Consider the following 71,354-nt stretch of genomic DNA (forward strand, 5'->3'; position numbering starts at 1 on the left):
TTTATATACTGAGGCCTTCACACAGGAACAGGCTTTTGACATGTAGGAGGGAGACTTTCTACTTGCAGGTGTAGTGATTTGTCTCAGAGAAAGAAAAATTTGTTAATTTATTGGTGCTCCTCTTCAACTAAATAGCTGATACTATTATGAACATGAGTTAACTTTACAACTAATTTTAGTATCTCATATGTCTCTAAAGTAATTTGCAAAGAAGCCACATGGAAACAGTGACTTTAGATGACTGGAATTTTTAGACTCTTACTGTCTGTGTGTGTGCTGTTTCCAACACTGTCTCCTTGTAAACAAAAATCAAACAGCTGAATAAGACAGTGATGCTCAGAATCTACTAGCTTCAAAATATATGCAATATAAATTCTAAAGTTTAAAAGTGCCACCTTCATCTTAGTGCTAACAAGTCTGATTCTACCACAAATACCTAGTTGTGCCTGTTTGTGGCAGTTTTCTAATAGGAAGACAAGAGTCATTAAGTACTGGTACTTCACAAAAACAAACAAACCAAACCAAACCAAACCAAAACCAACAAGAACAAAACTAGAGAGGACATGAGGATGTGATGTTATTCTTCAGGACAAGGACCACAGAAAGCCTTTCACTCCACCTTACTCATCTGCTTTCTTCATTAAATAGTTAATAGCTACACTGGGACACCATTAAGATTAAATGACCTATTAAAGTAAGTCAGACTATTAAAGCAAGAAGCATTACCCCCTCACAAAACATGTCCTCATGAGTCAGCTGTAGATGTATCTTTATCTCCGACTTCTTCCTAAAAAGGTTGTTGTCTATTTGGAGGCATGCATGGGAAGAGAACAATAAACTGCTTCATGTCACAGTAGTCACAGAAGCAAAAACATAAATTAGATTTTTAATGTCCTAAAACAGAATCTGTCTCTTCAGTGCAGTCAGGAAATGATGGTGCAAATTTTGCTGTCAACCAGGGCATCCTTTATGCCTTAACAAATCAAGCCATCTTGCCATCTGATAGGAACAGGTTAGAGAGCACTAAGACACAAACCTGCCATCTTCTAAAACAAATTTGTTGTTATGTTTTTTTACTAGTTTTTTTTTTTATTCTAGTATGACTTAACAGCTGCTTTGTTGCTAAATGGAATCTTCTTGCTGACAATATTTTCAAAATGTATTCCTACAATTTAGCACTAATATAACCTATAGAAGCCAGCATGTAAAAAATCACATTAGTAAGGGAAAAATTTATTCTTCCCTTGGTGCGTTGCAGGTAGGTATGACAGTAGTGAATACAGTAGTGAATTAATATTTTGGGAGCCAGTACCAGCCGTTTTTCTTCCCCTGGTGATTAGCTCAGTTTGTCAGTGAATTAAATTGGTTTCTCCTCTGAGTTACCTATAATTGATTTAAGTGCTCTCCATCCTTAATTGAGATGTAGGATAGGAGTTGGGAGAGGTTAGTACATAACTTGAATATTCTTAAGCAATGTCATTAGCATAACAAAATGTGAAAAAATTAAAAACTTTCTACTGTAAGTTGTATCTGTAAACTGACCATCTCAGTTGTTCAGCTCCAAGAAATCAAATAAAAGTAATTTCATGTAAAAGCTGAGTGGCTAAAATTTACAAGTATTTGACCATAGGGTATGTCAATATGGACGTAACTAAGTACATTGTACTAAACTTTTGTAGTATTTGATCAACCTCTTCCCTCTTGATTAAACATTAGTATATTAAGCATTAAATACTTCAACATATTGTGCTCATAAAATGCTGGGTATTTTTTAGTTGCTCTGTCTGGTGCTTTCTTTATTCTGCTCATACTTTCTTTCTCTTACTTTTTACATTCCACTGTCTGCCCTCTGTTTAAAGCTACTTACTTTAATGTCCCATTGAATTTCAGTCTACTGAAGGCATTGCACTCAGTCTCCTTCATTTTTATGTAAATAGGAGATGCTATTTAGAGAGTCCCACAGACTAAGCAGTGACTGGACCTTCACCTTGAGTGTCAGCTTCCTAGAAACTCCCCATGCTCTACTTTGAAAGACATGAATTGTTCAGAATCCTGTTTCCTTGGCTGCTTTCACAACCCAAAAGCTCAGCTTTGTTGTGGGCCAGCAGTTATATTGTCTAGACCGCTTTTTCTTAAAAGTTAAATCTCACCATTCTTTTAGTTCTGTTTTGCTGTAGCACTTGAGACCTAAATCACAGAACAGGTGCTTTACTGTCAAGAAAAAAAAATCTATGAATTGTGCAGCTTTCAGATAAGTATCATTAAATGCAAGGTTTCAAGAAGCTCCAAAATAAGCTAACTAGGTGTTACTTTTATTTTTGCCCCATATTTTTATCTCCAGAAGGATTCATCCAGTACCAGAAGGGAATCAAGTAACAATATTTAAATTAAAAACTAGTTATATCATAGTCAAAAGAAATACTAATCTAGGCATGGCTTAAACAACACTTGCTACAATCTGTTAAATATATAAAATAATACTCCTATCTCACCTAATCAGCAGGCTACTTGGAATTATTTTTTTTTTTATTTGTAAAAGTATATAACGTCATCAAAACTCGAATTCTCAAGGTAATTTTCAAGTTATATTTGGAAATAAAAACCTCCATATTACCCTTGGAAATTAATAAGAAAAAAGCTCTTACTGTATTTTTACCACTGAAACTTTGGTGTGAAATTTACATAGCAGAATTCCTCTTTGCCATATAAAAGCTTCAGAAAAACAATTTGGCAATTAGCATTCCTGGTTTGTTGAATAAACCAGTTCTCTTAAAGTTCACCAGAATTTCTCCCTAGAGATAGTTCGATTTAAATTCAAAGAATTATGCAACAGTAATTCTTAAATCATCTTGAAGCCTCACCTTTTCAAACAAGATTTAGTAGCGTGACAAGACAAACTATGACCTCTTTAGAAAGAGGCATGATTAAATCTAAGTCTGTAACTAGTCCTCTTGAACTCAAATAAATGCTATATTTAAGTGCTATTAGAAGAACAGTCTTATGAAAAGAAGAAAGAGCACTCTGCTATGTCAAGTCTCATAATGAGATCACAAGATCTAAATGATTGACCTATCATTCCATATTAACCCTTAAACGTAAAAGCCAACCTCAAGTGATGCCCACTGGGTAATTTTTCCCCCTTTTAATAATAGATGGAGTCTTACCATTCTGTCTATCTTAAATTTTCCTGATCTTTTCTATTAAAAAGCATCACACAGGCACTTATTGTTTCACTAACTAATATTTAGTCTTCTGTGTTAATATTTTTCATGCCAGATACCTTCTTCATGCTGAGTAATTTTGGAAAGTTTTATCTAAAATGTTTCTGGAAGCAAATTTAATGGAAACCTTTTCATACACAAAAGAATAGTATGATGTTTTTATTAAAAACACCCAGTTCTCAAACAAGAACAACAGCCATCAATTTAGAGGAGGCAGGACAGTAATTAGACAATGCCATGGGTGGAAAGAGTAAAGCATTTTCTCTGGCAGTAGTTTAATTTTACTGTGGTTTACCTGCAATTTGAAATTACACCTTAAAGCTTTTTTTCCTACAGAATTTGAAATTGGGCCCATGCAGAAGAAAGCAGTGCAACAACTTAGTTTGGTACAAGTATCAGAGATGTCTGAATTGCATTTAAAGCATCAACTATACCAGTGAACCATAAAGAAATCAGGATGATCCTCCAAAGTGGTCAGTTGCTATCTTCCCCTTCTAATGTAGGAAATCAAATGCAAAAAACTACTCAGAAAAAATGCTCCATTTGAAAGTTCAAACACTCAAGTTACCTAACATCAAAACTACTGTGATTTTTTCTAAGAACATTACTCGCTTCCCATAGTGCATATAAATTGATGGGATCTGTAAGGTTCAAATCAAGTTAAACTTACAAGATACTTGGAAAACTGAATCAAAATCTGATTACATAAGGCGTAAAGTTTTCCTTTTACTCTTCTCTTAGATTAGTTAGTCTACAATTCATCAACTAATATGAAGGTGATGTAATAAACAGATAATAGATAAAGATAGATATAAATAGGAAGAGATAATTTTTCATAACTTGTTATTTATGCAATATCACTACCACACTTAGATTTTTATCTCTGTGAGACACTTCCACCACAATCATAGATGCACATTACAGGGAGAGTGGTTTAGATGACACATAGTAGTGGTACATGGGAGCATTCTGAGTAACTTTATAAACATATATAAAAATGAAATTATAAAATTTGGACTCCTCTGAAAACAAAGAAAAAAACATTATCTCTTAATGCTTCTTTGTAAATATTTTCACTGTTACAGTACTGCTTTTTCCTACCCTATCAGTTTCTCCTAACAATGTTTCCAATGGAACTTTTTTTATCATCTAGTGCAGGAATATAGGGGATTTGGAGCTTTGTCTCAAGCAAGAGATTTCCCATGTGCTACATGATTCCCATGTAGGAGCTGTAGCAGCTGTAACAGGATCATCAGGGAAAGTGTATTTCATTATACTCAATGAGGTTGAAAATATGACATCAGAGTACTGCCAGTTGTAACATGTGGCTTATTTAATTAGGTACAAGTAGTGGGAGAACTCCCCAAATTAACTACATCTGAGACAATTACTACATACACAACATGAATGCTTGAGAGCTCTGATCTCCAAATATTACCTTCAAAATGTTCACGTGCAGCACACACACTCTCTAAATGGTTACCTTGGGTGTTGCATGACTTGGCCTGTGTAGGGAAGCACATAATTACTATCACAGAAGAAAAATAGTGGCAAACTGGGAGATTCACTTCACAGCTTACTTCTCATCTAGATTAAAATGCTACTGAAGACACATCCATACCTCCCAACAAAATAAGGCCATCATCTGGCACAGGAAAGGAGACTATGCTTTAGTTGCAGGGTTAACTGGAAGGAATGCCTGGCCAGTGGATTTGACCAGTTTTCTTTCTACCATTTATAGCAATTAATCTAATTTCAGTGGCTTTATAAATCATATACTTTAAAACCTTCATAATCCATTTGGGTGATGGGAAAGAATAAATGTTGCGGGTATTCAGTATGGGCGCATCATTTCCCGGAGCTCTTGTGTGCACGAATAAAATTTGGGGAATTATTGTTACAAGACTGAGGGGGGTTTTAGGAAAAATGTGGCTTGCCTTGCATAGTATCATAAGATGGGGGGGGGGGGGGGGGAGGGAAGCAGTTACGTTCTATTAGAATTTTAGTTTATACATTTAGGAGGGAAAGTTGTAAATCCATTTTAAGTACAACACACGTGTGGGAAACTTGGGCGGCTTTTACACTAGGACAATCCTCACTGGAATTCCGTTGACGCTCCTTGACAATAACCAGGGTGCCGCCTAGAGCAAACGCCCCGACATGCTGAGAAGGCAGCCCCCGAAGGCGGGTAAAGCAGCCTAAATCCCACCCCCGGCGCCGGGCGCTTCCCGCCGGGCAGAGTGCGCGGCGTGAGGGGCAAAGCTCCGCCCGCGCCCGCCCCTCACGGCGCCACGCGCGGGGTGAGGGGGCAGCGGGAGGCGGCGCCATTTTGGGAGCGGGAGGTCGGCGGCGCTGCCTCTCACGCGGCCGGGAGCCGCTGCTTTGAGGTTTGTGTCCTCCCTCACCCCGCGTGTGGCTGTGGCGGCTGCTGCTCGGCTGGGCCGCGAAGGGAAGCCGCTTCTCCTCCGTCACTGCCGCTGTTTCTACCGACCTGTGCCACAGCCGGGCGGGGAAGGGGCAGCGCGGGGATGGCGGTGTCAGCGCGCAAGAGCCGGCGGCTGCTGAGATTGTGTGACGTGGGCGCCGCGCTGAGGGAAGTGTGTGTGGGTGACAGGAGTGGGCTTTGCACCGTGGGGAAGAGAGGGACGGGGCGGCTGATACACCTCCCCCAGGCGCCTTCGCCTCGGACACGCCGCTGCCAGCCCGGTGTGGGAGCAGCGCCTGCTTCCCCCGGCTCCCAGGTGTGTCCTGGCGCCGTGTAAGGGGCGCTGGGCTCTGCGCCTTGTGACTGCCGTACCCACGCCGTGCAAGGAAAGCCAGCCAGTTTCCCCGTCTGTAGGTTCTGCCAAATAGGCCTTATTTTTCCGTTGTGGAAAGGTATTGTACAGGTGGAGTTAAAGGCTTTGAGTTAGTTCATGGAACCTTCTGGATGTTTCATTTGTCAGTTAAAATGATACATAAGTCTGGCATCCCCGTGTGCCGCCTCAGGTTCAGTGCTTATAACCAGTTCTTTATAGAAATGATACAGACCCGAATTTGCCCTGTTCAAGAGGTGAGAGTGTCAGAGAGACTGTGCTTCCCTTAAGCATACTTGCTCTGTCCTCACCAAGGACGCAGGTGGATATGCTTTTACATGCAGCTTCACTCTCTCCAAGGTTAGTGAGGGAAAGTCTGTTAGAAATTAGCAAAAAAGACTATTCATTTGTGAGACAGTGACAGAGCAGCATTTTCTGTTGTAGGACATCTTGCCATGCAGCAAGTATTCACACGTTTGCTGTTTTAATTCCACATCAGGAAATGGGATCCGCTTAAACACCATCCCTGAAGAAGATGAGGACATAGAAGCTAATAAAGTAACTTTTTTTTTTGGCTCAATACTGCTTTTGAGTGGAGGCAGAAGGACTGGGGAATGATTAGTAGTAATGTCATACCTGCTTTCTAATGTACAAAAATTGAGCTCTAAGAAGCTGGAGGTATGCATAAAACACATGCATACCTATGCATAAATCTTGAGAGGAGGAGGGAACATGGTACCAGTTCTGAGGAAGAGAGAGAGTTGGATGGCCATGTTTCTTCCCCTTCTGACAGTAATGCTTTCTTCCAGGTACTAAAGTCAAGTGCGGACAATAACATCTCCTTGGTTTAGCCTGCTTGTGATTGAGAATGGCAGGTTTCCCTTCCTTTGGATGATAGGTGAGAAAGTGCCTGGAGTAACACATTTTCTTGCCAGTTTTGCAAGTGAGCATGATGGGATAATGGTTACTTGCAAATCTTCCCATAACACTACCTACAGAATCTTTATAGATAAAGAAAAAAATTATTTTCTTATCCAGGATGAGGAGCATGTGACACTTTGTTAATATTTAGTTGTGGAAAGTTTAAATGTTTCAGAAAACAGTAGAATAAACCTTCTAGTAGGAGAAACATGTTCTTTCCTGTTTGAAACTGTATTTATTTAAAGAGGAAGCCTTTGCTCTTTATTGCGTACTGTGTAGACTTCAAAATCCAAGAAATCAGACTAATAGATGGATAATAGTATGTCATAATGGTTAGTGCCATCTTGCTTTGTAATAACTTGTCTCTGAACCTGTCTGGAACTTAGTGGTTTAATTATCAGAATGCAGTCTATTTGGTACAAGGATTTTTTTTTTATTTTTTTTTTGTGCGTGTATATTTAATTTTAGAAGATGTGCAAGCAAGTGCTCTTGGTTCCTAACAAAAGTCTTAAGTAGTTTCAAAACCAGAACCATAAGAACAGATTGCAGCTTTGATTTTAAGTCTTACTTGACTAGCTCTAAATTACAAATGCCAGCCAGCACGTGTTTGATTGGTGTTAAATGAATTAGTTGAGTTTGGTTCATGTCACAGAAAACAATCCTCATAGTTGAAGTATTTGCATTTTTGTTGGTCATATTAGTTGTGATGTCAGGCATCAGTTTGTGCATTGGAAATCGGTGTATGCTTATCTTTTAAAGAGATTTCAAACACTTGGCAGAATAATAGTAGAGAACAGAAGTAACATAGGTCAGAGATTGTTGATGTAATAATTCTTCAAATAGTCACATTCTAAAAGTATTATTTGTAAATTATTTAAGGCCTATCATAAAACGTGGCTGCAGGACTGATATAGCACTAATGTAGTTCTTTACTAAGGATGTAATGATAAGTAATGTAGCAGTCTTGTTTAAAACATACTTGTGACAGGTGATGTCTGTTTTTCTTCTGGGTGAGTACATTATAGTTGTGTCCATGAAGAGTGTGATGTCATAGGCCTGAATAACTTCAGCTTTTTTATACTTTACTTTAAAAATGTGAATGCTGATAATGTATCCATTCTTTTTTCTAAGATGCTTCATGCTGAAAATACAGTCAGGCTCTTGGAGTATCAGGATGAAATCAGAATTGAACCATATTCTAAAAGAATGAAGTCAACAGAAGAGGCTTGTGGGGAACTCCCTGTTGATGATGACAAATGTACTCAGAAAAAACTGGATGTTGAGAGAAAATCAAATGATTGCATACCTATGTGTGCCTTGGATAACGAAGGGCAACGTGAAATGGAGAAGCAAGAGAAAATACCTACTGGTGTCTTAAGATCCTTGAATGAAGTTCTCTCTGAAAATAATCCAGTACTTAGTCAGCCAGTTGATTTAGAAACTGTGCAGAATATAAATCCTCCATTTGAATCAGTAAATTACTTTAAAGTTGAGGAAGAGAAGGACCCTTTTAGTACAAATAATTCTGGTGAAGATAGTGTTGAAAAAAGCAGTACATCATTCTTAGTAAATAGAAATGAATCAGATGAAGACTTTTTTACAAGCAAAGATTTTATAGGACCTATTTACAAGCCTACTAAAAGTAACAAAAAGGACAAATCTGCCAATTACAATGAATGTAGGAACACTGGAGGAGATGAGAATGAATTACATGAAAACAGATGTAAAAGAAAGGAGGCAGAGAAGATGCAGGCTGTTTCTGCCACTGTACCAGAAATAGATGATGAACTGGATCAGTTCTATAAAGAAATTCACCAGTTGGAAAATGAAAATTTAGATACTAATGTTCAGGAAAAAGAAACTGAAATTTCTCAGGAACAACACTCTCCTTTTAACTCTAGTCAAAGCTCACAAGAGAACTATCAACCTGTACTTTTGGGCAGTCCACAGCCACATTATGAGAATGGACAGTGTTCTTTGGGGGAACGGAACAGTCAGAACACAAACAATGAGCAGAAGTTAGTTGTGGAAACAGGTGTCTGGAAAACTGGAAATACCTGTAACAATGGCCAAGTGGATTCTTGGAACTGTTCAGTGCCTGAATTCAGACCTGCTTGGCAGACTAGAGCATCTTTCACAAAATCTCAGGGACCTTTTCCTCCTAGATTCAATCATCAATCCCATTTTCAGATATTTAATTCCCCACCACGAGTCTCAAATGTTCCCCCTTCTCAGAATGAGGGACTTCCTTATGAAAGTTACCATCATTACCATGGAAATACTGATATCAACAGTCATGGTCCATTGCTTGATCAAAATACCAACTATTCTTGTCATACTGACATCCATACTACTCAGGTCTTCAGGAATGGGAATAATGATCAGAATGGACTCCAAAGTAATGGTTTCTGTGAAACCAGAGAGGAGTGTTGGAAGGATCCAAAAGCTGACAGTACAGAAGGTGTGCACAGCTTTTCTTCATTGCAATTATCAGAAGAAAGATTCAGTTCACAGAAATTGCTTCTAGTCTTAAGAGGCCTACCAGGTTCAGGGAAAACAACACTTTCTCGGTAAGTAAAGACTTAAAGCTTGAGAAGTTTATTCAAGTAAAATTTTTTAATAATTTGAATCTGTCTGTAAGCAGTAAGGAAACTTTGTTAATTAGGCTATTAAAATGCAGTAGTTTAATGCTGTCATTTGTACTAAAAGAGTGCAAGTGACAGTAAATACTAAAAAGATTTACTTGGGGGTTTTGTGTCTGTCAGAGTTTTGATGAACAGGAGCTGTTGTGTGTTAAATTTAAAACGTTGAGCATCCGTTAAACTGCATAGTCCTTTATTCTAAGTTTTCATACTAGTATGTGATGGCCTGCTGCTTTTTTTTAATTCTTAAATTCCCTAATTTAAAAAAAACTTCTTATTAAATCTAACAAAGTCAATTGAACTGAACCAGAGGTCCTTTTTGATGCCCATGCAAGAATTTTCAAAGGCCATTAGAGGAGTGCTGCTGCTCTGAAAATACTTGGTTTTGGTCTGTTGATGAAACTGAGCATTATGTCATTCCCTTTTTTCATAGTATGGTCTGCTGATTGCTCTTCCTTATTTGTGAACAACATAAGAGAAAAGTCTTTTTTTTTTCTTAAAAATGTACTTGTTGAAGTCTGGCAGGATTGAAAGCAGGTACCACCTCCAGCTTGGATTTTCCCTTAGTGTTCTTTTGCCTATTTTAAAAAGCACAAAAAGTGGATAGAGCACAGACACTACCTGTATTAAGTGAAAGTTTCTCTTGTGTATATCAAAAAGGAAGTCACTAAATATCACTTACTGAGTTTCATCCAGAAACATCATCACAGATAGATTGTCCTCTTGTAGTTATCATCTGTTGTGTGAGGGGAGTCTATGAAATAGATACACGATCATGTTCTTATTTGCTTTTTTATATAAAGGAGTAACATTCTGTTAGTGGATTTTTTCCCTGATATTTAGGAGATAGTCATCCCCATATTACAGCTAGAAATCTCTTATAGGTATTTTTCTTACATGTTTCAGTAACTTTCAGTATAATTTTTTTATAGTTACCGATTGCTGTGATTTGCAAACGTGCATTTTTGAAGCTGCATGTCCTCATTAAATATTGTTGCAATAATTCCTTTTATATGTGAAGGCAATATAAAAAAAAACTAAAAATAATCCTGTGGAAAAAAATGCTGCTTCATTCAGTTCAGAGATTGGATAATACTTACTACGAAGATACCAAATACATTTGTTTTCCATGTTTGGTGTGCTAAATTGTCTCTAAAACTTTCTCCAAATATATGATTCATATAATCTGAAAAATGCTAAATTTCTTCAGGCTTTTAAGAATACATACTTGTGCTTTTTTTCATCTCTCATTAGTGAGATCAGCTACTAATTTTATTTAGCAGATGGGAAAGTGGGTACTATGAGATCAAGGTTAAGAATAGTTACCAAAAGTGAGTGTAGAATTTGAACGGCATGTTTTTCAGTGTATTCAATTACATGCAGTTTCATATGTTTAATGCTTGGTTGCAATTATTCATTCCCATGAAATCATGAGTCTTGGATACCTTGGGGAGAAAACGTCCCAGAAGTAATGGGTGCCAATGGGGAAAATACCTTTATTATTGGTTAAATCTTAATAAACATGTTTTGAACATGTTTTTCTGTTTAACATAGAATTCTGCAGTGTAGACTAGGACAGCCATGATGTTCTATCTGGTGTCATATTAGCACCCAAAAGTACCTTTGGAGATGCAGCATTTTTGGCACCTGCGGACAAATGTCTACCATTTGTGCCAGTAAAATAACTGTGAAGGAAAAACAGAAACCTGACAGTGTGGATCAGCACTAGCGGGGGAATGAGGTGGATCTTGCAAGTGGGTTTCTCAGACAGGAAGTGACAGCAGAACCAGTAGTGAGACCTTGGAATCTCAAAGTTCAATTTGTGTTTTGCGCTGAGTAAGGCTTTTTAAGTACAGATGCTTTTCTTCCTGCTCACAAACTTGACTTGTGTCTGTCTTGAGTCTTCCATTGAAGTTTTTTGTTTTGACTCTTCCATTCCAACTAAGCAGTTGTAATTATGGGCACATTTTTTGGAAGAGAGTAGTGGATATGAACTAGTCCATTGTTCTGCTTGGAGGAGGTCTGTCACTATCACTGGATCAGGTTAGGTGTGTCTTTGTCAAGCCTGATCTTAAAAACACCACAGAAATTCCTGTGGTCTCATCAAACTTCTCTAGTGCAGTACAAACCACCTAAGTAAGGAAGTTCTTCCTAATCTACAAACTGAAGTTCCCAAGCCATAATTTTTTTGTTCTGTGTAATAACATGTGTTGTTACATGGTAGAATATGGCTCATCTTCTTGCAGCTTCCTTTCTGATAAGGGAGAGTTTTATTCACTGTAATAGGCTGACATCAGACTTTTTGCAGTCTCCACTGCAAGAATAAACAAGTCCAGCTGCTATTAACCTCTCCTTGGAGGCTGCATCTTGCATGGCCTGTAGCCATCTTGGTAGCCACCTGTTCAGCCCTCCCATGTTTTTCAGCATGCAAGTCCCATGCTGGACACAGTATTTCAGAACTGAGCACACAAGATCCAGGCAGAATGTGGGTAATACCTTCTCAGGTGATCTACTGGCCACACTTCCTCTACTAAAGCCTAGGTTGTGATTTGCCCTGCCTTTGGTGAGAGTACACCATTCACTCATCTCATTTGCTGTCCACTGTTATCCTCAGACTCTTTTCAACAGAGCTGCTCAACCACTCACTTTCCTGCCTGTGCTGAGGCTTAGGTTTCATCAGTTGTAGAGCTTTACTCCTTCCTTGTTGAGCATCCTGGTGTTTTGCTTAGCCCAGTTCTCAGGTTTCTCTGTGGCCTTCTGGACAGAAGCCTCAATGTTCAGTTCAATGTTGAGCATCACTGCTAATTTGGTGTCATCAGCAAGTTCTTTACCTCATCGTCCAGGTGAGACAGTACTGAATGAAGATACAGGAAAAGTGGTCTTGCTATATCCTTTGTTGTTCTCTGCTTGTTACTGGCTGGGATATGATGCTGGAAGCTTTGATAATTTCTGGGTATGCTGCATTCATCACTTGGTCCTCGTTGACAACAGCACTTGCTTCACAAGGGAGTGCATTCCGGTCCGTAAAGAGTGACTGTCTGTTGCAAATCCCACATTGGCTCGTCCTGGTTGCCTTAATTTCCTGAACATATTTGGAAGTAGATTCTGAGGATGCACTCTCGTTGTTTGCAGAACAAAGCCTAGGTGAGTTTGAGCAGCCATTAGTGTTTTGTGTCTTTGTCTTTACTTGCCTTAAATATGAACATAGTATCAGCCATTTCTGGCTCGTTTGGGAGATCCCCTCATCTCATGGATTTTCCTGTGTCCACCTGACTTAGGCAATCCTAGCCCCTGAGGCTCAAACAAAATCCTGCTTCTTAACCATCCATTTCCATTTTTGTTTATCTGTTCATATCCAATCACTGCTTTTGATCTGTGCTCACAAAAGCCATATCTGCTTCTAAATTCTAGGCTGATTTCTTCAGTTCTGTCTCAATCCCATTTCTTCCCAGATTAATTTTCTCCCTGTTTCAGTCTGTATTATCGCTCCCAACTTCATTATAGCAGTGTCTTCCCTCTGCTTCACTCTGCCTTGGCCCTGTTTCCTAGCTCTACTGCCAGTACCAAGTTGCTTGTTCCAGTGTTTATACCACAATGCTTCCCGTGTCCTCCTGTTTTAGGCCAATTTTGTTCCTTCTGTTGCCATTCTTGTGTAGGGAGAAATGTGTTGTTATAATGCAGTTTTGGTCCTGAATCAGCTTCCCGCCACTGCCAGATTGCTCTGTTTAGGATTGGGTTTACTTTTGCAGTGAGAATCATGAGTTATTTTCACTAATATTTGCCATGCACATGATATTTTAAAGTTATATACTTTGGGCAGATTTACAGAAAGTTTTTGCAGGGCAAACAAATGCATGTGCTTTGTCAAATTTCACTTCCTCAGTCCAAAGCTTCTCAGAGAAAAACTTGGAATAACAAAATACTATACAAATGCTTTTTCTTCCCCTTGGTTTTTAAAGAGATTGAGCATTTAGTTAAAAATGTTTGAAAACAGTTTGGCCAGACAGGTACCCAGCAGTGACAGCTTTAGCCCAAGTAACCAAAGTCTGCTACAATTAGAAGTAGATTATCACATGATCTTACAGTCCTGGGAAAAGTTACAGGAAAAGAGACTTGTATTTTTAAAATATTTTTCTACTGAAGCTGCCAGCAATTGCAATTTGCCTTTTCTCCATAAATATCTAAGCATTAATTTTGAAAAAAAATAAATTTAATGACATTGAAAGAACAAATACTGGTGTCATTTAAGAAGTCCGTTTTTAATTAAATCCAGTAATATATAAAGACAGTTGTGTTTCTCTGGGTCCATTCTTCTCAGAGCAAAATCTTCTGAAGGGCAGAGTTGGGAGTTGGTGTTTATAGCTGAATGTAGAAACAGTGGTGTGCTGTTGTTTCTAATTATGTATTTATTTAAACAGTGTTGCAAATAGTGCTTTTAGGTTTACAAAGCTCAATAATGCTGCATATTTTGAAACTATAGTTATTGACTACTTTTTTCCTCATCCACCATATGGTAGCTGTTTTAAATAGGTGAATTACTCAATTCTGAGATACCTTCTTTATTATAAAATCATTTATCAAAGTAGGCTAACCAGGATACAGATTTGGGGACTATTTTAGTTTTAAAGAAAAAGGATTTGTGTGTGTGCATGCGCACATGCACTGGAAAAAATGTGTACTGGTTTCAACATGAGATTTTTGTATGTCAGGATAATAGCTTCTATTAGATCAGATAGCATTTCTGGAAAAAGTAGGTGAGCTGCTTTACTTTCAATGTCCTGCTGTGTTCAAAGGTGGGTGTTTGCTTGGAGGGAGGGTTTAGGGTAAAAAAGATGTATTGCAGCAGTTGGGCAATATGCCACTCATTTCAAGCATGTGCACATCTGGATGCTGACTAATCTGTAATTTGACTCTCATTAGAAAAACATTTATCTTTTTTTCATCTCTTAAAAGTGGAATATCATCTCTGTGGGTTTAGATAGTAATATGCTTTCTATAGATATGCTTTTTTTGTTCTTTCTGTTCTCTAGTTCATGGGCCTGGGATAAATTTTATTTCCAAATGCATGCTAGAGGTAAATGAATTATTCCATATGAGGTCAATCAATAGTTTTCTCCTTTGAATTTTAAAAGTTTAAATACTGTAGATTCTGAAAGAGGTAATTATCAGGTTTTTAAAATGTTATGTTTTATGATTTAATTTCACAATTTAGAAAGAGGTTCTAGTCATTACCATAATATTTGAAGTTTCAGTTCATAAACTCGTGACTTTGTGATAGCTTGTGTGTTGTGTGTGTGGTAAGGGCTCTGTTACTCTGGCCTCTTTGGTAACTACTTTGCCTTCTCAAATTCTATGGGTTTAGGATTATTGCAAATACAGTTTCATATATTAAATCTGTTATTTAAGTTACATTGATTCATTAATAATTGTGGTGTACTCTGAACCTCAAGAAATATTAACAAACTTATTTCAATAATTGTTAATGGGTTTGCAAGATTTCTGAACCCTTTTCACTGTATTTCTTTATTGCTGCTAAATGATGTTTGGAAGATACAACAGAAGAATGTGAGTGAGTTATTCTCCAGAACATGAGCAAATACCAGTCAGTTCTTAGAAATAAAAATGAAAATCCATGTCATATTAGTGTTGATTTGTCAGTTCATATATTCCTTTAGAAACCTGATGGTCAGGCCCCTAGGAAGTGGAGGGTGTGTACATCTACACAGCCAATAGAAGAATCACAGATATTGTTTGCTATCTTTTTTATTAAGGCAGATGGTTCTTTAGGATATGTGTATATACATTCAGCACACAAGGAGTGAATGTGGAAGATGCATCCAGTTTTTCTGGTGCTGTTAATTGGCAAATGTAGCATACTGTAAATAATTGAAATCACATGTGTGAAATCACAGCCAAGTAACTTAATGAATATAAATTTGTTAAATATTTTATACAGGAGAGGAAGAGGGATAAAAAAATTGCTGCTATGTGTAGTGAATGATTTACTTCTGCCATTTGATCTTTTTAGTACAAAAATAGATGATTAACCCTTCTGCACTCTTCTAAAGCAGTGTAATACACCATTAAAATATCTAGGCTCTAGCAAAACCAATTGTTTATCAGTGTTCAAATAAAGTGGCTTCACTTTAGGTATATCATGCTCTGCTTTCTCAAATAGCATTGCTATTTGTCCTGAACCAACCTTAAAGCTCTGGAAAAGGAAGAACAAGAAAGAAATAACAGTTTGCATGCAGCTTTGATCATGTTACTTGACATTCCACCATTAGTAGTTTCTTCTGGTCTTTAGTTGTCTGAATTTTGTTGTACATATGTAGACATATACTCTGAGAAGAATGGACCCAGAGAAACACAACTGTCTTTATATATTACTGGATTTAATTAAAAACAGACTTCTTAAATGACACCAGTATTTGTTCTTTCAATTTCATTAAAAAATTTTTTTTCAAAATTAATGCTTAGATATTTATGGCGAAAAGGCAAATTGCAATTGCTGGCAGCTTCAGTAGAAAAATATTTTAAAAATACAAGTCTCTTTTCCTGTAACTTTTCCCAGGACTGTAAGATCATGTTATAATCTACTTATGTATATGAAAAGCAGAAACAACCAGCAGCATAGTTGTGGGACAGTAAACCTGTAGGAGTATAAACTGGCAGGTAATACAGCGTCCCAGTCATTAAACTGTGATCTATAATGGGCCTGCTGTTGGTGACAGGTGGCAAAACAGAAAATTCTTTGTATAGGAGTTATATTTAAGTGGCTAACTCAGATCTAGCACATCTTTGTTCCCCTAAATTATTTGGGATCTGGCCAATTATTTTTTGCTGCTGCCTCAGCAGTAGTGCAGTCCCACCTATTGCTAGTGCAGTTTGGCTTTTGTAGCCTGTGGGTGTGTTGCCTATTTCTGAGCTGGAATAGTTACCTAAATTTCTAGAAGACAATGGTAACTGAGTGTTGCAGTGGGCTCTACATACTCTTTGGCACTAACTGGCTCTTTTCTGTTTTCAGATTTAAATAATGCCATAGGATTAAAATGAGACAAGGAGGCTTAAAGTCCAATCTACATCTATTCTGTGAGCTGGACTTTAAACAAAACTGTACTGTTGTTTTAGTTATATAGGGTTTTCCTTTAAGTGCCAATTTGCAAGGACTTTCTGAAACTAGGTTTACATTTGGCAAAATGGGGAGTTTCTCATGATCAGATTGCTTTCTAGACATATTTCCAAGCGAGGATTGAGATGGAAAATGTTAGCAAATACATTCTGTAAAATTGGATGGGTACAAACATCTCTTGGGAGTGGAGAAGGAACAACAAATACAGAAATAGTAGAGAGAGAAAATACTGCTTTGATTTTGATTAGAATTATTGGTAATAGATATGGGTGTCCTTTTTATAAATCTGTTTGAAGTTTGCAAGAAGTTCAGTAGTAGGTCACACTTCAGTTTATTTTAAATATATTTTTAAAATTTGTTTATCTGAAAATTAAAAGTGAATATATTTTTGTGTTTTCCTTTAACAGTGTTCTGCTTGGTCAGAGTCATGATGGCATTGTGCTCAGCACTGATGATTATTTTCGTCAGCAGTATGGATACTCCTATAATGCTGCTCAGCTTGGTGATGCCCATGAGTGGAACCGGAAGAGAGGTTGGAATGAATGAGAGGCATCCTTTTAAGCTGTGTTACATAGAGGAAATAAAAGTGTAGCATAACATGTCTAAGTATTAATAGTCTGTATGGAAAGGAGTATATATATTTTAGCAAAGCATATATAATAGTATTTCAAGTATTTTTTGTACTTTAATTCATGTATATACACACATCAAATTTAACACTTCTACAGGGTTCAGAGTTAAAAATAGATAACCTTGTTTCTTTGGGCATCAGGTTCTTGTTTCTACTTCTTTTCATTCCTGTCTGTACTTTTTATTCTTTCTTTTAGAACACAGTGTTTCAGTCAGAGTAAATTAGTGAAAGAAAATCTGGGGCTTTTTTTTTTTTTTTTTTTTTTTTTGTTAGAGTTACATGTGGTTTATTAACTTGCACAATTTTTCATTGCAGCAAAGCAAGCAATGGAGCAGGGAAAATCTCCAGTTATAATAGATAACACTAATACTCAAGCCTGGGAAATGAAGCCATATGTGGAAGTGGTAGGTTTTGTTGCATGATTGTCACCTGTAAAAATTTTTCAAACTTACCCTTGCGTGTGATAAGTTGATATGTTTTGTCCAGAAACATTTTTACTCAGGCTTTTAAAGAGAGAAATTGCTTATTGATAATGATGAGTAATTGGTGTGGCAATAGTTTAGATCAATTCAAGGATTGACTTAACTTGCTTATCCTGCAATGAAAGCTAAGACAGGTTGGGGTAAGTGAAATTCAGCATAGTACTGCAGCAGAGTACACTGCTGCATCTGTTTATTGTCCTTGTTTTTATTTTTTCTTTTGTTTTATGTGATCATGATACACATCACACATTTCTTTGCTTGCTGCAGGCTCTAGAAAAAGGATACAGAGTGGAATTTCATGAGCCAGATACTTGGTGGATGTTTGATCCAGAGGAATTAGAAAAGTAAGGTTTCTCTTACAGAAATCATGACTTATATATAAAGATGGGCAGATAAATATGCATGCATAAGTATATATGCAGAAAGTTACATTTCATTCAAAATACTTTCTCAAGTTCTTTACTAGTAGTATGAAATGTATTTTATTTAAATGGGAATTTTGAGGTGTTCCTTTACATGGGAGTTTTATGGATAAACAAGTACACTTATAAATACCAGCTCCATCTTGTTGGCTCAAAATGTCAATATTAGTATTTTATTGGACATGTGTAGATGTGACTTAGAATACTGTTGAACATGGGTCATTGAACTTCTGGGTTCTAAGAGTGCTTGGGAAGCTGCTTATTCTTCCTTTTTGTCTCAGATATATCCATTTTAGGAATCTGAGGTATCAGACCAGCTCAGGGATATTTCTTAATTTGAAAAGTAGTGTAATGTTTTTATAGTTGATGATAGAGTTCTATCACCAATTTTTGTTCTATATGCATTCAGCTGACATATTGTTGTTTTGGTGCGAAGTACATGTGTCTAATGCTTGCATTACTGACTTGAACTTCATTGTGTTCATAAATGTTCTAAAGTTTTCACCTTTTGCTCCTAAGCTACCACTCACTTTTTTCTAGAGATGGAGTTCGCTGTCTTGTAGAACGATAGTAAATTTTTCTAGTTTGGCATGCAGCACAGCCAAGTTAGGAATCTTAGTAATCAGGCACTTCTAAGATAGTCAGCATGAGATTTCCATTATGTGAAACAGACTAATTTTCCAGGAAAGCTCGTGTTTCCACATGATCTTAACAAGCAATGGGATAAACAGTTGTGTTATTACTGTTGAATTTTATTGTCCAGTTATTAATTGTGGGAGTAAAGTTGATACCTTTCCCAGAGCAAAACCCTTGAACTGTGAAGTGCTGTTACCAGGTTTTAGAAGATTCCCAGAAATATTTTAGCAATTTTGGCTGCTTTAAATATTTAAACAGAGGCCCATTGCCTGGAAACTTTATTTTTTGGGAATTTAAGAAAGGTTGTGATGTAAGTTTTCATTTTGTTCTTCAATTCCTTTGGGAGAGGGCTTTTCAGTTTTGTTTCATCAGCAAGCTGGCTGAGGGTGCAGTTGTGGAGGGTAGTATGGAAGCATTTAGTAGTGGCAGAACTTTGTTTTTATCAATAGATTCTGTGTTCTTCCATGCAAAACAGTCTTCTTCCTCCTCCTGTCTGTAAGGTGCTTTTGCTGATACGTCTGCTTTGGTTCAGATAGATGACTTTATGTTCTCTCAGCATAGCCAAGCTGGCAAAGAGTGAGTGAAGACATGCCTGAAGAGGAGATACCAGTATTAAATGACACTATACAGCAAATTGATTTCTTTTTTTAAAACAGTTTCTATGCTTGATGCAATTTTGCTGTTGGTGATTTTATTATCCTGCTTTATTCTACTATGAAAAGTACTTAAATCTTTTATGAAGTGATTATGCACAAGTCCATTCAGTTGTGGATGAGTGTGCACTTAATGTCCAGAGCACTTGAACTGTAATCATTTTCTAGGAGTACTAAGATAGGGAAAATATTGAATAACTTTCTGCTTCCAACATTTGGCATTAAAAGACTTAGACTTGCTCTTCTCATTTTTTGTCTGTCATGAATATCAAGTGCTTTTATAAAATCCACATATTTGTAGAGGGTTGACTTTTTTCTTTACCATTAACCTTGTTCGTATTTGTGAATAAAATCAAAATTGCTGAGACTCACCAAGTGATTAGTTCAACATGCAGCTGCTCCTGGGCTGCTTTAGCACAATATATAAATTACAAGCATTTAAACAATGAGCGATATGTGATGATGACCCCAGCTTCTGGTGTTGTCTCAGGGAAGAGTGTCTGTGAGAGGAATGGTCTGCTTAAACATTTTCCTCACAAAAAGAAAGCTGATAAAATCAAAATCAAAATGACCTTTAAGGAGCCAGTGTCATTTTGAATATTCTGAGATCACTAATTCTGTTTCCATTCTGAATGAGAAACTAGTGTGCTACCTGCAGTGTGCTTTGAACCCTTGTCAACTTGATACTTAGTTCTTTGTTGTAATAATACTCAAAGTCCTGAGGGGACTGGGTGGTGAGGAATCAGTCTTCTAAAATATTTCTGTAGGAATATCGTCTTTCCAGTGTAGCCTCTTTGTTCCCAGTGTTGATTTCTCCTCTACAGTGCTGAAAAAGTTGGTATGGCCCATACCTCTTCTGTCCCTGGCAGAAACCACAAAGATGCAGAAATACTTTCCCTGTTGGTTTTTGTGGACATAATTTACCTTGGACAAGGTTTCTTGGCAATAAAAAGTATTGAATATTGAGAAATGTTTGTTTATGATATGAAAACATTTTGTTTCTGTTTCATGTCTCTTCTTTTAGATAAATTTCTGTTACAGTTCTGTCAATTCTCTGACATTCAGTTTGTGCATGAGGCTTGTTTTTCTTCTGGTAGAGACTGAAATTCTCTGCTAACATGGATTTTAAGGTCCTATTCCATAGATACTGAGGAGATACTTATATCTCTAATATAATGTGTAGTGGCTCAGGTTCTTAACAGACCAAGTTGTCCCTGAAAGTCGCTGGTCACTGAGCACTGCAAGAATAGGGCAGCACTTTTGATACCTTTTCCCTTATGTGTGTTTCAGTACATTTCTAAGTTTACAACAAGTGTCAATTACAACTAGTAGGTGAAAGTGTTGTGAGCATGTTGTTTTGGTTCAGAACTAAAGTTCTGTTATTCTGTAGAGAGGTTTCATGATGAGAAAGTATTCTCTCATTAAGCCTTGAAACAGTGTAGTTGCATATTTTATACTAGTTTGAATGTTTCTTTCATAAGGAGTAGTCTATGCTATTATTCATCCCTCTACTCATTAGCTAGTACACCATGTAAAATCTGATGAATAAATAGTAAAATCCTTCTAGGGTAATTCAGGCGCATAGTTACAGTGAATAACATCATATTTGTGTATGAAGAAGAATAACTAATAATTTTTTATTGTTACTCTGTATGCAGCTGTGAATTGTTAAACTTTAACGCAAGTTGAATGCCTAGAGAATGAGGATATAGTGTAATAAAAGCAAGAAGAAAAAACTGAGAATTTAGAGGTTTTTTTCTTGAAGACTGTAACATGCAATTATATATATATGTATACACTTATATATAACTATATATAACTATAAACATACCAGGCAACTCATTGAAATTTTTGTTTTTGTAGGAGGAATAAGCATGGGGTCACTCGTGAGAAGATTGCTCAGATGTTGGAACGATACGAATATCAAATATCCATCCCTATTGTCATGAATTCAGTGGTACCTCCCCACAAAAACACTCAAAGACCACCTCTGCAGAGAAGACATAGGTGGGGAGACAATACAGACTCATGGCGTTCTTTCAGTACTTCCAGTAGCCAGTAACAAAGTTGCAGTCAGTTAATAAGAATCTGTCATTTGCCCTTTTAAAACACATCATCACCTCCAATAAAGTAGTGATCGTCTGTGTTTTAAATAGGCCTATTTCAAGACCCATTTTCTTCTGGAGGTTTTTCTTTTAATGGACTTGAATGTAAATAAAATTGTACATTTCATGATTTTTAAAACTTTATTTATTAAAGTTGTAAGACCTTGGATTTTAGTAAAATATTTAATATAGTATGGCATATAGCAGAGTCTTTCTTCATAAATCTAAGACAATGATGTTGTCATATATTAGGTAACTGTTGAGCAGATTTTTTTAAAGAAGGGGTCATATTAAGAATCTTTTAAAAGAGAAGTAAAGCCCAAGAAGAGGAGTTTATTTACACAATAGTCAATTTTAACGAATGGCATTTTCTTCTTACCTTTTTTGAGATTTTTTTGAAAGTAGTTATGTTGTGGGTTGTCTTTTAGTTCTATTTGTTATGTATTGCCAATTGGCAAAATTTTGGTTGATTTCAGTTAGGAGGTTTGATTTTTTTTTTTTGTTGTTGTTGTTTTGCTGGTTTTTTGAGTTTTTCCCTTTCTTTTTTTTAATCTCAGAAGTTCATGTGGCAGCTGAAGCAACATTCTGCCAGTACAGTATTTACCAGCCATAAATTGCACAACCTGAATTATTTTTTTATTTATTCTCATCAGTAGAATATAAACTATGATGATGTTGGCACACAACGAACTTATTTTGTGCTGACTGAAAAAAGCCCTAAATGTTATCACTAAATCACTGACATTTCACAGCTGTGTCTTTTTAAGCCAGTTTCTTTCATTTGTGATAAAAATGAAGTTTTAAAGAACAAGGCTGTCAATTCCCAGTCCGCAGTTGGGAGGAATCGTTTCAGTATAATTATTGGATATAATTCTCTAAAACCATCTTGCATTCCTAATTTTGGCATAGCCAATGTAATCTGTTTAGCACATGATGAAGAATGAACCAGCATGGAGACTGACTAACTTACTGCTCTTTTTCTCTTAAAAAAATGATGAATTTGTAAGTGTTCACTTTGCCTTTTTTCTAACAGCTTGCTGTATTAATAAAATATATTTGTGTTCAGTATTGTTGAAGTAGCTCAATGCAACAGTTTGTATTTTCAGGCTTATAGGATTTTATACAAATGACCATTATAACTAACCTGCTAGCTGAAACAGCCTAACTATGCTCGACTTCCTTATACAGTGAATGACCAAATGTTGACTAGGAAATTTTGTCAAGAACATGAGTGTGTAACTAAAAGAATTCAGATGGTTATCTATTGCTCACTTTGTGTCACAGTTTCAGAATTTTGAAAACTGCAATCAGCATAATTTTTTTTAAAATTGTAGACAATTTTTGGATAGGCCCTAAAAATTGCTTTGTCAATAAAGTCTGAATACCATGAGAGCTGAAAATTCAGGTATATAATGAAGTATCTTTCTGTGGTTTTCCACACCCATTGTGCAAATTTATGTTTTAATTATTTGAAACAGAATTTAAAATGTTTCACTAGTGCATGCATTGTTAATATATTATGTGTACATGTAGAAAAGAGGCTCCCCACTATATTATCTTCCTTCATTGTCTTTTTCATATCAAATATCTTACTGTATTTTAGTTTCTATTGTTACCTTTTTCCATGTCTCAAAAGAATCATGGATATCATTGTAAATGCTCAGTAATACTTTAATTATGCCAAAGTTTTTATATTTAAAATGAAAGTACATTTCAAGTGTGGGGGAGATAAAAAGGTTTTAGACCCATTTACTCTATTTTACTGCAAGCTTTAACTTGATAAAATTTATTGAGGCTTAGGTAATACACAGTATGCTAAGGCATGGCAAAAAGGAGATGATTATTGAAGATTGAAATGGGGTTGTTGAGCAGTCTTTATTTGAATAGGTACTAATTCATACTGTTTTAAGACAGTGCAGCTTTCCTTGTGTTACCTTTTTAATAATTTGAATAATTGGTGCAGGGGAGTGTTTTTGCTGTGCTAAGCATGCTGATCAATAGGCCTGCTGTTTGAAAAGGACACTTAGGAAAGGGAAGCTTTGTGATTTGTGTATCAAACATTGGTAAATTGCTTCATCTGTACAGCTGTATTCTAAGGTAAGTACAGTGACAGGTGAAAAGTCACTGGAGTTACTGTCAGTGTAACACTTCTGTTTTATGGTGTGATCATATTTTATGAGGATATGGCACTCACAGATCACAGACAAACATATATCTCAGAAGCTGATTTTACACTACATTATTTATAGGTAAAAAATTACGTGAAATACATGTCACAGATACTGAATTTCTCATGCCTTCAAAACCAAGCGTGTCCCAGAAGTGTTAGAATTTGCTCCTCAGCTATACAGGGGATCTGGAAATTCTTACTGTCTGTACTTCCTGTACAGCACTTCTGTTAATGTACCTAGAATGAAGGTTACCCATTGTTCACTTTTTTAATAAATTGCTAGTTCATCATATTTCATGAAATAATAATGTCAAGTTGGGGCTTTATTAAATTTAATTAATGCATAGAACTGGTATATTATAAATACAAATCCTAAGTTTCTCCTGCATACTTGAAACTAGTTGGATGTTTGGTAAGTACATTTAAGACTTAACTTTTCTAAGCATGAAATTTAAATGAAAATTAATTTCTAGAACATACATAAATTGGTTCATATAGCAGACCGCTTAGCATCAGCTAAGTATAGGGGAAAGTGGTTCTAGTTTTACTGCTTCATCTAAGCTGCTGTTTCGTGGTTTATTGGTTTACTGCCTGAATTATCAAGAGTTATCATTGGCATTTCTTTGGGTGAGTTAGTTTACCTGTTTTAATTTAGAATGGGCAAGAAAAAAATGACCACCCCAAGACCAAACCCTAAAAAACCTGTGTGCTGGTTTTGAGTGGGATAAAGTTAGTTGTCTTCAGAATAGCTGGTCTGGGACTATGTTTTAGATTTGCCCTGGAAACAGTATTGATAACCCTGGGGTGTTTTTGTTGCTGCTGAGCAGTGCTTACACAGCATCAAGGTCTTTTTGCTGCTCACAAGGGGTTGGGACAGGACACAGCTGGGACAGCTCACCAAAGGGAGATCCCAGACCTTAAGGAATCATACCTGGTATATAAAGCTGGAAGAGGAGGGGGGAGTGAGGGGGTTTGGAATGCTGGTGGTTGCCTTCTGAAGTAACAGTTCTACATGATGGAGCCTGGCTTTCCTGGGAGATGGCTGAACACCTACCTGCCTGTGGGAAGTGGTGAATGAATTCCTTGTTTTGTTTTGCTTGCATGTGCAGCTCTTGCTTCACCTGTTAAAATGTCTTTATCTCAAACAATGTGTTTTCTCACTTCTACCTTTCTGATCTTCCCCTTCATTCCACCAGGAGAGAGTTGAGTGAGGGGCTATGTGGGGTTGATAGAACACCTGGGGGTAAACCATGACAATCTGGTCTAACTGCTAATTTTTTAGCATGTGATGTTAAATGGTGTCCTGCGAGGAATCCTGTCTTCTGTTCTTAGCCATATCCTCTTGAGGTTAATTTTAATCTAGTTTGCCATGATGCATAGTTTTTTAAACCTTTTGTGTTTTAGAAGGCCAAGGTTTTTTTTGTCATCTGTCTCTTGAAACCTTTTGCAGAGATGGTTGTTTCTCTCCTAATAGATAACTGAAAACAAGGCTTTTTCTAGTTGAGATAGGACCCATAACATTTATATTTAATTGTTTTGTGTGTCTTCCCTGTTGTAATTTAGACTGTTGGTATTCTTTTAGCTAAACGGTAAGATTCATTCTCAGTGAATTAGAAGAATTCTCACAGTTGTGTGTGACATGTAGTTTTAACTGCTGCTTTCTCCTAGCAATCATATTTTTGTGGAGGAAATGATTTTGCTCAGCGCTGGTATATCATGGAGATGAGATGACTAGGTATCTGTTGAAACTTCAGAAGGACAGACACACATATTACAATTACATGTAAAAAGCATTAAATACAGTGTTGAAGTTGAAAGCCCTCATTTTAAGTGATCAGATATTTCTTGTGGATCAGATGTAGAAATATTTCCTTTCAGTGTTTCTAGAGTGTTGTTTGTCTCATTTTAGTGTTTATGTTCTTGTCCTTTTGAAATAAAAGCAGGAGCAGAGATTAAAGCTCTCTATTATCGGTGAAAATCTTGTACATCATTAAATTTGTTGTGGAGTTTATCTTTTTATAGGCTAATTGGCTAAACTAGCTGTAAATGTGCTTATTTTGAGATCACAGAAAAATGTGTGAAAGCATAATTGGTTTTATTATGAAAAAAAAGTAACAGTTTGTCAAGGTCTGATCATCTCAAATTTGTCTTAATTTATTTCTGTAGTAATGGAGAAGCTGCAAATGGTGGTTTTTGCTTGAGGTAGACTGTCAGTGTAATTCTAGATCAAGGATAATAAAAGCACTGAAGTGTTTTGTCTGGAATTGGTCTTTGCAGTTTCCGTTTAGCTGATAATGCTGCCGCTTCATTTCTCTGGTAGGCAGGCAGTCCTTGACCATGTCATGTGTACTTTACTGATTTATAGTGTTCTTTGTAACAATATCATGTTGTGCCAAGCCAGAATATATTACATCCATGAAAACTGAAAACAAACAAAAAAAACCAGTTGTAGTTGTAGTCTTTTTAGTGATTCTAAATACTTTTCTTTTTTTTATCTTTTCTTTTGGAACATGTAGTTGCATGTTTTCTAAATACTGATTTTAAAAAAGGTGAATTATGTCATGGATGTTGTTTAATCTCTAAGTTGCTAACAGACTAAGAAATGCTGCTTTAGCTTACTGAGTAAACATTTGCTTATTTCTAAGGGATGTATTGTGTAATGTACAAATCAGTCTTAAGGCCATAATCCTGTGTGGCTGTTGTATTATTCATGATAGTTGTAATTTTTTTTTTCTTGATTCATTTGCCCTAGGTCTGGGTAGCCTGTATTATAGGTTATTATAGTCTATGAGAAGACTTACTGAACAGCCTATCCCACATCTTGCTCTTGACCATTAATAGCTTCTGAAGGGCCATGAACCTGGCTTAGGAGTGGATTGACTCCATTACTTTCCCCCATTTAGCATTTTTCCTGGTAGCCTGTAAGATGGATGCAGTACTTAACAAAAAGTATAGATGTGGAATGGTCTGCCTGAAGCAGGTCAGGTCTGTATGTCTGAACTGCATTTGTGGCTCTTTGCAGCTATTTGCTACATCTGCTAAATAATCAGTGACTATTGAACATTATTCTTCACTTTATGGAAATTGCTTATGGCAATGCAGCAAAAAAATCATTATATACAGGATTATAAATGGAATTCTTTGTATGTAATATGTGGATGGCAGAGCGTTGTGTTTCATTCTGTTACTGCTTTGTTTCTGCACTCTGTGTTCTTGGTTCTAATGATTAATACTTAGGTGCCTTTCTTGGGCCTAGGTCTAGGTCCTGTTAGGTGAGAAGCAATGGGTGGAGGTTGCAGCATGGGAAATTTGTACTGGATAATGGCCTGTGTTATCTCCTTGTTGGAATATTCAAAATTTACATGGACAAGGCATTTAACAACAAGGTCATGATATTGCTTTGAGCAGAGGTTGGGCCATATGATCTCCAGAGATCTGACAAGAAGTAATTCTGTTTTAAGTGATGGAGTGAGAGCAGTGTGCATAGTATCAGAAGAGTTAGCCCTTACCTATCAGAGTTTTAAATCACTAATGGAAGTGCTGGCCTGGTCTCAGGGTGTTGGATGCTAGCTGTGATGCTGTTCTTATTCTCAGATGGACACTAAGTTTCTGGTTTTAAATAGCAGCAAAACTGGCTGTACCCTTTATTCTGGTTATGTTGTTTCCTAGCCTTGTTGGCAGAGTTGCTCACTGGTTCCTGACAACACCTTTAGCTACTTCCCTTTTCTGTCTCTCAGTGTCCATTTGTTAGCTGTATTGTCTTTTCAGAACTAGAAAATAATTGCATAAATTAGTGCTTATCTAAAATAGTTTTTTATTTTCTCTCCAAAGACAAATCTCTGTTGATGCTCACTAAATTGCAGAATTGAAAGACAGTTTTCTGCACCTATTCATCCCCAAAACCCTAGGAATAATACAGAGCTCTTTTATAAAAAGTAATCATCTTTAAGGGCATAATTCATTATGTCTTTTGTATGTGTCTGGTCCTTTGGTGAAAGACATTTAAAAAGGGAAATGAGTAAATACCAAAGTGTAGTGTGAGGAAGTAGTAAAGTTTGGATGCTAGCATGATGAAGTATGGAGATTTGTTGAAAAAGGTGTAATAAGATCCACAGAATGTGCATTTTATCTGAATGCTCTGTAGTTCTCAGTATTTCATAGAGCATTTGAGATGCATGGAATGAGTTCAACACATGGAGCAGAAGTTCTGAATAGGGACATTGTCTGCAGTTAACAGTATTTGAATTTTAATGTTACTGTAATCTAGGTTAGAGGCTGGTTACTTAGTATTTGCTGATACTGTTTTCTTTCACTGTTTTCCTGTTGTAGCTTCCTCACCCCCTTTTTGTATATTCTTGAACTGCTTTTTTCTCATCTGAGTCCTGTGTGTTTGTTATTGCAGTTGTCTTCATAACTCTGGATCCATCTCCTCTGTCCATTTTCTTCCCTTCACTATAAATTTGTGTGGAGAGCTACACCTTATTCTCTAATTTTTAAATGCCTCAGTCCAAACCCTTGCTGATTTGAAAGCTGAACATATAGGACCTCACCCCCTAAGCTGTCCTTTTGAATTTTTTTCTTGTTCTGTTAAAAGGAGTATTTTGTGTTGTACAGTGTATTTGTCTTCATCCTTTTTTTCTCCTTAAGTTTTCAGTATCTTCTTGTGTTACTAAAACTCATGCTTTTGTTCCAGAATTATGATCTGTGCTTTGGTGAATAGTTACATCTTTGCTATAATTTTGCAAATTGAAGTTATTTTAAACACAGCTAAAATCTGTTGACTTTCTTTGAGAATTCCTAACAAGAAATAGTTAATTACTAATCTCCAAATACTTAATTCTGCTCTCATTATGCCCCTGTTGCTTCCCTAGTCCCCCCCACCCATATTTTTCTTCAACTTGCTTTTGCTTGTGTCTCAGCTCAAATTTCATTTTACATTTTGTTTTTAGTGTGAACGTGCATTGGTAAGAAAGGTCAACATTTCCCCCTGTAAATCTCAGTTTTACTTTTAAAACCCTTTTGTTGTACTTGCTTATCTTTGCATCCTGTTATGATGTCTGTCATCTGTGTTCTGGTGCTAGGATGATGTATCAAAGTATGTGGGTCTTTTTATTTCCTGGTTAAAACATTTATTTATTTATTTGAACAGTAACTTCAGAGAGCATGACAAGATGATTGGTGCTGTACTTGCAGTGTGTAACATTGGCATCTCTGCCCATCATGTTCTCTTCAAAAGACTAAATGTTGCCAAAGCTTAAAACTGATCTTCTGAGCCTTCATGGGGGAGAGGCTGATGATAAAACTGTAGGATTTTTTCTCTGTGTTGTAAGTACATCCCCTTAAGATGTAATCAGATTACTTGGAGTGTTTCATGTTGTCCTTTTTTCACTTTAACCTGCTTTCCAACACCAAGCTATACTTAATAGTGCAGCAAAATTTAGTCAAAGAAAAAAATGGCACCTCTTCTCCATCTGTTGGCATCCATCAGTCCATCTCTTGCTGGGGGAGTTGTTTTGTTTCTCTTCTCAGCTCTGAATTGTGTCAGGTAAGATATTTATGGTATCTAGAGGAGGTTGAAGCAGCTTTTGTTTCACTTGTTCAGAAGGTGGATGTTCCATGCTAGGCACAAGTATATTCAGTACACATAAACATATGTATCAAACAGTATATTCAGGATAGATGTCTTTAATCTTGATCTGCATATTCTATGACTAAGGAGCCAAAATAGGACATTTAAATCATAAGCTATTCATGACTTTCATGACCAGGCAGGACCAAGATCAATAAAGTCACCCCACTTGAAATTTTTCTGGAGTGAAAGGACTGTCATTTGAAACTGAAATGTTCTTACCTCAGGAATGTGGGAGTTTTTGTGGGTGGGTTGTTTGGGTTTTTAACCTTGGAAAGTAAAGTGCTTGCATTTTGCCATGTATTTGATTAAATGAACAGATCATAAAGGCATGTTTTAATCAGACCAGTTGTATGATACTCTCTGTATACTCTCTAGATCCAGGTCTTTTGTGTCTGGACTATAACAGGACAGCAGTCTGATGACTGATTATACATTGCACAGAACTGTATATACATTACTCCTGTAGAAAATAATAAGATTGGACCAGCTTTTTGAGCACTATGATAGATTAGTTTATTTTATAAAGGTACTTAAATCTCACCAACCATCTCAGCAATGCTGCTGAGACACAAAAGAAAAATTAATACTGAGTTACTTCAGATTTAATTCAGTTTGTAGGATCTTTACTTATTTAGGGCAGAGAGAATTAATTTGCAACACTGTAATGTGTAAACATTTCTTACAAACCATTTATCTTAAATTTCCTTGCTGTGAGGCAGCCTGGCATATTGCTGCAGAAGGTACTCACTTGTTCCCACCAACCACTTTGTCTTAGCTAGACACTCTTTACTTCTTGCTTTGGAGACTTAAGTGAGCATAACAATGAAGTATGTAGTTCTTTTCTTTTGATGCAGGGTCAGGCAGGTGAATCCACTCATAAGGGGAGTGGTAGAGCCAGCAAAAGACCATAGTGGAAGTGCAAGGGCAAGATCTGGAGCGAAATAGGAAAGGGTGACAAAGTGTTTCTTCAGCAACAAAGTGCTAAGATGAATGCTTATCTGTCCAATTTCAGGAAGCCCAGTAATGCTGGCACATTTTGTGGTTTTTCCAGGTGCGTGATCACCTGATAATATAACCCAGTTTTCTATTCGGTTTTGCAGAATTAGATCTTTATCACTCATTTCAGTGTTAAAGGCAAGATCTGTAACAAAAAGGCTGGTACCTTGTTATGTTTTTTTTTTTTTATTCCAAAATAGTAAGTTCAATTTTTAGTTGTTTCTGAAGCAAAATTAGATCACAAGGAATTCAAGAATATACTTGGACTTAGCAGATGGGAAAAGTGAAGTGCATGCCAGTAAATGCCATCTTAAGCAAGCTGGTCTGCTGTAATTTTTGTGTTGAAAATGCAGTTCAGAGACTTTGGATATTAATGATGGCATACATTTCTGAAAGACCATGTACCTCATTGCTAAATGTCATATACAATTGGATTTTAAATTTATCTGTTCCTCTATCTTGCCTGATGATCAGGAAACATTTCTTTACTGGTGGTCAGGCATTGGAACAGGCTGCCCTGGGAAGTGGTGGAGTCATTTAGGAGGTATTTATTAGACATGTAAATGTGGCACTTGGGGACATAGTCTAGTGATGGACTTGGCAGTGCTGAGTTAATGGTTCGACTCAATGATCTCAGAGATCTTTTCCAACCTAAATGACTCAGTGATTCTATCCTGTGTTTCATTGCAGCAGTGACTGCAGACATTTTTCTGTATCAAGCAGACATCAGCTTAGATGCATGCTGAAGTCTGTACAACTGCAAATAAGTAACTCTTTTGGTTTTGCCATTTTTCAGCAATTGCTGAAAAATCTAATTGCTTTAGATTAATTAGTGTGTTCTGGTTCAGTGAAAATGCATTTATTTCTCCAGTTGAAAGTGTTGTCTGGGTGCTGACTCTCAGTCAAGCTGGTCAGTGCTACTTTGAGCAGTAGGGTACAACCTTAAAGTCACATGTAACAGAGTTACGGCAAAAAGCTTTTGGTATTGTCTAAACAGTAGGCTGAGAAATTTAAAAATGTTACAGACGGGGAATTCCTATTGCAACAAAGATACCATTATATTTTTTCAGGTCTTTTTATTACTAACCAGGTTTCTAGATGCATAATATGTAGCAAAATTTCAACACCAATAAAGGGGAATTTCTTTTTCCTTTTGCATGTGTTGTCTGGGTTTAATAAGGGCTCACTAGCAAATGTCCCTGTAAGGAAGAGAAGTCTGTCTCCATGCTGGTTCTTGCATTTGCTCAGTGGTTGTGTGCTATATGGTTTTACAGTATAAGAAACTCTCAGAAGGCATGCAGGTGGACTGAAAGAGGAGAAATGAAGATAAATCTTATGAAAACTAGTAGACAGTTTGCTTAATTAAATGCAGAAACTTTAACATTATATGGGGTTATACCCCAAGCTGGAAATTTTAGCTATGCCATCACAGCACATTAGGATATTTCCTTGGAGTAGTATTTTCTTAGAATCAATTGAAAAACAAAGGTTACCTGGGACCATGAAGAATAATACATTTTATTATTCTACACTTAATACTTCATCACTTTCCTTTTTGCTTTAGTAATTTCTTCAGGAAATTCAGATCTTTAGAAAACTAATTTCCTTGAACTGTTATAAAATCTCTGTATTTCCAAAGCACAGAAATTACATACTTATATTTATGATGCACTGTTGAATGTCACTATTCATGGTCATATTCAGGTATGCTAAATCAACCAATGGATTGTTGGACCAACATTTGCATTTGTTATTATTTTGACATGCAATAATTTCAATGCAGTACTACCTGTTAGTTTTTCTGGATCATCCAGGGGATTCTTTTCCCATTATTTGGTGAATGTGTCTTTTTCTGTGCTTGCATTCTAAAGTGAATCCCATCCACCGTGATTTTCCTTCCTGATTCAGAATTAACAGTAAGGAGACTAAGAAACTGTGCAGACCTTTAAGACTTTTCCCCTCATTTCTGCAATACCCTTTGATGCAACATCCCAGCCTAAGAAAGTTTCTGTCCGCATTGGCCTGAAAGTGTTGTCAGATATGTCAGGGTTTAGACATCAGAAACATGCTTGCAGCGGTATTATGGAAGTTCATTTCCAGCAGCAGCAGTGCAAATTCACATCTGGCAGAAGTGAGTGATAAGAAAAATTTAGCTACAATAATATCAAGGCTGGAGAAGTTAATTTCTTTCCTGTGCCAGTGCTGATGTGGATACTTTGGTTGTCATTTCTGCAATTGTTCTGGCAGCACAAGGACTTTTAGGTACAATAAATTGTGGAATTGGTGCACAGGTCTGAGGTTTTATTCCCCACTACATTAAAAATAGTTATAATTGGGACATTATTTTCTATTTCACTGGTAAGTGGTTTTATGAACCTGAAAAGTCCAGAGAATTTCCTTGTCTAAAACCACTTTCCAGTTATGAATTTTCTTCACCAAAGAAGAAAGTTAATTTTAAGATAAAATCTTGGATTAGTACATGATTTCTGTGTATGTGGGATAAGAAAGAAAATCTCTCCAGCTACTATTGCAGGTACTTCACTTTGATATCATTTATTTCAATAGACAAATAAGGTGTATTTAATCCTAAAACTTTGGCATCCTGTGTCTCGTTTTCTGGAGAGATAGGAGGCATGTTGCTGACTGTGGAGTGTATTGTGAACAGAATTCAACATGGAATTCTTCTTGGTTAACTTCAGCCATTGGTGGTGTGGACATTCCCACTTAAACCACAGGGCACTGTATCAAAAATACATAGATCTGGAAAAGGAGAAGTCAGTTTCCATTACTTGGAGAAAATCACCATTTGGATTTAAGCACCAACATTTGAAGAAAATCTCGTTTCTTCATTGGATTTCTTATCTGGATGCTATTAGAGGGAAATACATTTTATGTGCTTTCCAACAAGATCCCTATGGAGATATGTATTGCCCTTTGCAGCAATATTAAGGCACCAAGACTTCTGAATCCTGTTGCAGTCAGCAAACTTCATTGCTATGCTGAAATGGCTGCTGCTGTCCTTTGCAGAGAACTGGGAAGGTTTACTTTGCAGAGTCTAAATTAAGGAAAAACTTATTAGAGACTAACAGTGAATAAATTTAAGAATGAATAAAGGGTAAGGATGGATTCCCATAGGATTCCCACTAGTTCCCAGGCTGCCTCCTAGTGATCAGCTTTCCCTCTACATTGACAGTCACCCTTTTATGGTTAGTTTTGTATTGTTTCTCTCAAGAATTTCAGAATATAACACTTAATAAAGCAGGTAATTTTACATATGCATTCCCCAAAATCAATTTTACCCTATAATTCTAGCTTCTGCTTTGCCTTGGTGTGTTGTGTGAAGTACCATCCCAAACAAAAGATTTCGAAAAAGTGAAGAATTACAGAAAAGGAACACGTCTTTGGTACTAGGATTTATCAATCAAACTTAGCTCTGAAAATCTCATCTCTCTGCAGAATTGTAAAGAATTGTTAGGGTCCTGAATGGAAACCTGAACTGGATTTTTCTTACAAGTTTTCATTTCAGGGTTAGCTGGCTGATGGGCCAATGTCAAGATTTCAGAGAAGACAGGGCTGCTTTCTGTTAAATTTGATGAGAAATTCAGACAAAATAAATAAGATGTTCTGAAAAGAGCTAAAAAATTAACTGAAAATATACATGCTATTTTTCCTACAGCATCTTAATTTTTCTGCAATATATTATTTTGTTGGTAATAAAGTATGAAATATTTCTTCCAAATATGTATGAGTCAACACTTCACATATTGAACAGTAAATATCAGAGTTGCTGTAGTCACTGTAGCTTTACATTATTTGGATTTTGGTAAGTATGTTTTGCATTTCAGTATTTGATCTTAACAGATGGCATTTTCTTCTGCTTGTACCTTTCTGCTCCTCATGGCATTTAATGACATTTCAGAATAGCACCAGCTCTTCAGGATCTATTATTCAAACATCATACTAGAAAGACATCCAGAAACATGATGTTTGGTGTAATGATGATTTGTGATACTTTTTGTAAAACAAAGTTATCGAGATGGCAGCTGGGTTTACTTAAACAGATTTAAATGTTCGGGATTGTCCTGAATTGTATTGATCAAGCATTTGTTTAGTCAAAAGAAGGTGTTATCTGAGATCTTATCTATTGAAAAAAGCAAACAGTCTGTGTTTGATCATCATAGTAACATAAGGTACCTATTCTTCAAATTGATCACCATGAATACATTATTGCTCTAATTTAGTGGGGATTTGGTTTTTTTATTTGTTAGGAGTTTTACATTTGATCCTCTTTGTTTTCACATAGGGAGACAAGAACCCATTTGAGCAAGAACCCTGGCTACCTGTTAACAAAAGCAAAACAGAAGAAAAAGAGAAAAAGAAACAAAACAGTGAAAAGTAATTTTACAGAAATTACAAAGAAAATGTTGTGTGGAGTAGCTCATCATCCAATTCCAGGTGACCATGATGGATCAGAAAGTGAAGAGGATGATTTGGAAGAAGAAAACAAAAAATCATTGAGTACATTCAGCAAAAGCCCAGAGGATCCAATAACAGTTTGTGAGGAGCAGCCTAAGAGTGGTGATGAAAGGCTAAAGGAAGCTGCAGGGTTTCCAGGAGAGAGTTTTCTGGTCACTGTGCCTGAGGTCTCAGTGGTGTCAAATAGTGCATGGAAAAATGAATTGCCTGTAGAAAGTGACAGTTTGCTTTTGAAAGATGTAAAACCTTTTTGTACTGAAAACCTAACCAAAAATGGATTAGATGAGGAAGCAAAGCTATGGCACAAAGACAATCTCTGCAGTTTCCTAACCATAACCAACGATAAAAATTCCACCCAGGAAACAGAAGGCATTTCTGAAGACTGTCATATGTCATTGTTAAGCACAGAAAACAAACTGGGATCATGTCAAATTACATGTGAATCTGACTTGGAAGCCAAGCTGGTAAGTTTAAACAGTGAAGAAAAAGAAATCTCTCAGTGTTACGATTCAATTCTACTTGATGAGACGTCTGATAACACACAGGGCAAATGTCCATTAAAACCAGAAGAGACTAGCTCCAATGCCTGGGCTTTTTTTTCAAGTAATTTGTCTACTGAGGAGTTGCAGATGGGCTTCAATACTCAAGTTTCTCTCTCTCCTTGCTCTGAGGATAAATTTGTAAGTGAACAAAGATCTCAAAAAGTGAGGAAACAGACTCACACAAACAGTTCAGCAGAGCTAAACTGCTATCAGTCAAATGAGGGATTGGTATCGGAGAACCATCATGAAACAGAAACTGAGGAAGCTGACAATGTAATAAGCAATGGGCTGTCTGTGTCTCCAACTGGTAAAGGGCACTTTGATTCCCTAGTGGAAGCCAGGGCTACCTTCATACAGGGTTCAAGTGAAGTAAATGTGCCAATTGATGCTACACCAATGATGTTGAAGAGGAAGAGATACAGAAGAATTGTTAACTTAGCACCAAAGTTTAACCTACCAAGACAGATCTTTGATCATGCAGAGGGAGGGAAGGATGTCTGTATAAGAGAAGATATTCCCCAAGATAGTGTTTTGGAAGTGAGGCAAAACCACTTGGTAAGTGAGAACTGTGGAGAAGCACTTGAACAGGACCATGCATTGCAGGAATATTCCTTACCCACTCCGGAAGCAGATGCTCTATTATGTAATATTTCTTACGTTCATTCAGGACAATGTTCTCCTATATCAAAATACGCCTCCAGGGTTTGTGTAGATTCCAAAACAAAGGAGGAGCAAGCTACAACTCTTCAGCCACAACAGGTAGTTAATAAAAAAGAGGACGAGGGTGAACACACTTCTTCAGAGGTTACAAATGGGCAACCAGATATTCTGTCTTCTGTTAAAGCTGTTTCTGAATATCTAGAAGATTCTAATACATTGGCAAGCTGCAATGAAAATGCAAATGGAGCAGATGACTCTGAGCCAGCAAAGGCATCACAGCTTGAAGATTATCAAGATGCAGATATGAAATACAGTTTTCTGGGACTTCCTTTATCATTAGGATTTGCTTTTCAGCTTGTGCAGCTCTTTGGTTCTCCAGGTCTTCCACTGGGTATAATTCTTTTCTTATTATTCCTATGTAAAATAAAAAAACCCTCACAACCCCCTCAGAACCACAAACAAAAAACAAAGCACTCCCTCCAAACCAAAAAAAACAAATGAAAAGACTATGGTTAAAAACTAATTTTTATTGCTGTTCTTAGTTAAATATTAATCCTGTTGAAACAAATTACTCCTGGTTTGGTGATAGTTTTTACCTAAAATCCTCAGTCTCTGTCAAAGGAGTTTTTGATTTGGCCTTGTATTTGCAGTCATTTTAGTAACAAAAACAAACATTAAATTTAAAAACAAAGACTAACTTTAAATCCAAACATTAAATGCTTGCTTACATTTTAATATATCCTAGTAAGATTTTGCTGTGTTGATTACAGAATTAAATGATGTTTTAATACATCCTACTGAGTAAGACTTTCCTGTGATGATTATGGAACTAAACGAAAATGTGTTACAAAATGTGTCCTCTTATAAAAAGGCTGCATATTTGGTTTTATATTCCAGATAGTAACTTTCTTTTTTTTTAGTAAAATTTTCATACACTCTTACATGGCTTAGATGCTGTTGAGTATCTTTTCCAAAATCTAATTTAGTTTAAAATTGAATATCAGACTTATGAGATGTTTTCTGATAGTGAATGTCTTCTTTTTAAGTGTGCCTGATTAATAAATGTCCCAGTGTTGTATATTTGCCTTCCAGAGCTCCAGATGTCCTATTTTTGTAATAGGATAATTTTGTAACACTAAATTTTCAGTTTAGTAATCTTAAGTTAGCAGGTAAAAGATGATCAGTCCTCAAAGGAATTGGGTGTGAAATGAAGGTGAAACCTTAATTTCCTAGTATACTGCAGGCTAATGCAATCCCAGAGAGCTGATAACTAGTGACAACGTCAGAGTTTTGCATGAAAGTCACCCTAGAACACCTGCTGAAAGAACCATATTCTCTGTGCATAATGCTTTTCAGTTTCTTAAGTCCAAATTTAGTGGAGAAACTGTAACTTTCATTTAGCCAAGCAAAAGGATTAAAAAACACAGACCAGCTTTTCAGTATACCTTTACATTTGTTTGTTTCAGTAGAGTTTAAAGTTAAGCATGAATTTTCATAAGAAAATTTTAATCTGACAACTGAGGAGCAGCTTATTGTTTATCTGCTCAAACTGACCTCAGGACTCCTTGTTGTTTTTTAGAAGTTGATGGCAATGCCACTTGCCAAACAGTGATGCAAATCACAGGAAACATTACTTGGCTTGGTCCCTAAAGGACTGACCTGTAGTGCTGCTTTACCTAAATCTGGCACCACACAACAAAAAACTTGCCATATAGAGCTGAAGTGAATCAAGGAAGTACTGTTGATGTCCTCAACTGTTAGATGTAAAACATTTTTCTTCATCAAACTTGGTGAATCTTCATATTTGTGATCCTGAATTTCATAATCTTAGAGGGAGTTGGCCATGAATTGAAAACAGGCATCTCCCAAGAAAGAAAAAGAATAACCAGGCACTCAGAAACATTCAGTAGGTTAGTGAACCAAATGTCCTTCTTTTCTGAGTCAGTAACAGGTGATATTCTCTGGAGTTTAGGTGAGTTTCCTTTGGAAATAACCTTTAAGAGATACAAACCCACCCCAATATCGCTCTGAAGCTCTGCCAGCTTATGACTGCTGACTGCTGGGGTTTTCCCATCAGAATTGTGCCTGGCTGGTCACATTCTCCTTTATTATTATAATCCTAAAATTCCAGAAATTGTCCTGGTTTGGTTTTCTTTGTGGCATACATTATATTGGCAGGCAACTATTTATTGATGCACACATTTTAGTGGTATTATTTTACAACACTGGGAATTGCAGTCAATCTTTATTGAAATAATTTTGGAGGGGAAAATTTTGGTAAAGAAATATCTGTAGTTATTTATAAATGAAAGATTTAATTGCCTGTCTTGCTTATATAATTCTCATATTAGTGTGGAATATATTTCAGATAGTTTTCAAGAACCTCTTTTCAACTTCTTTAAACCACGTCAGAGTTAAAATATTTTAGGAAGCAGCTTCTCTACTGATGCTGCACAAATTCTTATAATTAAGCATTTTAAAATTTGAAAGTTGTTATTTAATTCTATTTCTTTTAATTTATTGTCCGAAAACTATTTTTCTTGTGTGCCCATATTTTTAGGGCAGTATGTGGCGGAAATGAAAGTATGGTGGGAAAGCCTTTGTCTAAATAAAGAAACTAAACCCAAATCTCCTTCCCTCCCCCTTTCCTCTCTTGTGCACTGGCCTTAGATTCTAGAAATTTTAAATTCTGATTTTGCTGCTGGCTTATTTAAATATATTATTTTTTAAAATATATATATAAATGACATGCAAAAATTGTAATTCAGTGATATATTTTGGCTGTGGAGAGATCTGAACACTCAACTGCAAAAAATATTTTCTTCTGCAGAATCCTTGTTGCCAGATGATTATATAGTTCCCCTTGACTGGAAAGTTTCAAAGATGATCTATTTACTGTGGAAGACCTCTGTGGAGGTATGAATTTTAGGGGATTTTGAAAGGCTTTCCAATATTTCAGGTGCCAAGGGGAATTCTTCAGTTCTTTGTTAGTAAATTTGCTTTAATATCCACAATGAGGAGAGAGATGTTTTCTGTCCTCCTCTGAATATTTCTAAAACCAGCTCATTGGCATGGTAGGGTTCAAGTTTTGAAAGATCAACTTCAGAAGTGTGTGCAAAGTAGTTAAAAAAGGGTGAAAAAACTTTGATACCTGTGTCTTGACCTGACCTATGTTCATTAAGTATAAGCTACCATCATTCAGATGTTTTCCTTCTTATAGTTTTCTCTCATCATCTAAGCAAATCTCATTCTCCATCCCCTCTGCTAGAGCTGCAGCAGAGAAGCTATTCTGCGTGACTGTGGGAAAAATAATTCTCTTTGTCTAGCTTGAAAGTGTTAACTTACAGGTTAACTTTTTTTCCTTACCTGGTAGTGGAAATCAAGAAAATCCTGATTACAATGAACTAGTAAATATAAAATAGAGCATGGACTTTGTTCTTGCCCCAAATAGCATCTCTTGTCACATACTTTCTTTTTGCTGGACTATTGTTATCTATTTTAGGAAAAACAGAAAACAAACGGATTGCAGAATGGTGATGGCTTGACTGGTAAGTCTATTTTGTGACACAAAAACTGTGTAAAATTCATCTTATCAAAGGCTTTTTCATTACCAGCGAGTGATAAGACTCCTCTTTGTGCAAAAGTACAATGATGTGATAAATAAATTTGTGCTGCCATTGATTGTGGCCATGGTCCACAGAGCTATGGTTGCTATCATCACTTCACTTTTCCTCATCTAAGTGCTAAAATTGCCTTGTAAAGTTTTCCATACGGAAATATTCCAGTAACTAGTTCAAGTTTATCCATTCTAGATCAAAATGGTGTTTAGCTTGACATAGTCTTCCTTGAGACTTCCTTGAAAGGTTGAGTATCTTCAAGTTAATTAAACTTCATTATCACTAAAAGTTGGCAGCATAGTAATAGAATCATGGAATTATTTAGGTTGGAAAAGACCTATAAGATCATTGAGTCCAACCATTAACCAGCACTGCCCAAGTCCACCACTAAACCATGTCCCTCAGTGCCACATCTACCTGCTTTTTGAACACTTCCAGAGATGATTTCACTACTTCCTGGGCAGCCTGTTCCAATGCCCAGCCACCATTTCAGTGAAGAAATTTTTCCTGATATCCAGTCTAAGCCTCCCCAATGCATCTTGAGGCCATTTCCTCTTGTCCTGTCATTTGTTACCTGGGAAAAGAGACTGACCCCCACCTGGCTCCAGCCTCCTTTCAGGCAATTGTGAACGGCGAGATCTCCCTGCGTCTTCTCCAGGCTAAACCCCCCCAGCTCCCTCTGCTGCTCCTCATCAGACTTGTGCTCCAGACCCTTCCCCAGCTCCATTGTCTTTCTCCGGATATGTTCCAGCACCCCAGCGTCTTTTTATAGTGAGGGGCCCGAAACTGAGCCCAGAACTGAAGGTGTGGCCTCACCAGTGCTGGATACAGAGGGACAATCCTTTCCCTGCTCCTGCTGGCCACACCACTGCCCAAGATGCCATTGGCCTTCTTGGCCACCTGAGCACAGCTGGCTCACATTCAGCTGCTATCAAACAGCACTTGAGGTCACACACCTGAGCAGTAAGAGATATCAAGGTTCTTGTGAAGCTCTGGACTTCTGCAAACATTAATCCTGCAGTGTGGAGGTTATGGGATAAGGTTGTTCCTTATCTTTTCACAATTTCCATATTAATGCAGAAAAATTTCACAGGTTCTGCCAACAAGTTTAAAAATACACAAAAGTAGTTTCCTGAAAGCTTGTAGAATTTTCTGTCTAAAATAGGAGAGAAGTTTCCCTGTTTTAGAAGAAAGGCTGATTTTGGAGAGGCAGTGTAAGACTGGGAATAGACACACACATGCATGGGTGTTCTCTCATTCCCCCCACCCCTTATGAGAGACAAAACTGAAATATTTCATTTATTTTATAAGCCATTTAGGAGGCAAAATCAAGAGGATTATGATAAAATAAAAGTTTATTCTAGAAATACTCTATCCTGACACAACAGAAATGACAGACTATGTAGGGTAATTTCAGGTGGTTTTGGCTGCAGTTTGTAATTTCTTTATTTTTTAGATGATATTATTAGTCTTGAAGATCTAAATAAAAATCACCAAGAGAATCAAGACTCTTCTGAAACACTGTCAGACATGGAGCTGTGTCAAGATGTGATAGAAGAGAACATCATAACCTGCACTGGCTGTCTGGATGCTGCATTTCATCAGTCATGATTGACTGTCTTAAATTCCTTGTGAACAAACAGGTAATCAGTCACCTTGTGAATGTTTCACTCTTTTATTATATTTGACCAAGTATCTTTTTATTGTATTTGACCAAATATCTAAAGAATATTGTTTCTTATAATTTTTAAGCCACATTTAGTATCCCACAATTTACTTGAGTTTTAATTGAGTTAGGATTGAGGGGTGTTCAGATTTTGTTTCTTTCAAGCCTGAATGGGGAAAAGAGAAGGCAATATTTTGTTAGTAAAACCATATGATTTTATTTTTTCCTCTGAAATCTAAAACATGCATGGTGAAGTGAAAGCAGCAGGGTAGGATGCCTGGAATTTACTCCCATTTTGGTTGCTGTGGCAATCTGTCATGAGTCATCACAGTCCTACTTTCCCTGGCTTTTCAGCGTGGAGAGTAATGCTGGCTCCATTAAGGGTCTAATTATGAGATGAACTCTACGAGTAATAAAACAGTATTTCACCAAGTTATGAAAAAGTGGCAGTTCTGCTTTTCAGTGCAAAAACAGTAGCAGGAGGTCGCAGTAAGACTCCATATATTGAAGTGTTAAGTTTTCATTAATGTTTTCATTTAGTGTGACGAAGTGTGCTGTCATGTTCTTGCTTGTCTCGTGAATTTTTGAACCCTTTGGTAACTTGGCAAAGTTTGTTTGGTTTATTTATGAGAGATATTCTGGGAAGATTGAGATAAGAAGGAAGGATTATGGGTTCCAGCAGGAAAATGCTAGCTTAACTTCTCTATCATTTGCCGTTAGTTGTTCTTTCCAAAATGGAAAATGGATTAATTTGTAGTTTTTAAACAAATAAACCGAGGTATGTGGAAATAGAACAACTTGCACCATGAGCAAACTGAGCCAGAAAATGATTCCATATCCTGAGGCTTAAATTGTTCCTATCCAGATGTCACAGGACTGCTGGAATATCATCCATATGAGGTCTGGTCAGGGAGTCTTTGTCACCTGGTGCCCTGTGCCTGACCTGACTATGCCTCCAGTCAATGACTGGAGCAGGGGTGAAGGAGGTGGATGTGCACTGTGTCATAAACGTGGAAGTTTTCATAGAGGATGTTTGTGTCAGAGGGGAAGTAGCTGAATAGTTTGGGTTGGAACTGAAACCTCTTTAATGGGGTTTAATTTGATTATATGTCATTGACAGCAAAAATGACATTGCAGGCTGATTAGCTGATACCAGCTACCAATGTGGGAAGATGAGGGAGATCTTTGTGAACCATGTGACCCAGAGAGCTCTGGTCCCACAGGGTGCTCTCAGCACAGATCATTAATAACATCAAGAACATCTGGTAGCAGTATTTTCCTCTCATATAATCAAATACTACAATATTGGGTAAGCAAGTAAAAAATATTTTCACCAAATACTTAGGCTACACCTGCTACTGATTTTTAGAAGCCACTTATTTATAATATTGCAAATACAAACACTCTAGAGGCAGGATTTTGGCTTATGGTCTTGACTGGATGACTGCGTGGGTTTGTATCCTAAGCTATTATCCAGAAATGTCCAGGTTATTGATTAAATGTTTATATGCTAAAGAAACAGATGTGAAGAACATTGTTACCTTCCTGGGAGAAAATTGTGAAATATGGAACTTTTTCTTTTTCCTTTTGTGCATCAAAAAAGGAGGAACAAATGCTAGCAGATTATCCTGCCTTATTGTCTATACCTTTATCTGGTTGCTGAATCAAATAAACTGTTTTTTCCCATCAGATTTACTTCCTTTGTCTGTCTGCTCTGCTACTCCCCAAACTGTTTCGTTCTTCCTCTCCTGCTTGTCATGAGTGCAGCAGAAATGACCCAGAGCCCTGTGTGTTTGTGACCCAGGCACTGTCTGCTGCCAGGAAACGCCAGTTTGTTATGTTGTGTTGCAGTCTAATGCTGTACTGTGTCAGCTTGTGTTAGTTCTATGGAATATAGAATGAGAACAATGCAGACTTTGCCACGAGAGAAGACTCCCCTTCAGTGTTTGGCTTATAAAAAGGCCTTGCAGTGTCTCTACAGGGCTTGGTCAGTGATATCTATGCTGGAATGGAATGATACAGCTGGAGTTTTATGTTGGGGGGTTTTGTTTTGCTTTGCTTTGGTTCAACATCTGAAATGCATCAGGGGAAGTCCTGGAGGCTGTTGGAAGGGAGAGGATGAGACACCAGAGGTCAGGTGGGTTTAGGCTGCTCTGGAGCTGGGATCTGCCATCTCGGACCAGGCTGATGCAATGGGTAACTGCTGCCCAAAGTGTGAAGTGCCCTTTCTCCCAGCCCCGCTCCAGATAGCAGCTCCAGCACTTGCTGGCTGACATGAAGGCTATCATCTAACTCATTAACCCCACAGCAAACAAATCAATACTGTTCTGCTGGACTGAGGAATTTAGATAAGCTGCTGTAAGGTCCAGCTCAGTGCCACGGCTGGAGCAAGGGAGCAGATGAGGTCGTGCTGCTGTAGATACAAGGAGAGGATGTGCAGGGTGTCCTGTCTGGGCAGCTCTGATATCAGGGACCATGTATTCTGCAACCAAACCTTAAGGTGGACTCCTCTTTTAAGATTTTACAAATGTAGGATGTTAAAAGAATTAAACCAGTATGTGGAAAGGAAGAAGCATGTCTTAGGGTTTTCATGTTCACTGTCAGGCACAGGATACTGGGTAATGCAGACCCCAAGTGAGTATTCCAGTACTTCCACAATATCTGTATGTAAAAGACAGGTGAGTTTTCCTGATGGATGGTGCCCCTGGCTTTGAAGGGATAGGGTTGCCTTGCCTCACCACAAAATAATTCCCCTCTGGTTGCTGATTAAAGCAGGCTTGACAAAAACAATGTCCCAGAGTGGTTGTGAAACTGCTCAAGTGAGCAACCGTAAATGTTGAAATGGAATTCATTCCTTCAAATGTCAGGGGGAAAATAAAAAACTAGGAAAACTGAGATATTCCTACAAAAAGATTTTAAAATTATAGGAAATCAAGGGAGAGCTAATATGATCACTTTGGTCCCTTTAGATTGGAAAGCAAACAGAGCATTCCTGGCCAAGTGCAAATTAATCTGTTAGCCAGATGAACATGCTTCTGTATTCATGTTGTGTAAGGGTGTTTTTATTTAAATGGGAGGGTTAACAGTGTTTCTCTGTGAAAACACAGGGTTAATCTCAAGTTTTTGTGAGAACTCCTTATTGCAGCATTGGCAGCACATCAGTATTTGTTCTGGAGATTAAGCAACAGTTCCCAGTTTGAGAAATGTTGAGGTCAGTGAAAAGAGCATCATTTTTGGTGCCTAGTTCTTCTTAGACCAGGACTCACAGATGCCAGTACAATACAAATGTGTCTGTTCAAGCATTTATCTGCAAGACTACTGCAAAGCAGAAGCTGGCATGTTTCTTTTGAAGTACAGCAGTCAGTAACTCCCTGCAGAAATACTTCTTACACACCAGCCCTGAAGGGTGTGGTTTTGATGGGACAAATCTCTTGATACCGTGTGTTATTGCTCCTCCTTTCCCTGGCTGTGCTATTCCCAGCACTTCCCTTTGCTGGCTGTAATGCTTCTGAGCAAGGCAGTTCAGCTCTAACATCTAATGCATGAAGACATCCAAAAGTTTTTGGTCTGTACTGTGGAACTGAAACAAATTGTCCTAGAGATCAGCAGGACATGGGCAAAAAAGCAGGAGTGTATAGCTGGGACAGGCAGGACTGTTTTTTTGCTAAAATGAAAAAAATTAATCTGAAGTATACAAAGCAGACTAAAACTGTCTTCCAGTATTGCCACAGGAAAATATCATCCCATGGTCAAACCTCCTCCAGTTGCTACTTTGATACAAAGACAATAGTGGAAAAACCTATCTGTCCTTTGACATTTAACCACTAATATTAAACAAAATGAAGCATGAAAAAGTGCATGGAATTGTGACCAGAAAACCTCACCTGTCTCTTACAGTGCTTACAGGAAAACCTGGCTCAAAAAATCACTTAAGCAGAGAGTCTAATTACCTGGGGGAATAAGAGCTGCCCACAGCAGTGTTTCTGGAGCTCTCAGGAAAGGGCAACAATTGGGCTGTGCGGGTGCCTCACACAAACTTTGTAACATGAAAGCCTGTGAGGTCCTAAGCACACATAACAGGGGAAACAATTCACATTATAACAAAAAAAAATTGAGGTGTAGCTGTACTATGGTGGTATTGGTTTAACAGCTGTTCATTATATAGGGCTTGTGGTGTGTAGAGAAAAAAAAAGCTATGTTACTTCCACTGTGTTACTCTTCTCCTTATTTTTCAGCTTTGAGATGGTAAGGTCCTTACTGCCTCTAGTTTTGACATCCATCCTTTTCCACTCTCCTTGCATTCTTTTATTTTTCCTTTGCTTTCCATTGTCTGCTTCCTCTCCACCCTTTTTAACTTTTTAAATAAATAACCAACAGCTGGGTATTAGAAACTTTAAAAAGCATTGGACAGACTCTTCTCAGTCTGAGGGCTGGATTATCTGTTAAGTCTTTTTGCTGCCTGTGCTGTTGTGGAACTTCAGCAGATCCTCTTCTTTTTTTTTTTTTATTTCAGAAACTTCTCACTTTCTTCACACCATGGAAGGACTTCAGTTGGCCACCAAGAATTTTAAACATGAGGGATAACCTGGAAGAAAGAAACCACTGTGGATTTTTTGGTGTACATCTTTGGCCTCCTCCCCCCAACACTACTCTCCAATATCAACCTCCCTGTCCATGTAATAATGATCAAAATTGAGATAACTTTGTGTATGGCAAAATGTCATTTTCTGAAGGCATTTGTGGTTTTACGTTTTCTCAGTACATCCTCAAGTGTGGTATAAAAAGATTGAGAGTGGAGACCAGAGACATCTGTCCCTATGGGGTGTGAGCTTCAGGCTGTGGTATTTAATTCCCTTGTATCAGGATCCAGGTTATCACCACAGAAGCAGTGAGTGATGCTCACATGCAGGGAATGGTGCTTGATACATGTCTCAGCCTCCTTCTGCCTTCACCCTCAGTCACAATTGCACCCAGTCCCTTTACAACCTCAAATGGTAAAAATATTCATCTGTCATTCCTATTCACTCATCCAGGGGTGCACAACTCCCCTGCTTTTCTCCTGAAACCAGGCTTCATGCTTCCCCTCAGCTAGACTCATTTGGGAATGCGGGACCACAGAAACAAGAACATTTCACTATAGAACTGATGCAAAGACACTGGAGCAAGGGTGTGTATAGTTTGTGGTAGACTGAGAAGATGTGTAACTAGCACTGGTAACCAGTGATTTGATGTTTCTGTTAGGGGTGTTGGAAATATTTAAGTATGTAGAGATAGACAAATTATAATTAATTATAAAGAGCAACCTCTGTCAATTATGAGGCATGCATAAGGCTGGACACTTCCTTGTAGGGAGAAGGAGTGACAGAAAAGACAACTGTCACCTCCCTTACCAAAAAAAGTGTGAGAAAAGATTGAGTAGAAGCAGGAAACTTGGCTGTGTCTACTCATCAGAAATAATATTTCCCACTTGTGCAGTTTGCAGATCCAGAATATTTCTCCATTTATTCTTTCACCTCTTCTTCCTCACCTTTCCCTGCATGTGTTTATACAGCTGAAGAGCCAGGACTCGACTGAACTTGTGCTGAAGCTTCACCATGGTTGAATTTGCCAATGTGTCTCCACTTTCTACTTAAGTACTGCATCTACATGACAGCAGTTAACAATGTATGTATTTCTAAATTCATGTTGTACCACTGTAGCAATTTTCTGGCTGCACTGTTTGAATGCATTTCCCATGTATATGTGTGTGTCCTCCTTGGCTGGAAATGTCCTGCTCTCCTACCAGCAGAACATTATACAAAATGTGTGAGGGAGGAGGAAGGGACTTCATACCCGCCATAGCCACAGTTTCAGACTTCTGTGTTGTACTAGTGGCAGCAGACAAGTTAGTTTGATTTCAAGAAAATGTCACTCAAGGATACTGTCTTCCTACTTCTATTTATTGAGCGAGAAATCAGAATGCCTCTCTCTTCTGTTACTGAATCCTGGCCTTTTGGAATGCTTGAAATAAAAATAGTTTTCAAAATCTCACAGTACTCTTGTATGGGCAAGTCATGTTTCATCTCTTAGTAGAGTGTTGCTAGTTTAAGTTTACTTTAACCCCCCTTTCCAGTATCTATGAATTTCAATTTTTCTGTCTCTTCTTTCCTGCCACATTTCCCCCACTTGCTTCAGTTAGCATTGGCGTGCCATGTCCCTGGGGAGCTAAGCTTTCTCCCTGTGTGTGAACACTCTCTTTAGCACCATTTGGAATCTCAGAACCTAAAGCTCCAGCATTGAAATTTGCTGGTGCTGTGTGCTTGGGGCATACCTGGCTCCTAACCAAGCTGGGCGTGATGCTGTGTGTAGCTCTGAGAGGGAGGGTGTGATACCACTCCAACTATTTTTGGTTTTACTGAAAACTATAATTTCTTTGGCTTCTTTGGTGATCAAGTTAATGGAAATCAGGTTCTCTTCAGAGGAGAGAAATTTTTAAGACCTCCTTTACTTTCTCTTATGATATTATGTTTGAAAAAATAAAAAATTAGGGTGGTGTAGTGAGCGTGTGATGCACAGGCTCATTTGTTCCATGCTGGGCAGTTGTTTAGCTACATTCCCTTGGCATCCTTGTCCCTGCTGTGGCTGAAGAGGACTCCCATAGCTCATTGCTAGGGAAGGGATTGGCAGTGAAGAAGTCTCTGGGCATACCTGGTGTCCTGTAACCTGCCCCACTTCTCTTTTGGGCTTCATTCCCTTTGTCAGGAAAATTAATCCACAAACACCAGAGGTGTATGTCCAAAAAGGAGATATAGGAGTCCTTTTACTTGATTTGAATAAAGGGAGAGGCCATGGGGCATTCCCTTGGGGTCTCTCAAATTTTTGGAGGGCGCAGCCTCCTTTTTATCCTAATTCCCGGCCGTTTGTCCCTTCTCTCTTTCCTCATAGGTTGAGGTACTTGAGAGGTACAGGCTTCCCGGAATGCCCAATACCTAAGATTCCCCTCTCGTGTATAACCCCCTCTTAACTCTTGTGGAATTTATGGTGTTTCCACAGTGTCCCTTTCATCTTTCACTCAATCAGCGGAATCCGTCCCATTGTTTATCTCTCAGTGATAGTTTCATCTCATCAGCAGACCCACAGCTTGGTTGTAAAGACAAACCTGTCATTCCTCTCACCTTTCGGGCTTGCCCCCCAGTTCGCAATACAGAGAGGCAGCACGTGGGACTGGAACGCCGGCACCGCTGCCTTGTGTTTTCCTGCCTTTGAGAATCCGGAGAATAGTCCTGACTTTAAATAACTGGAGCTGGTATCTCGGGCCAAAGTTCCGGGTCCGCAGCGAGTGCCGTAGCTTTGGCTGTGCAGCCGCCCGTCCTTTCCCGTGTCTCTGCTCCCGCAGCTTTCGATTTCTCGGGGCAAAGTCTCGGCCGCCCGGGACATGGAGGGGCGAGCTCTGCGGCCCGGCCCCTCCCGCGGGGCCCGAGGGACGCGGGGCCGGGCCCGGGGCCGAGCTGCGGAGCGGCTGCCCCGGGCCCCCCGTCCCGGGCCGGCCCCGACCCCGCGTCCCGGCGGGCCCGGTCCCGGCTCCACGGCCCCGGAGGAGCGGCTGCTGCAGGCCCTGGCGGGGCTGAGCCTGCGGCCCCCGCGGGCCGGCGGCGGCGGGAGGCTGGTGCTGCTGAGGGGGCTGCCGGGCGCCGGCAAGAGCACCCTGGCCAGGTAAGCGTGTCCCGGCCCCGGGCGGGGCAGTGCTTCGGGAGCCCGGCACTCGCTGCAGAGCCGCCGGGACAGGGCTGGGCTGGGATCGGGGGGAAGCGGGAGCCTCGCCGGAGCCTTGGCAGCCGCCCGGAACTCCCCCGGCTCCAGACCCGCTCCAGAATGCGCTGTCCCGGGCACCTGTGGCCGTGTATGGGTGTCCTGGCCGTGGGACTGTGCGAGCTCCTGCTCTGAGCGAGCTCTACCTACAGGGATGCTTGTGGTGAGATGGACTGATCACCCCAAACGAGACGGTACTTGTTCCTTTTCTCAAAGGAGTCAGATTTGTGGTGGCCCCTCTTTCCTCTTTCCTCTTTCCTCTTTCCTCTTTCCTCTTTCCTCTTTCCTCTTTCCTCTTTCCTCTTTCCTCTTTCCTCTTTCCTCTTTCCTTTCCCCTTTTTCCCTTTCCCCTTTTTCCTTTCCCCTTTCCTCTCCTTCTTTCTTTAATTTTTTTAAATTTTATTTTTTGGTTGATTGGTTTGGTTTTGTTGGGTTGGCTTTTTTGGTTTTCTGTTTTTTTTTTTTTGTGTTTACTCATGAACATGGCAAAAAACTTCCTCTCTCTGGCTGAAAACTGACAACTCTGACTTCTGTTTTCATAATGTCCTGGACTCCTGGTCAGAGCTTTAGCAGTGTACAAAATGAGCAGAGGAGACCACTCCACTCTCCAACAGCTCAAAGGCTGATTGTAAATAGGTGGGAAAACACAGTGGGAAGTGCTGGGAAGCAGCACCACAGTGTGCTGTGCAGCCATAGTTTGGTATCACAAAATCTCACAGTTTGGTATCACTCAGCTCCCAGTGCCACCCACTCTCTGTCAAAAGAGGAACATTCCCTGTCTTCTTACGCTGCTGGGCTGAAGAACCCATGGTGGGATCATGGGCTGCCGCTGGAAGGGCTCTGCTGTGAGAGGTGGCAGCACAAAGCTGTGTAAAACACTGGGTTCATCTACAGTTTCCCCTTCTCAGTACAACTTCCCTGACCCACTGGGCCTTCTGCCTCACTGCACTTTGGCAAACAAATTTATTTTATGAATTGCCAGATGCTGTGTTTTGCTCACACCCAAAATACACACCTCTCCCGTAAGAGGCTGTGTGTGGACCTGTTCCTTCAGGGGGATTTAGGTCTTCTCATTGCACAGTAAGAACATAAAGGTTTGGGGACATATTCTCAGGCAGTGCAAGTAACTGTACTCACCTGTACTTTTTAAGTCAAAACACAAGGTTAATTGTTGAGGACATATTTACAAAATCAATTGTAAATATTGTAGTAGTCTTCTGTGAGATGAACGTTTGAGTATCTTACTGTTTCCAGCCTCTGTTAATCGCATCATTGTGTTTAGCTGTTCAGCAGCACACAGATCAAAAGGCAGCATTTAGTGCCTCTCCTTAACCTTGTCCAGATTGTGAAGTACTGTACCAAGAGAATTCTTTTGCTGTTCTCACACTGCATACCTTTTGGTATTGGTAAATGCTATGGTCTGCACAAGGGAAAGTTTGCAAGAAGTTACTGCAACAGATCTCAGTGTGAGATCCCACTGGAGGAGGAAGGTGGTTGTTTATTTGCAAAAGCACTCTGTAAACTCATTTTATAAATTCAGGTTTATTTTCTCAGATTTTATTCACTTTCAATATCACAACTTAATACTTGCAAGCATCAAGATGCATTTGCAGAGGTGGTCTGCCCAAAATCTGAGCAGACAAGGACTGCCAGCTGTCCCATCCTCACTTTCTCTGCTGGGTTGCTGTTGGTTGGTGGTGACAGGGTGGGTTTTGGCCAGGTCTGCTGTGCCATCTCCAGCCAACAGCTCCTATACTGCTATTTTTTTGCCTGTGAATTCTGCTTACTCGGTGCTATATGAATCTTAGGTAGGTTTTTTTCCCTCCCATTATATTAATTTTCCCATTTTGGACATCTACCCCTCTTGGAACAAGCAGGATGATGGAGAGGCTGGTGTGATGTGCTGCCCATCCTCCTGCTCTCAGAGCACGGGTTTTCCTGTGGCAGGTCACCAGTGCTGGGCCTCAGCTGAGTGCTGGCCTTGAGGGGTGTAAACAGCACCTGTCCCAGTTTTATTGCTGTTAATGGTCCTGGCTGTCAGTGGGTACCATTGTTTTAGCCTTTGCTCTGTTCTTTCTTCTGGTGCTTTCACACACATCTACATTCATTCATTCTGCGTATCAGCCGGTATTTCTGTACTTCTGTCACAACCTCTACTTCTTCACAGTGCTTGTGAGTCACAAACCATGAATGTTATCACTGGTGATACAGCAACCCAGTGATAACTCCAGTCAAAAGGCCCGTTTTCCATTTGTCACACAGACCTAGGAACAACCTTGGATCCATGGCTTGTTTCCCTGACCTTTTAATATCACTCAGCAGAGTTTAGGTACAGCTTTGTAACTTTTAGTTATGGCATTTTTGTTAAAATGATTTCCTCATCCTGGTTGTTCCCAGCTCAGAGCAGCCCTACACTGGCATGGATCAGTTCAGGTCTGGTTTTTGGTTTCTGGTAAAGACAGCAAAGGACCAACAAGTGATACAGGAGGAGTTGATCTGCTCACCACCCAGCTTCACACCTTTCCAGCAGCTTCATTATTAATGATGGGCTTCCCTGAACCACATATTTTAGGTGGCCCCAGCTACCTCCCTTTAACCATTCACAGAATGTCACAGAATTGTGAAGGAGAATGGACACCTGGAAGTCACGCCTCCATCAGCCTCCTTCAGGTGTGTTGGCCATGCTCCTGAACACATTGGCCTTGACTTCCCAGTGCAGGTTTTGTGATCGCACTGAGGCAGCTGCTAAGAAAAAGGTTATCTGAGGTGCAGGGGCAGCTATACTTCCTAAAATGCCTCCAAAATTTCAGTGAGCTATGAACAAGCTCATACCTGCTTCCCCAGCAAACTGCATTGCATGGTAGCTGCATTTCTAGCTCTCCATCAGCACATTGCTGTGCTGCACAGCTCAGCTTACAACTAACCCTTTATCTAACAGTTTGACTCAAGTACTATAGGCTGGGCATGATCAAACTTGTAACTTTTCAGCCACAGCTGTTGATTTTTTGCTCAAATAAGCTTGTTCTTGTACTCCCTTGTGAAGCACAGAGCAAGTCATCTTTAAGAGCAGGAGGGAAAAAAATGTGCTGGCACTGAGGCATCACTGCTTGGTGCAATCTGTCCTCTCCAGTTCTCTCTGCTGCTGTTGCCCCGTTTATCCCAGCACCTCCAGACCTAGGCCAGCTGTTCCCAGCGTTCCCAGCACCCAACCCCGCTGTGGAACTACAGCTCTGATGGGTTCGTGGACTTCAGCTCTGCAGCTCCTGCCTCCAGGCAGCATTGCACTGTAAGCATGTACCTTTGTGTGAAACCACTTCAGGTGAGTCTCCTGAGTGCCTTGGTCAAATACAACACGAGCCTGGTGCTTTATGAAGCAGACCCGTGGGTGAGGCAAAGGCAGGGCTCTGCCAGCAGCACCTGGGCTTGGCCAGGCAAAGTCCTCGGGGCACCAGGAGTTCTTCAAACACAACAGACAGTGACAAGCACTGGGCATATGCTCCAGCTCTCACAGTCCTGCTTTCCTGCTGAAACAAAAGGTTTTTAGACACCTTTTAAATGCCACAGAACACTTAACACTGGGAAGAGTGGCTGGAGCAAGTGGTGCCAGTACATACATGTTCTGGTCTCTGATATGCCATTCTGTGGCCTTCTGAGCACTGAAAATGTTTCTTTCAATCTGCTATCAGAAATTAATTTATTTTCAAGTTTTCTGATGGAAAAGTATGATAACCTATAAATGCAAAATGCTTTATGCTCTATCCTTTGCTAAACAAAGGTTTGATGCTGTTTCAGAACCTACAAAGGATAAGCAAGTAAGAAAAGAACGGGGGATGTTTCCTCTGCATAAAATAAATCTCCTCAAACCCTTTTCTCCTTACCCCACTACAAGGTGAAGGAGGTACGATATCCACTGCAAGATGAAGAGATGTAGCACTGTGCAATTACATGTCCAAAGCAAATTAATACTGAACCTTTCACAGATGCTGCCTGTCACAATGCAGTGCTTCCAGTTCAGTGGCTTCTTTAAAAAATGCAAACATAGCTGCTATGTGTCCTTTGATCTTGCAAAGAGATTGCATTTTTCTTTTCCTCCTTAACATAGCTGCTATGTGTCCTTTGATCTTGCAAAGAGATTGCATTTTTCTTTTCCTCCTTAGTAAGCTTTACACTTACTGACCTACCAGCGGTGGGTAATTTTCTTTTTACAGGGCAGTTCAAGATTTATTCATAAATAACCATGGTCACAAGCCCTCCCATTTTGCATAGCTGGTGTATTTTTCTAAAATACAGGTATTTTAATTGCTTGCAGTGATTAAGAGCCTGATGTGATTATACAGGACCTTTCTTCTAAACCAGCCTGAGGTCCTGTAAAGATTGTGGAAGGCTCATTTTGTAAAGAACACATGAAAGGGTTCTTGGTGCCCTTTGGAATGATAAGGGAGAGAAGAAATAGGAGTTTTGTCAGCTTTGTGGCCAATATGGAAGGGATTACAGAAAACAGCTGTAAACTTCAGCGAAGTTGTTTTGGAAATCTAAAAGTTAAAACCAGCAAAATAAACAGAAGGTAAACCATCCTTTTTGCACTTCGTGTTTTCATATGCTGCTGCTAGCAGGAGCTCATTTGGCATGAATATAGCAAATGTGACTGTAATTCACAGCTCTCAGCTCATTTTGTCCCATATTTTTCCTCCTTTGAAACACAAGTTTTATCTACTTTAATTATTGATGTGAGGACTGTAGACTGAGCTTACAGATACTCACCTACACTTTAGATTGCTTGAGGGTTAATATCAAAGCTCTCAGTGTTGAAAATTCATTAAGGTATGTGCTAAGAAAATGGATTTTAAAATTTGCACTGGTTAAGAACACTTTAAAAAGAAATACTGAGCAAGAAAAAAAGAATAGTCTTGAGATATTTTATTAATGTGCACAATTTTATGTGCCTATTAGTAGCTAAAGAGATAACACATATTTTAGCAGTCAATTTTTTAGAGAACAAATTGCAATGAGTAAAGCAGTGGGAAGGGTGAGGTGCTGAATCATAGTGAGACCTGAATATATCAGGTTATCCACTGCAGTAACTAGATAAGTATTAGGTGTTGCTGTGCTTTTCATTAGAAGAATTTCTTTGCCTGGGGCCAAAATTAAAGCAACAAAATTTTACTGTTTGCTAACAGTTTAAAACATGACTTTTCTTAAATCAGTTTTCTCAGCAGTAATTTTGTGAATAAAACATCCCTTTGGGGCTCCAAGACAAGGAGAGGTAGTTTCTGGATGATGTGTGACAGGGGGTACAGCCCAGTCCTGGCTCCATCACCGAGTCACTGCTCGCTGGGGTGGACCCCACCACGAAGTAATGTTAATTAATCAACAGATGGTAGAAGTTACAGTGGAGACACAGCAAAGTCAGAAGCTGACATTTATTCAACTAAATGCACCCTGCAGTCCTAATGAAGAGCTGCTGCTTGCAGGCAGATTAGGGTACAGCTGGTAAGTAAAGGGTTGGAACAGAGCTGGATGACAGAATTAAGGTTTTTCTGTCTGGGTGCCTGTTCTTCTGCTGATAACCTGGACACACCTTTTCCATAGATAAGACATTGAGAAATGGTTATTTTGCAACTTGTGGGGATGGAAGGAGAAGAGTTTTATTAGGAAAGCTGAAATGATTCATTTAAGGGGCTGGAGACCATGTGTGGTATGAGACAGCAGGGCAGCAGCATTCATGTCTGCAAGACACAGGATTTCTTGATTGACCTTTCTTTGTTTTCCCAAGACATTCTGTGCCTTAGAGAGACTGGAAATAGAGGGGTGATACCATGGGCTCTCCCTGACTTCTTGCAGAGACTTCCTCCTCCCCCAACTCTTCTCTGTTTGGGAAAAAAAAAAAAGGACAATTCTTTCTATGGACACAAAGAAAATCTGGATTATGCACAAATGGGAACACAGTCATACATTAAGGGTTGCTTTTTTGTTGCTTCTTCTTTTTTAAGTCTCTAAGGACTGGCAGAGGGATGCTTCATCATCTAAACCTCCACACAAGGCAGCACTTCCTTCCACCTCCAAGAGCCAGTGGCTGCCTGTGGGGCAGCTGGTCAGTGTCCAGCAGGACACACATCCCCTCCCCGTGGCATCCCTGGCACTTCTGGGGGACACACACCTGTGTGAAGGGAAGTGGGATTGCCCAGTGCCACTCACCACAGCAGTCTGCTCTATGGATCTGCAAATTTGTCTATAAAATATTTTTTATAAACTCAGATTTGTTTATAAAATTTGTTTAAAAGCTGAAGATATAAAAATAACTCTACAAGAGGATGATTAAGTGGAACAGGGACAAGTGATAAGAACCATAAAATTGCATAAAATAACAAAAAATATTCACTTATCACTCAGATACTTGTTTTCAAATTAAAATTTTTAAAAAGTGCTACCTGCTTTACAGTCAGAAAAGCCCCCCAAACCAAAATGACAGGTCTCTGGACCATCTTCACTAAATGACAAATCCTTCCTCCTGGTTATCTTCAGAAATCTCTGTAGCAAAATTCCCATCATCGAATTGTCTTCTGACACCAACTTCCATGCCTGGATAAGCAGGTTTGGGTTGCTGGATTTTTGTTCTTCTCTGTACAATCCCTCTTCCTCAGATTACTCAGGAGAGCTGAATATATTAATAAGATTAAAGACTCGATGTTGATAGTCTGTGTAGATTTCTCCGCTGAATTAAAGAAACCAAGGCCACACCTTCAAGCTCCATTCCTTTCTTCCTACGTGTCCATCTACTGATTGCAGTACTCCCAGATCCTTTAAATTGGGATTTTTCAAATAAAGCACTTTGTGTATTTACAGAGCACTCAAATAGGTCATGATTTAATGGTCACTGTTAAAGGGTGTGACCAGGTGCTAATCCTTCTTTCATATTTTTGGGTTTTTTTCCCCTGCAGACAGCTGAAACGTGACCACCCTGGTGCTGTGGTCCTTAGTACTGATGACTTCTTTGTTGAAAATGGTGTCTACGTCTTTGAGCCTGACTTCCTAGAGGATGCACACAAGTGGAACCAGAAAAGAGGTGACCAAACTCGATCCAGGGGCTGTGCAAAAGTTTTGCATTTCAGGCTGTCTTTAAACTTAGCACCCAAAATGAAATATCTCAAGATGGTGTCATACACTGCAGCTCATGGGGTGTTAACTGAAAAAATACATTTACCACTTCTGTTTTGATTTCTTTTGACTTATAAAAGGGAAATTTGTTAAAGAAAACATTTTGGAGGTTGGTTAATGTTATTTTAGAGGAAGCACTGCTGAATTTTGATACTCTTCAGACACCATCCCAGCAGCTGCTCCCTGCAGTATAGGCACCACAGCTTTCACCTCTAACTTCTTAGGTGTCTGTCCTGACCTGGAGGGGGGTGGGAATGTAATGATAGACAGGAAGAAAACTTGCAGGCTGAGTTTGAGAATTAAACAACCCAGGTCTCTAGTCACTGTACCATGCTTTTTTGGCTGTGCTCTGAAGGGATTTGTAGTGATGGTGAACATACTTTGATATCATGTAATGGGGATCTGCAAATGACAATAATTTTTGGCTGTTTTAAGTATGTTTAATTCTTCAGATCAGCCAGAGGCTTTTCTCCTTTTTCTCCTTTTCCAGGAGAGCTGCTGGGCACCGATCTCAGCTCCCATTTGGGTGGTAGCTGCAAGACCAGGTCTGGTGGGGAGCCAAGTGTGCGAGCAGAAAGGACACTTTAGGGCTAGTAAGGCCTGGCTCTGATATTTAATATATTTTAGCTTTACTTGATGTGTTACATTGCAGCACGCAAAGCAATGAAGAATGGGAAAAGCCCTGTTATTATTGATAATACCAACATCCATGCCTGGGAAATGAAGCCTTATGTGATGATGGTAGGGAAAGCTCCCATTTATTGCTTTTATATGCCTTTATATGACACAAGTTGATCTGACTGAAAACGTTCTTCACAAGGCTAAAAATATTTACTTCAGTTTTCCTATAGTTCTCTAATTATAGTTAAGGATGGATATTGGGATGAAGGAGGGGCAGAGGTGCCACTGTAGTTGTTTAGCTGGTCAGCTTTGTAACTCAGTGGAGGCAAAACTACTTAAAAAAATTAATGGCCTTTGAACCTGCCCTGATACACCTTGGTCTTGAGGACATCACACCCTTCCCCAGTAGTGACATGAACCGAACAGTTCCCAAACTCTTTGTTGACAAATATATCAAGATATGATTTATAATTGTAGTTCATGACTTGTGAAAAACACACCATTAAAGTCTTTCAAGACACATTGGTGTGTCGTGTCAGGAGTTCTGTCAGAGGTGGCAATTCTTTTAGTGAAGTTTCATAATGTCACTTTTGTGTCCTTCAGGCACATGAAAATAGATACGAAGTTACATTCCAAGAACCGGATACACCATGGAAATTCAATGTTCAAGAACTGACAAGGTACATAGTTTTCTCTTTGCTGGAGCAGACAGCTTGTCATTTTGTTGTCAGGCTCTGAGAAGGCCAGCCTTCTTCCTCTTCATATAAGGAAGAATGTAGCCTGGTAAATGACAACAGAAGGATCGTTGTGGAAAATTTCCATTACTGACTACCTGGTCTGTAATGAATTCAGTCCTGAAAGAGCCTGAAGTGAGTCAGGCAGTAGAAAAAACAAGCTCTGAAGCTTGTTTTTGTGCTGCAAGCTTGATGGGGCAGGAGCCCCGATTTTCATTCTGTATTTTGAGCAGCAGTCTCTTTTGTTTGGGCACAAACTTGAATCTAAGTACTACAGACAATATTCAGTATAGACAGTATATAGTATAGACTGTCCTGCTGCAGCATGGAGGGATGGTACACCAAGTGTGGGTAGGAAACGGCATTCTACAGGATCTTTGTAAAGACCTTAACACACATATACACACAAAAAGGATATAAAGAGTGTATCCAGTAGCTCTCCCAGCTACCAAATCCAGAAGATAACACATGCTAACTTGTTAGTGCAAGAAAACAAGGCATGGGCACTTCATTGTAATGGATGGATTTGTTTTCTACCAGCCAGGAGCTCTAGACAAAAATTAATGCTGCTCCCGTCTGTGTGTGATGGACACAAATGGCAGAGGGCCAAGGCCCAGAGGTGGGACATGGCAGATGATGGCTCAGGGCTGGGGACAGGTGAGGACACCACCAACCTGAGCTGTCAACCAGCTCTGGCCTCAGCAGCATTGGCAGGGGAGCACTGCAGGGGCACAATCTGATCATTCTTTGTAGGCAGAGCTGCTCAGTAATTCGCAATTTGTTTTATTAAGTACTTGACACACATTGACTTTTCACAGCAGCATTATAAAGCTAATTCACATAACACTCACTAGGGCACAAGTTGTGCCTTCAGGCACTAAATGGCAAACCCAAAGATATTCAGTGTTTGCAGACAGAAATTCCTGGTGGTCTTTGGGAAGACAATTCCCGCTAACTAGGGGAGGGATTGTGGCTGGTGCTACTCTGGCTGCTCTATCCAGAAAGCCCTGCATGTCTGAGCATGGTGTTTCCTTGCCTCTCAAACTTGTCACTTGCCAATCTACCCTGGAGCCTGAGCCACATCATGTGTGACATTTCCCTACTTGATCTCCAAGCAGCAGCAGTTTGTGACCTCTATCTTTGCAGCTATGTCGGTGTCTGGGCTGGCTGCAGCCCTTGGCTGCTACCCCAGCTGTACAAAAGCTCAGTGAGACCAACACGCTGTTAGTGCTAAAACACAGCAACACTCGTATAAAATACCACACAGATCCTCTACACAACTCTTCTTTTGGACATTTGTCAACTTACCGTGTCCTGCCTGCCTCCCAAAAATCATGGTGCTATGTCTTTCAGCAGTCACAATAATATTCCTAAGAAGTAGGTAGAAGTGAACAGTAACTTGAAAAAGAGGGCCAGAAAGAGATCAATAGAGACCTGAACCATTACACTGAACCTGTCAGGAACTTCAGCAAACTGAAGATAACCTCTCATACACAGGCAGCTAAATACTTGTATTTTCTGTTACTGTTGACTCTACAGAAGAAATATTCATCATGTCCCTCGGGAAAAGATACAACGGATGAAAGAACAATACGAGCACAATGTTACTTTCCACAGTGTTCTCCAGTCCGAAAAACCAAGCAGGGATGAGGGAAGCTACAGTGGAGCAAGTGCAGCTCATGGCACAGGTCCCCACCCCACCCACCCTTCTGCCTTCCGGAGGAGAAGACCTGGCATGGCACGCACAAATGTGACATTTAACTGAAGCAACACTTAACTGCATTCCCAGGTGCTTTAATTATCAGGGTACAAGAGTCTCTAGTTTTACATTTTTTTCTAACCTGTTTTTTATTCTTGTCTTTTTTATTTCTTACAAATTTTTAAATGGCTTTGGACTGTGTTCTCACAGCTCTACATGACCACAGTAAGAGCACTGTACCCACTGTACTCCTTCTCATCCCTCTTCCTTCATGAAAATCCCTCCAGGCATGTGAAATGTACTGGCTCTACCATATGCTATATTTTGGATGTTTTTTAATTCCTCACAGTCTGATGCTAGAAATTCCTAATTTTATTTCTGTCTTAATGCCATTGTGGCCAATTCTTTTCCCACACAACTGGCATTTCTTGCCATGTTAATGCTTTATATCTGACTGTATAAACTTTTTGTATCTACCGTCTTGCCTTCAGCATTATTGTAACTTTCAGATACGAAGTGAATGATGACCAAAGTAGCTCAACAGATTGTAGCAAGATTTGATGTTCCCTCTCTGCAGAGTGGATTCATTCTGGTCTTACCCACAAACCTTCCTCCAGCCGGAAAGCAAAACACTTCAACAGAGCAAACTTAGCTCTTCCTCTTGCTGAGACACAGGAGTTCACTGATCCCAAGATGGAGAGGCTCCTAAACTGAAACATTAGTGTTAGGCTTGTGCATGTTATCTCCTAAGTGGGAACAAGGCTACAGGAGCAGCTCTGAACAGCTGAAGCGGAAACCCAGACCAAGGAGCTATTTAGTAATAACTCTGCATGGCATTTTGCTGTGAATCAAATAATCACAGCTGTTCTTTAAACCTCTTTTAGGGCTAGATGGAAAGTCTGAGGAGGAAAGTACAAGAACCGTACCAGAACAGCAGAGCAGCATTTCAGAATTAAAGTGTTCTGTTTGGTGAAAGTAAGAGCTCTTTATTATGCCCTGTGCCACTCTGGGCAGCCAAACAACTATTCTAATGTTGCAGAGGGTAACAAAACTGATGGCTTTAGACTAAAACAAAGATCCTGCTGTAATATAAGAACAGAATCAATGGCTTACAAAATGTCATCAAACCTTCAGCCACACTGATGCTATTGTACAATACATCTCTGTGAGAAGTGTTTGCATACTAAACTTCAAACTATTTTGCAAATGAAGTGTTATTTAATGAGTCTGCTTGTGTAATAGAACTTTATTAAATACAATCAAGCTTTAATGTACAAAGTGTAAAAATAATTTGAATTTGAAATATACACAATACTGTACATACACATTAGCAGCATTTTTGGGATTTTGGTCTTTGTAGCATTCTGTGGGCTGGTAATGAGTCCTCAGGTTCCTTTGGGTTTTTCTGAAGAGCCTCAGCTACTTCAGAACTGCTTTGGATGAGTTATTTGCTTCCCCAGTAGACCTGGAACTATTTCTGGATGAAATATCATCAGATAAAGTATTAGCTGTTGCATTGCTGTTTTCATTTACACAATCCATCTTCTTTTCTTCTGGTAAATTATTCACGAGTGCTTGTGTATTAATCATTGCCAGTTCTTCATCAGCAACCAAGTCATTCTCAGGAAGATGGACAGTTTCTCTCACTTTTCTGCAAGGGGTGACGCGGCCAATATTCTGATCTGTGTCTTTAGGTGACTTGCTGTGCTGTAAACCCAAACTTCGTGGAGGCTGAAATGCTCTTTTAACAGATGGAGAAATTACTGAACATATTGGTGTCAGTGGTGGAGGGGCAGGTATGCAGCTGAGGAAGTCCATAGCTTTTCTCTTTTTGCTGGTTTTGAGATGGTCTTCATTAACTGTAGCAGGTGAAGGTGTTTTTGCTGACCCTGGTGTGACAAGTTTCATATTTGGTGTCCAAGTTGACAAAGGGCTTTGATGCTTTATTTCAATTTTAGAAGAGATCTGGGAAAAAAGAGAAAAAGTTTTGTGTTGAATAGAATGTTGTTTCATGAAATTCCTCAACGACTTCCAAAAACTGGGGGAAACCCCCCCCTCCCTCCGACATAAAACCACTACATCATCATTCATATCCCATTTAAGTTTAGTTTGGTATCTCCTGATGCTGATTAATATTATTCCTTCAAGTGCTGTTATTGATGAATCACTGTTTATCTGTACATTTACATTTTGTTTCTAAGAGCTAAGCAAAATATACGGGAATTTTCTATGGCAGATGGTATCTAAATCAAAGCACTCATGAGTCTTCTACTGCCTTGGCTATGCCCTCCACACGTGATTAGTTAAATAAGTAAAAAGGAGAAAAAACATTTGAAGAAAAACCAGGATAGAATATAGACCAAAAAATTTAAGACATCAAGACACACAAGACAGATGCTGCATAGCAAAGCTTTCCAACAGTCTTGCAAATACACTTAATGTCTCCTATTTTTTAAAGATGATTAATGTATTTAATAAGCTATAAAAATATAAACTAGTTAGTCTATAAAATATATAAACTAGATCTCCAGAATTAAACATTAGCCCTCCCTCTGAAATGGAAAAGGATGCCTTATAAGCTTAAACTTAGTCCCCAGGAACTGATATCACACCAAGGTATTTACACCTCCCTTGCAACCCATGGCAGGAAACATTTTTGTTCTGACTGTGCTCAGTACTCCACATCAGAAGCAATTCACCACCAGCAGCTTTCATGGGAAGCCTGAGTACTATTTAAATCAATTTTTGTCAAAACTGCTAAAATACAGTTACTAGGTGATATCTCTTCCCTTCTAAATCCTAGAAATAGTAAACAATATCTAGAAAAAGACCAGGAAGTAAATTCTCTCAACAAAGGTAGGAACTGCAGAATGCCTTGAAATAAAAATGGATTTCAAGATTTTTCCTTGGACTAAATCATCTACAAAGAAAGGATGATTAATTTTACTCACATTAAATTCAAAATACTTAAGGTACCATTGTGGAAATACAGGCCACAAGGGGAAGTTTTCATGTACTGTTTGGAGGAAGGACAATCTATCTCATGGCTCCTCCTGGGGAGTAATCCTAAACCCACACACACAGGAAAAGCTTCTAATCAGCTTGCATTGCATTGCCCTGAAAAGACTGGATGAAGCAGACTGAGAACCAAGACCATTCACCACAGCTATAACACTTCCTTAAATCCTTACTGCATGTACTGCCAGTACAAACACAGCATTAATTACCAAAAGCTTACCAAACTTTTATCCTCTGTATAGCTGCAGGAAGGAGAGGGGTTTTCCAAGCCACATCTTTTAGTTAAACTGGGTGTAAGCATGAGATTTTTTTGTAGCAAATTCATCAGTTTACTTTCTGCATCAGAGCAGAAGGAAGCCATGTTCTGTAAGGGAGAACAGAGTTTGCAATGCAGAATAGTTGACTTTCAAACTATGCAAGTACTATATACACTACATTTAAAACTTTTCTCATCATTATCCCACTGGAATTTTATTTTATATCAAACCAACAACACAGATGATTGCTGCACTTTCTGTCCATGGCAGATCTCCTATTGACAGGTACAAGATCTTTTGCCAGCCAGAGATTCTGTGGCACTTCCTAAAGACAGTGCTGGATGAGTTGAAAAAAAACAAAACAAAACAACAAAAAAATCAAGACATTCAATACCCCAGGAAAATTGCATTGACATCTTACTCCATCTCCCAGAAAATCCCCCTCAAATTCAGCATTATGTGCATTATTTGTTTTAAAGATTTATTATTACTAACAGACTTTTTGGTGAAGGATGTAACACAGCAGTAACTAAAGCTAACCATCAAATAACACCTCTACAGGTTTACCTCTATCACACTTCTCAGTTCATGAATCTTCTCTTGAAGATAACATTCCTTTGGACTGGCTGAGAATAAAGAAAGATCTCCAGCCAACAGCACGGGAATTTCTGATCTGAATTCAGACTGCCACTGAAGGTTGCTTGCAGAAATGAGTGAGCAGCGGACAACTACATCTTCAACAGCCAAGTGTCTGAGATCTGTCCAGATCTTTATTGCCACTAAATTATAGCTTTCATCAGATAAGTACACTACAGTAGTGAAACCTAAATGCACAAAAGAAGTCTGAATTAAACCTTTATATGTCTTTAAGTAAAGGTACTGTAATTTGTATCTACTAAAAAAAAAAGTCACACACATCTTGAAAGAGCTACATGCCAGCCCATCTGTGTGGTGACAGCAATCTCATGCTTCTTTCAAATTCTATATATTGTTGTCTTTAAAAGCAATACTCCTTTTTATCCTGAAGACTATCCACTGCTTCCATTGAGCTCCAGTGCCTGAATTCCACTCATTCCATGACGCTACACAAAAGAGAGAGCTCATGTACATGCACGATGGTGTTTCTGCAGATGCTGAACACAGATGTGAGAACTTACGCCCACCATTTATGGAAAAAATATAAATATAAAAATATGTAAATATAAGCTGCTTTTTAGCTTGGATCCTGCATTACTAACTTCCTGAACTAATAAGCAGAGACAGTTTTTCGTCAGAAATATAGATTTATCTGCCAGCATGTCACTGTGATGGGCTTTATTAGCAGGTTTTCACAGGCCTGAGATGCAGGTACAGCACCATGATAACTGACTTTTGAAATAAATAATTCAGTACTTATTCAATGGGAGGACATGAATGTGGTCCACAACATACCTGTTCTGCTAACAGAAATTACAACTCCAACTAAATCCACTTCAGCACATGGTGGCTGAAAAGAAGGATCCAACAAACTGGTGAATTCTAGAGCCTTTCTTGGAAAGAAAATCTGTACCAGCATCTCCTGTGATACCTGAAACACAAAACTTCAGTATTTACCACACTTACAGAGTGTGATCCATTTTAATGATGCACATTTATGCACTTAAAGCACCTACTGATAGCTGTAGATACTGAGTTTTCTTCGTGGCTGTTAACTGGATGTTGGTGGAGTCTGCCCTGCCCCTGGACTGGGATGCTGACAGCTGGAAGATCCTGTAGCGAGCGCCTTCCTTCAGCAAGGAACACACGTCAGGCAGCGGGCGCCAGATACTCAGTACTGCTCCTGACAACAGCACAGGAAGCTCAGTTTCCTGCTCAGTAATAATTTGAAGGCTTTTAAACAAAATAAACCTACAACATACCCTCCTGTCCAAAAGCCCTAAGCCAATAATCAAACTGGAAATATTAAACTACAAGGTAAAATACTGTTGGGAAACTGAAACTCTTCAAATCCACCTATGCTGGCCAGTTACCACATTTAGTCAAAAGTTATTTATAACTTTTCAAGTACTAACCTTTATGTTTTTCTTGCTTTCTGTAGTCTACCACACATAATCTCCATACTGCAGACACATCCCTTTTGTAACAACCGTTTTCTTCCTGTTCTGCTGACTCTATAGCCTTCTTGAATTGTTCCTGTATCTGAGTTTGTTTTTTGTCGTTCATCAGCTGCCTGTAAGCCTTCAAGGCTTTTAATTGCTCATCACTGAGATATCCCTGCAACCAAGAGAAAATTAACTCAGTATCTTTTTTATTAATCAAAAAAACACTCTCAAGATTTTTAGATAGCCTCTTTCTTGAGTGTTCATCTGTTAGAAGCAATTTATTTCCAGCTGATACACTATTAGGACTTCGAATGAGGTTTATTAAAACAACTGGAGGCAGCAGTCTTACCTGGTGCTCAGCTGGTGCTCTCTGGTCTGTGCAGAGCATTACACTACACACTGATCTTACCTGACAATTAATGAGAAGCCTGCTTGAGAGTGCTTAACTAAGGTGAATAGTTAATATAACAGGCAGGCTTGTCTGTTTAATATGAAGGCATATTAGGAAAAATTTCTCTAAGAATAAAGGAAGAGTTGTACACAAAGGCTGCTGTCTTTGAGCTGACACAATGATTTACACTAAAATGCATCAAACCCATCACTTTTCTGACCAAGCCTTCAAGACCCAAATGCCTGTACATGCAGCTCCAGAGACATGGACACCATTTTATCAAATGAAGACACAGATCATATGGCTTTATGATAGACAAGGATCCTCACTTTCAAAAGACAAGGCATGTATTTAATTTTTAGCAACTGGCAGGGACTAATTACCTGCATCTTTATTAGTAAAGGCATAAACACTTAAAAGTTGTGATTTAACTGGAACAGGGAATGAAGACAATAAAGACAATGTAATTATTCAAACAATTCAGTGAACAGAATGCAAGAATATGTGTATGAAACTCTAGACTGATGAGATGCAGTAAGTTTTCATGTATGCAAACAGAGCAAAGTAATAAAATTACAAGTAACATTAACTTTTAATTGTGCTATATCCTGGATTTTTATACCAAGAGAAAATTGCCATCCAAGATAATATTAATCAACTACAAGAAGCCTTCATTAAGTTTTTTTCAAAATTTTTCATATTAATTTATTTAGCAATAAGCATGCTGTACAAAATATAAAAAGGCAGCAAAACCAAAAAGTAATTTAATGGTCGATTTTAGCAGGAGTTACTAAATTTTAATTTATTCCACAAGCTTTTCAAAATTAGCCCAGTAGGATCTACAGTTACCTCCATATAAGCAGGATCAGATGCATTCTGAATTGCTTCATAAAGTTCTGCACCATCTTGCAAATTATGGATTTGCTGTCTTGTGACTATCCGCGATCTTGGTGTTCTTCTGCTGGTTCTCTCTGTTGAGAAAAAGTCTTTATGTGGAGTACAACCAATACACTTTAAACTGAAGGAAAAAATAATTATGTAACAAGCACAGTAGTACTTATGCCTTGCCAGAATAAAAACACAAAATACATGTATAGGAATTGATGTATATGTGTGTGTGTGCATATACAGATCAGAAAAGTACAAGCAGAAAAAAAAAACCTTATTCCTTTAAATACAACATAGATTAGAATATTATACAAACTTTGGGGAAGCCAGTATCTGCCAGCGTCTGTACTTTGGAGAGGGTGGGAGATTTTATGGGCTGCAAAGAACCTTCATAGATACTTAACTACATTTCCTTTATGTCCATCACTTCCTCTCCCACTCATGCAGCAGAAAAGTCTTAGAGACACCAAGATCTGGGACAGCAGGTGATCACAGGCCTGCCTCAGGACATCAGCTGAATACCAAGTAAACTTACATTAAACTATTACCTTCTCCTTAGGTAAAGTCACTTTGCTGACAGAATTTTATGAACTCCTTCAGCATAGCAGACTCCCATGTACACAAGTTTACCAAATATAAAACAACACACCAAGTGTCACAGCAGTGAAGTTAAGAATTACAAGGCCATCTCTGATTTCAACTAAGAATTCAATGCTAGAACTACTGTTAGAAATCACTGGCAGAGGTGAACAGTGTCAGCCATTACAGAATTAGAATAAAGTTGAAGTGGAAGTGACCTCTGAACATCATCTACTCCAATCCCCCTGCTCAAGCAAGGCCACCCTATAGAAAGCTGACCAAGACTATGTCCAGTGAGCTTTTGAATATCTATCTCCAAGGATGGAGATTTCATAGCCTCTCTAGGCAACATCACAGTGAAAAAGTGTTTCCTGATGTCCAGAGGGAAATTCCTGTGTTCCAGTTTGTGTCCATTTGGCTCTGGACCTGTCACTGGACACCACTGACAGAAGCCTATCTCCATCTTCTCTGCAGTGTCCTTTTGGGTATTTAAGTACATTGATCAGATGTCCCTGAGCCTTCTCCAAGCTCAATTGGTCCCAGCTCTCTCAGCTTTTCCTATGCCAGATGCTCCAATTCCTTAAACACATTCATGATCCTCTGTTGTAATATCTCCAATGTGTCCATGTCTCTTTTGTAGTGAGGAGCCCAGAACTGGACATGGCATTCCACATGTGGCCTTACCAGTGCTAAACAGAAGGAAAGGATCACCTTCTTAGACCTTCTGGCAACAATCCTTAGCTTGTCCATCAGGACCCCCAGGGCTCTTTCTGCCAAGCTGCTTTCCAGATGGCTGGTCCCCAGCATGCACTGGTGCATGGCACTGCTCCTCCCCAGGTGCAAGATTTGCAATTTGCTTTGTAGAACTTCATGAGGTTTTTGTCAGCCTATTTCTTCAGCTGCCAAGATCCCTCTGGATGGCAGCATAATCCTTTAGTGTATCACTTGTCTTAATTTTCAGCATTAAACCTGCTGTAAGTACACTGCCCCATTCTCCAGATCATTAATGAATTTGTTAAAACAGGACTAGACCCAGTACTCATCCCTGGCATACACCAGAAGTTACTGCCTCCAAAATAAGATTTTGTGCTACTGATCATCACCCTCTGGGCCCTCCTGTTCAGTTTTAAATCCACCTGCCTGCCTGCCCATCCAGCCCATCAGCTTCTCTCTGTGGATGTTAAGAAACACAGTGTCAAAAGCCCTTCTGAAGTCCAGGTAGACAATGGCACTACTCTCGCCTCAACTGCTCAAGCCAGTGATCTCATCACAGAACGTTGTCAGGTAGGCCAAACATGACTTCCCCCAGGTGAATCCTTGCTGAATACTCCAGATCACATTTTTGTCCTTCATGTGCCACTTAACAGCTTCCAAGATTACTTGTTCTATCACCTTCTCAGGGATCAGGGTAAAGCTGACTGGCCTGTAGTTCCTGGGTGCTCCTTCCTGTCTTTTCTGAATACAGCAGACACATTTGCTTTCTTCCAGTCTCCAGACACCTCTATCAATCAACTAATGATCATTCAAAGAGGATCAAAAGCAGCCCCACAGACATCAGTCAGCTCCTTCAATACTTCTGAGTTAATCCCGTCATCAGCCATGGACTTACAAATGTCCAGTTTGCCTGAGCATTCTCTAACTTGATCCTCTTCCACCAAGGGTGGTCCTTGCTTCAGAATTTCCCTTGGTCTCCGTGACCTGGGATTGCCAACCAAGGGCATTCAGTACCTCAGCATTCTCCATGGCCTGTGTCCCCAGAGTCCCTGTCCCACTGAGCAGCTCCACTGACCTCAGTATCTGCACCGTCATGCAGTTATTCATGAGAAAAGATGCTTGGTGCTCAGTCTTGGTGTTCAGGTCTACTGAGATACATCCTAGCAGTGCCCACTTCTGGGTGAAATCTTACAGTGCCATGTCCCTGAATGAAACGAAATTATGAATTCTACAGTTCTGTAGCATTTCCCTGAGAATCATCTCAAGGATAAGTTTTTAGTGGCCTGGCTACCAATATGTTCAAGAGGTGCTTCCTAGACAGCTGCAAAGCCATGCAAATAAGCACATAATCATTTTGTACCTAAAGGTCTTGCTACACAGAAAGCAAAAAACTGAAACAATACAGAACAACAAAGAAAACAACCCCAAATCCCATCTCCACTTCTCTATCACCAGAGAAGATTTTTGGCTATTTCTTTAGACTTTTCTGAAAACATCAAAATGTTTTTCTGTTCTTAATACACGTTCTGAAAGAATGAAAGCCTTACCTTCATGATTTTCATATTCTGCTTGGATTTTTGCAAACAGAGCTTCCAGTTTCTTTTGCTGATCCTCTGCGTGCTTGGCAGCTTCCCTTTCTTCAGCTCGGCTGTTACGAAAAATGTAGGAACCAGCAGATGTCTTTTCCATCCACTAAAATAAAGAGAGTAAAACTAAACACAGACTTTTTAAAAATTATTTGTAACATTATCTAGCTTCTCTTTCATACTCACTGTTAAGCAAAAATGCTTTAAAAATGAACAGGCAGCAGACCTTAAGTACTTCCAGTAGAACAGAAAAAAGGCAAAACCCCACAGCATTGGTTGGTAAATTGTCAAAGACACATGGAATGGAGCAGTATCCAAAACCAGATGATTTAACAGCTCAAGAAGACATAACTTCAAGCAGTGTAAATCAGTGTTGTAATTTAGATGATGAATGGATCCCACTGGTAGATACATTAAGATATAAACCATCAAACTCAATGCTTATAAATACACCAGATTGCATTCTACCCAACTTGTCTTTCCACATCACCTGTACTTGTCTGTTTTAGCAGCCTAGATTAGATGCTGTAAAAGAATTATGATGTAGTTCTGCAGAGAACTTTCCTGCCTGAGATGGTTCCACAGGACTAGAGCCTTGTTCACAACCCTGCCAGAACTGGCTTGCCTGATTTGAAGAGGTCACAGTGAGCTAAACAAGGAGATCCATGGCTCCTGAAAGTGGTCCCTTCCCTTCCCATTTTCTGCACAGTTCTGTCTTCTCCCCTGCATTGGCTCTAGCACATATTTGACCTCAGCAGACTTTATCAGTTTGGTAATTCAATAAACAGCAGTTCATTGTGTGTTTTTAATATTATTATTTGTTACTTTTTCCTAGTTTAATGAACTAAGTTACCTAAGCAACAGGACCAGGTGAGCTCCAGGTTTAGAATAGAGAAGCAAGCAAGAGCCAATACTGAAAGCAACGTAAGCAAAGGTTACAGGACTAATCCTTATGAGGCAGCAAATTGTTGAAACAGGCTCTGCCTACCTCATTAATTGCACACCATTAATTGCACACCATGTATTCCTACATTACTCACAGTTTGACACCTTAAATTAAGGCTACTGTGATTCCTACTTTCCTTCACTCTTGAGGTAAAAGAAGACAGCCCAAATCTTCCAATAATTTTGGTATGTTTGAGCAAGAGTCTCAGTGTTTACAAAAGAAAAAGGTACATTAATCTCTTGACATAGCCAGATATGAAGAAGCACTTTCTTCCCCAGCCTGGAGACCATTTTCTGTGATGCAGTTACAGATTACAGTGCCCTTTCTGAGACCTAAATAAATGTTTGTTCTACCAGGCAGCTCACATAATAAGTGCTGCAATTTCCTCCATTAAAGTAATGATCTAAATATAGCAAAGTAATGATCCAAACCAAATGTTGCTAGTACCTTTGCAGAATTCATTCTACATCCACCAACAATAATATAATACCTTAGAAAGAAGGCAATGAAAAAAGAATCCTAGATACACATGCCAAATATAACCTGCTCTGATAGAAGTTAATAAAATATGAAAGTTGAGTCCTGGTTAAACTGCTTACATTAAAAGGATTGATTACTAACAGAAATATTGTTTCTTTTTGTGTCTGGTATTGTTATAAAACCAAGTAGCTGCAGTGAAGTCTGACTGCAGTATTTAAAATGTCTGGATATCAAGTGGTATTTAGAAGATCTTAACTCTATTTTACATCATAATTACACACTGTATTTTCAGTAATACCAAATTTATACATTACAGTCAGCTACATGTAAGAAAAAGTAATCATACCAATGCTTAGAAATATGTAACTTTTTGTTAATATGTTAATAATAAAACAAGTGCTGTACTTTTTAGAATACAGAACTGAAATTCAATTATTTCTGGCTTTTTGAAGCTGAAAGCAAAGCCAACCAAAAGATACTGAACACAAACTCAAATTCTTCTTATAGCAGGATACTCCAGTCATGAAATACTAAATACATGTACAATGTGAGAACCACTCCTGTTCATTTTACACATAATGGTATCTTTAAAAAAAAAAATTTAGTTCCCTGTATTGTGTCTGATTTGAAGAAAGATATAGCAATTAATTAATAAAATTGAGATCTCACAGAACCCTGTTATATCCACAAAATACTTACACCATACCTGAATAGGGTAAGTTCTTTGAATAACCACATCAATACAGCCCACTGCACCACCCTCACTGTAAAGCGATGACAAAGGCAAAGGGAAAGGTCTGGGATCCCGATGAAATCCTAGTCTTGTGTGCCATCGCACACGGCGGGTGCTGTTTGCTGAGATCTGAGCAAGGGAAATGGTGAATGAGAAACTGTCACTGCTAAGTCAAGTTATAGCCAACTTATTTTATCTACAGGAATATCTATACATCTATTTTCACACTGACCTCACTAAGAATGTATTGCTTTTGTATCTGAGCAGATCACATTTTAATTTAAA

The 71,354-nt window shown here is 38.9% G+C and overlaps 3 protein-coding genes across 5 annotated transcripts in view; 2 read left to right on the forward strand and 1 right to left on the reverse strand.

Annotated features, from left to right (window-relative positions):
* The first annotated feature begins 5,629 nt into the window (after positions 1-5,629).
* Positions 5,630-47,426, forward strand: N4BP2L2 (NEDD4 binding protein 2 like 2). The gene is made up of 11 exons (XM_033515290.1): positions 5,630-6,914; positions 8,069-9,507; positions 17,119-17,243; positions 17,658-17,746; positions 18,092-18,168; positions 21,399-21,542; positions 34,751-36,507; positions 38,947-39,032; positions 39,619-39,664; positions 41,190-41,376; positions 45,913-47,426. The coding sequence occupies exons 2-10, from the start codon at positions 8,069-8,071 to the stop codon at positions 41,342-41,344; spliced, it is 3,918 nt and encodes a 1,305-aa protein (XP_033371181.1). The 5' UTR covers positions 5,630-6,914; the 3' UTR covers positions 41,345-41,376; positions 45,913-47,426.
* A 1,301-nt stretch (positions 47,427-48,727) lies between these two features.
* On the forward strand, positions 48,728-63,316 carry N4BP2L1 (NEDD4 binding protein 2 like 1). Of its 2 annotated transcripts, XM_033515287.1 has the most exons (6): positions 48,728-49,091; positions 56,126-56,250; positions 56,995-57,083; positions 57,567-57,643; positions 59,237-59,486; positions 63,233-63,316. In XM_033515287.1, the coding sequence occupies exons 1-5, from the start codon at positions 48,814-48,816 to the stop codon at positions 59,460-59,462; spliced, it is 795 nt and encodes a 264-aa protein (XP_033371178.1). In that variant the 5' UTR covers positions 48,728-48,813; the 3' UTR covers positions 59,463-59,486; positions 63,233-63,316. The 2 variants fall into 2 exon arrangements, with proteins under 2 accessions (XP_033371178.1, XP_015495636.1); XM_015640150.3 differs by lacking the exon at positions 63,233-63,316 and having other exon boundaries at positions 59,237-60,670.
* BRCA2 (BRCA2 DNA repair associated) overlaps positions 60,716-71,354 on the reverse strand; it is a 34,807-nt gene continuing 24,168 nt past the window's right edge. For both annotated transcript variants that reach the window (XM_015623572.3, XM_015623579.3), the window contains 9 exons: positions 71,043-71,198; positions 68,872-69,016; positions 65,993-66,114; positions 64,723-64,924; positions 64,324-64,490; positions 64,103-64,238; positions 63,239-63,495; positions 62,635-62,778; positions 60,716-61,361 (listed from right to left, as the gene is read on the reverse strand). In XM_015623572.3, coding sequence (XP_015479058.1) covers positions 60,816-61,361; positions 62,635-62,778; positions 63,239-63,495; positions 64,103-64,238; positions 64,324-64,490; positions 64,723-64,924; positions 65,993-66,114; positions 68,872-69,016; positions 71,043-71,198 — 1,875 coding nt within the window. In that variant the 3' untranslated portion in view covers positions 60,716-60,815. The remainder of the gene's footprint in view (positions 61,362-62,634; positions 62,779-63,238; positions 63,496-64,102; positions 64,239-64,323; positions 64,491-64,722; positions 64,925-65,992; positions 66,115-68,871; positions 69,017-71,042; positions 71,199-71,354) is intronic.

The sequence above is a fragment of the Parus major genome, chromosome 1 (genome assembly GCF_001522545.3).
Source record: "Parus major isolate Abel chromosome 1, Parus_major1.1, whole genome shotgun sequence".
Taxonomy (NCBI): Eukaryota; Metazoa; Chordata; class Aves; order Passeriformes; family Paridae; genus Parus; species Parus major.

What these genes read in the sequence shown, in the direction of transcription:
- N4BP2L2 (XM_033515290.1), top strand. Translation starts at nt 8,069, where the DNA reads ATGCTTCATGCTGAAAATACAGTCAGGCTCTTGGAGTATCAGGATGAA. An exon ending in GGGAAAACAACACTTTCTCG is followed by an intron (nt 9,508 to 17,118) that starts GTAAGTAAAGAC and finishes TTCCTTTAACAG; the next exon opens with TGTTCTGCTTGGTCAGAGTC. An exon ending in TGTGGAAGACCTCTGTGGAG is followed by an intron (nt 39,033 to 39,618) that starts GTATGAATTTTA and finishes TATCTATTTTAG; the next exon opens with GAAAAACAGAAAACAAACGG.
- N4BP2L1 (XM_033515287.1), top strand. Translation starts at nt 48,814, where the DNA reads ATGGAGGGGCGAGCTCTGCGGCCCGGCCCCTCCCGCGGGGCCCGAGGG. An exon ending in TGAAGCCTTATGTGATGATG is followed by an intron (nt 57,084 to 57,566) that starts GTAGGGAAAGCT and finishes TGTGTCCTTCAG; the next exon opens with GCACATGAAAATAGATACGA. An exon ending in AATGTTCAAGAACTGACAAG is followed by an intron (nt 57,644 to 59,236) that starts GTACATAGTTTT and finishes TTGACTCTACAG; the next exon opens with AAGAAATATTCATCATGTCC.